A 51,755-nucleotide genomic window follows, 5' to 3' on the forward strand; every position below is an offset into this window, starting at 1 on the left:
ATTGTGATAATAATAGCTACTATTTACAAGTTTAAAGTTTGCAAAGCGATTTATACAGTTTCTATCTCTATCTCTGTCACTGTGTTTCTGAATCTCTGTATGTATTTCTGTGTATCTCTGTGCTTATCTCTGTCTATGTATGTTTCTCTATCTCTATCTCTGTCTCGGTCTTTCTTTGTCTTTGTCTCTCTGTCTCTGTCTTTATATTTTTCTCTGTTTCTGACTCTGGCTCTCTATCTCTCTGTGTGTCTCTTTCTATCTCTGTTTCTCTGTCTCTGTGTCTCTTTCTATCTCTGTCTCTCTCTCTTTCTCTGTCTCTGTGTCTCTTTCTAACTCTGTCTCCCTGTTTCTCTGTATCTATGTCTCTCTGTCTCTCTCTGTCTTTGTGTCTCTTTCTATCTCTGTCTCTGTGTCTCTTTCTAACTCTCTCTGTTTCTCTGTATCTATGTCTCTCTCTGTCTCTGCCCCACCCCCATACAACAGCCTTTTGAGAATTGTGCTATTATTAACTCCATTGTACAAGGAAACAAACACCAGTCATAATCATTCCTAATACGTACCCCCATTCATTCTTACCCTTTGTTTCTAGAAAGGTTCCTTTGGGAAGGTCCTCTGGGTGAATAAAAGAAGCCAGCTTGGAAAGAAATGTTTTTCTCAGTAATGGTGATGGAGTTTATTGTTAGAGGGAAAGTCCCAGGCCTGCTGGCGCCGGTGGGAGAGTGATGTGCCCCTACCCAGAGAGGGAATCCAGGGCCCTGAAGTCTAGAATGAGCCCAGCTCTTGTATCAAAGGATCCACTCTGTTCTTCCAGAGCTCCTTTTCAGTTACCTTAGCCTTTCTACACATATAAAGCAGCAAAAGGCGAATATCACGGCTCCACTGACTGTGCTCTTTTTATCCCCAAGAAAGGCAATATTAATAAGCCTTCCTGTTAAGCTTTCATCATCTCAGTGAGAGCGATTATGACCAGAGAATCAGCCTATGTTGCCCTAACTGGAGTTTCTCCCAAGATTTTCATTTCCAAGACCCTGTCCAAGTAAAATGGGCCAGCCCACTAGCCCATTCTGTCGAGAGACAGAATGGTGAGGAAAAGGAAGAGGTAAGAGATGTTACCTCTCTGTTAGGCCTAGGGAAATAAAGATATATCATATTTATCCATATCTATATTTCCCTAGATCTAACAGAGATATCTATATCCATATGTATTAGTATTTTCTTGGACCAAATAAATATAACAATTTCCAAAGCGTAACATACATACATATTCAGAGAGAGAGAGAGAGAGAGAGAGAGAGAGAGAGAGAGAGAGGGAGGGAGGGAGATTGAGAGGGGAAGTGATCCAAAAGTCTTAGTATACTTTTAAATAGCTGGAATTACCTTTAAAATACACTAAGTCTTTGGGGACACCCTATTTTTTCTAAACATTCACGCATACATACACACACACACACACACATATACACATATACATTAAGTGTAAATTGAGAGAATTCCAGATTATAGTTCACTAAATTCCTTTGTTTGAAGAAAATCTTTGTCTTTAGAATCTGTTAGAATGTAAGGTCCTTAACAAAAGAATCATGTTTTTGCCTTTCTTTTTATCCCTAGTGCTCAGCCCTCATAGTAAGTGCTTAATAAATGCTCATTGACAAATTGACTTTGGCATAGTATATGAAACATTGAGCTTGTGAGCAGTTGGTTTAAGACTAAATCAGTTCAGACTATTTACCTAGAAGTACCAGGGACAAAGATGGTAGTTTAAAAGGGACCTCAATGAGAAAGAGCACTGGAAAGCAGGGAATTCAGCAAAAAATAGATTATAACACTCTGGTTTTAGCTAAAGAAAAAATATGATTATGACAAAAGTTATAGAAAATGAAGCTAGTGAGAAAAAGAAAATTTTAAAACATGTTTTCTAAAATAAAGTTCAATGGAAATCATGTTATAAAATATTATCTTCCTCTTAAAGTAGAAATGGGCAAGCTCATGATCTTTCTTAAAAGTATACTAATTCTGCAAACTAAAAAAGTATATACTTGGTGCATAGCACATTATTATTATTATTGTTGCTGTTGTTGTGGCTTTTGTTGTTAGAACTAATTGTATGAAGTTCTCATTTATTGAATTGAATTGTGTGTAATATATGCAAATATATCTTTATGTGTAGATTTTCAGACTCTTTGCAATAATGAATAATATTGATGATCATATTGATCATTGGTTACATTGATATTGATGCATCAACTAGCTTGAAATAACAGCACAATATACTTCTATAAACCAGAGTTTTCAGTGAATGATTATGCTTTACCCTAAATTTTATGGCTCTCACTTTCCTCTTAGTTAAGAGGATTAAAGTCAATTATCTCTGAAGTCCCTTCACAGTCTAACATTTTTCAATGATTTATTCAATAAATAGTATTTATTATGTGCAAGACACTGTCAAATAAGATATAGCCCTGTGCTTTAAAAGTCATAAGATATAAGCACAATGAAATACCTTATTTACAGATTGAGAGTGGATTAATAACAATAATAAAAGATAACCCTGAAATAATAGATTGCAAATCATTTTATAACCTTTAAGGACTATATAAATAGTATACTACCACTCCAAAAACTTCATCCTAAACACATGAAAATATATTTAAAATATATTAAATCAGAAACTATTTAAACCTAGCAAACAGAAATTCCTACTGCTATGGGTCTTTCTGAAAAATTTCACATTGCTATGAATTCCTCAAAAATGCTGGCGATGTATATATCAAGTCACAGGGGGAAAAGGGAGAAAAGAGAAGCTGGAGGAAAAAAGCAGAACTGGGTAAAGAGAATCAGACTATGAGTAGAAGACTATGTTCCTTAGTGAGAGTATGGAAAAGGAAAAAATGAATAAACTGAAAATGCAATAGCTAAGGGGGAAAAAAAAGAAAAAGTAATTAGGTAACCTTCAGAACAAAGAAATGATTCATAAAGTGCTTTAATGAGAATCATGTTGAATATTAATTTGACAGGTCCTATACTGACTTTAAAGTCAGAGCTAGCACCAGCTGCTATCAATAAAAGGAAATATTTAGATAGGGTCAAAGGGATAAAAAATGTTAAAATATGTGCAATGAAATTGTAAAAAGAGTGGACAAGGAACTTCTGGAATTTTTTTTAATTGAATCAGTTTCATGTTAGACATGATGTGTCCCATGATTAAAAAATAATAAACAAATTCTCACCAGGAAAACAAAAAACTTGTAAAACTGATTCTTAAGAAAAATCACAGAGACTCTCAAATGCTAGTAGAGGAGTTTAGACTTTATATGGTACATATTAGAGAGCCAATGAAGGTTTTGAACCTTCAAGAAAGAAACTTTAAGACCAGGGAGGGAAAAAAAATCACATGAGAATTCTTGCACTTTATAAGACATATCTTGCACTTCTCTCACCTTCTGTTATCTTTATTGCTTGTGTGGGAGCTTTTTCTGTAAATTCCTAGAGAACAAGACCATTTTTGTGAATGAATCAAAAAGCATTTATTAAGTTCTTTCTATGGGTAGAGAACTGTGCTAAATGCTAGGGAAACAAATACAGAAATAAGGCAATGCTGGCTCTCAAGTATTTCCCATTCTAATGGGGAGAGATAGTAAGCATGAGAGGTTTCAGTTGAAAGTTAAATGGGGGAAAAATGAGAGAAAAAATTAAATTAATACAAAAGTCAAATTTTTAAAAAAAAGTTTAATGTCATTTTCACTGATACAACCATATCCATTTATCATATTGACTTATTTGACAGTGTCAAAGACTTCCATGTTAAGAACTTTCTTTTCTCCATATTCAGTAGCTGTAGCTACTGAAAGTAATTTGTAGCACTTGTGTAGGAAGTTTCCATGTCACACCTGCACAAAGGTAGCTCCCTTTAGATGATGCCTATAGGAATAGGGGTGGAAACAGATCTGGGGAGCATTATTATTCCTAGGGATTTGGCAGTTGGAGTTGGTATTGATAGTGATGGTGGGTTGAGGGGGAATGGGGTGAACAGTGGACCCCTTCTCCCCAAAGGTTGCTTCTTTTGATGAACATGAGCTGGGCTTGTAGAAGTATCAGTGGTCTAGGAAGTGCTCTTAGACTCTGGACTTTTGAGCTGTCAGTCCTGGGGTATCTCTACCAATAATTTCAATGCAAAATATGGGGTGAAAAGACATTGACAGAAACTACATAGGAGGTAAAGCCAAGATGGCAGAATAATAGGAAAGAGCACATTGAGCTCTACAACTATTATGCTCTATCCTGAAACTTCTCTAAACAGATACAGAAAATACATCAAACCAAATTCTGATTGAGAAATACAAGATAAAATCACCATAAGTCATTTTTCCAGCCCTGGTCAACATGAAGAAAAAGGTCTACAGATACTGGGGATAGACTCAAAGAGACTTTGCAACATGGCCAGACCTACACCAGGTATTGTTCACAAGACCAAATGCCAAAATCTGAAATAGTTTTAGAAATAAATTTTAAATCATTTGGCCAAGGAGAGCAAGTCACAAAAGAGAATGAGGGAAAAGAGATGTGGCTCCCTCTTTTTCAGGTGCTAAAGATTTATAGTATATAGAATTTATTCAACTGTCCCCTCACAAGAAACAGTAAATCAAGACACTTGGGTACATGCATCACAAATTCTGGCTGTGGTAATCCAAAAAAGAATGATTTGGATGGATCCAGAATCTCAAATACTTACTTACTTTGTGATTCCTGGCAAGTCACTTAATCCTATTTATCTTAGTTTCCTTATCTGTAAAATGACTTAAAGAAGGAAATGGCAAACCACTCCAGTATTTTTATCAAACCCCACAAAGGGTCACAAAAAGTCACACATGACTGAAACAATTAAACAACAACAAAAAGACCTGGAAAAATAAAAAATAATTTATATTTTGTATTCTTTCATTCTTAAAGAGTTACTGAGGTTAAGTGACCTCAGTAACTTTTTTTTAGTTTAGATTTAAACATTATAATGATATTTCCTAATACTATAAAATAAATCACTTATCCTACACAGGGCACCTTGTAGAAGGTGAAAAACAGATACCAATTGGCAACTTTATTGTCCACTACTCAGTCTCAAATCTTAGAACAAAAAGGGTAATTTTGCCCAAGAATGGTGTTCTGGGAAAGGGACCTAGACTATAAAGCTAACAAAAGAATGGCAGTGTATCTCAGATCCTGGTAGCAGAACAGGGACACCATTCTGCCTTTAAATCTAATCTGAAGCCCAGAGAGTATAATCCCAGACCAAAGGGGAATGTGCAGGTCTGTTAATCTAAACCAGCAGAGCTCTCCAGCAGGCCTGTGGTGGCTGTGTCTGGAAGCAATCCACTATGGCTCAGAACAAAACTCAAATTAAGAGCTAACTTGCCAGGATCAGTAGGGATTGGGAGAATAAGCTCAGAGGGAGTGCTACTCTAGTAAAGTGTAACATCTGGCTAGCTAAGAGGCATTTGGTTTAAATATCCTTTTTCATGAATATAAATGTGATGCCATGATGAAAATTCAAATGACTCACATTACATTTTTGATCCATCAATACACAAAACAAAATGAAACGAAATCCATTTGACTCACTTATATAAAAGCTCTACTTATTACCAAAAAAAATATGAATTAAAGTGTTCCACAGGAGGATCAAATGAGCTAATCAGTGATTAAAGGAATGGCCCTTTTTATTAGGAATATTTAAGGAAAGGTTATATGGCTTAACTGAAGCCACCCAAGGAAGTATGAAGGGAGAGGCAAGGACAATGAGAGTCATAGATAAAGAACTACAAAAGAACTCAGACCATGTATATATTTCTACATAGACACATCTATAAAATTTAATTTGAGCCTCCCAACAATCCTGTGAGGGAAATACTACTTTATGTCCGTTTCATTAATGAGGAAACTGAAGCTAAAAGGTTAAGTGATTTGTCCAGGGTCATCATACATCTAGGAAAGTGATTGAACCGGTACTAAAACTAGGTTTTTCTGACTCTAAATCTTGCATTTTATAAACCATACCACACTGCCTCCATAAGAGTGGTCAGATTATAGTAAGAGGAGAGCATCTATGATGATCTTCTCCGAGACTATTCCCAGGATTTAGCATATCACCACAAGCAAGCCTTGCTGAAACTTGTAGTAATGGACCATTCCAGGCTCTCTGTCTTTGTCAAGAGAAGGAATTGAATTCCCTTCACCTCTTCACTACTTCAAATCCTGACCCCATAACAGCATCTTCTAGTGAGTCTTTTTTCAGGAAAGGAAATAACAAGTGGGGAGGAATAAAGATGGTGGCCACTTCTGCAATCATGCATAATGACAAAGGTTCTTGTATGATCATATCTTACTTATGTTAGTAGAACTGAGATTAAACAGAGCAAAAACTACGGAACTAGCTTGCACTTTGCCTCAGGGTGCCAACATTCAAGGGGGCATGCTTTCTCAGCACAGATTTATTGTGCTTCACTGGCCTATGCTGTTCAACAAAAACCCCTTTCTGCTCTCTCCTCCAGTCTCAAACTGCCCACTCTAAGGATCTCATTACTGAGTCACTCATCTCCCAGTTTCTACTTTTGGCCATCATCATTCCCTTCCCCTCCTTCTCCTGAAGCCCAGAACCACCAGATACCTATCAATGATACCACAGGAGCTAGAATTGAACTATCTGGGGACACTTTCTCTCAATAAGACTACACCCAAGAAGAACTGTTTTCTGTGCATGTACACCACCACAATTAACTGGTTCTTCCCATATACAAGAATTCCTAATTATGGCTCTGAAAATCCAGCTTACAAAGCACAATTACAGCTCTTAAAATGAACTAAAAATTATAAAGATGTACTTTAGAAAATTTACTTGAGAACAATTCTTTGCACAAGTGAATCATAATATGAAGGCTGAATCAAATTTGGTTCTCCAGGTTTCATCCCCAATTAAACACAGTAATAACTTTTTATTCTTGCTTCCTTCTAGTTCTTTTCTTTTACCATTAAATGAAAAGAATTTGATTTTCAAGAAAAATTACTTTGAAGTTATCCTTTTATATTTCATGTTGACAAGGCTTTAGTTAAAAAGCACTTCCTTGAACTTTGTAATATTAGACACTGCAAATTATCAAATTTAGATTTGTGGTTACATGCTCCATTTGCAAAGAAAAGAGAACAACATTCTATAATTCTGGTTTTAAAGTCTGCCAAATGGAAGTCAAAGTAGTATTATAATCTGATTCTTTATCCTGTCATCATTCTTTTTAAATTCTATTTTTTTAATTAGACAAAAATCTATCTTCCCTCTCTCCACTGGAAAAATAGAGGAAAAAAAAAGAAAAAAGAAACAACTTTAACAATTATGCTTTATCAAGCAAAGCAAACTTCTTCTTTGAACATATCCAAAAAAAATTCATGCCTCAGTCTGTCCTCTAAGTCCATCATCTCTCTATCAGGATGGGCAGTATGTTTTAACCTAAGCATCTTGCAATCATGGTTAGTCATTAGACTGATTATCATTCTTATCTCTTTCAAATTTGTGTTTTTACAATGTAATTATTATTATCATACAAATTGTTCTTCTGGTCACTCAATTCACTCTACCTCAGTTCATATAAGTCTTCCCTAGTTTCTCAAAAACTATTCCTTTCATCATTTTTATTAATATTCCATCACATTCAATACCATAACTTATTCAGCTTTTCCCCAGTTGATGAGACCCTCTACAACCTTGCCCCAAACCTCAAGCAGAGCAGAATATTCATCTCCATCAATGAAGAGACAGTCCCATGCAAGTGGACTTTGGGGCTTCAATTAAAAATATAGATATAAATTTATATAAATAAATATACCTGCCCTATGCCAAGAACAAGAAAATCATCTCTTCTTATTTGGTTATATCTGTCTCTGTGCAACAGGTGAGTATATGCCCACATGTGACAAGTTGTTCATTCAGAACCAATAAGTGCAAATGAACAAGCACCTAACACTCTGCCCTTTCTTTTTTTAAAAAAATGCTCATGATTCAACTAAAAGTGCGTATCAAACAGTTCCTATTTGAAATGTTGTCCATTACTCATTTGGTTTTCTCCCTTGATCCCAATGGCTATTCCAATTCCTTCTAGATCCAACAAGTTATTTCTGCATCTCAAATCTCCAAGTCAGTCATTCAGTCAGTTAACATTTATTAAGCATCTACTCTGTGCTAAATGTTGAAAATACAAAAAGAAGCAAAAGACACACCCTGCCCTCTAAGAGTCCACAACCTAATGAAGAAAACAAGCAAACAAACGTATAATAACAAGTTATATACAGGATAAATAGAAAATAATTAAGAGAGGGAAGGTAGTAGAAGTAAGAGAAGTTAGGAAAGGCTTTCTATAGAAGATGGGGTTTTAGGTGGGACTTAGAGGAAGTCAGAACAGTCAGCAAGTAAAGTTGAGGAAGGAAAGCTTTTCAGGTATGGGAGACAGGCAGAAAAAAATGCCTGGTGCTGAAAAATGGAGTGTTTTATTGGGGCGACAGCCAGGGAGCCAGCATTACTGACCAAAGAATACTTGGCAAGGAGTAGGGTATAAGAAACTAGAAAGATAGAAGGGAGTTGAATTATGAAGGGCTTTGAATTCCAAATAGCATTTTATATTTTATCCTGAAGCTGGTAACAACAATAATAACAATTTGCATTTATACATATTATATAAATGTACCAGATACTACGCTAAGCATTCTATAAATATTATCTAATTTGATCTGCACAATAAACTTGGGAAGTAGATGCAGGGGACCATTAAAGTTTATTCAATAAAAGACTAACATAGTCATCCTGGCACTCTAGTTACATCACTGATGTAAGATGGACTAGAATAGGGAAAGACTTGAGGCAGGCAGACCTACCAGCAGGTTATTGCACCTAATTCACATACGAGCTGATGAGGGTCTTCAGTGTCAGAAAAAATTAGGGGTAATGTTGGAGAGCTGTTGCAAAGGTGAAATCAATAGGTCTTCCCATGCTTTCTAAAGAGAGAAAAAGAAAAAAATGATAGAAAGAATTATTGACTTAAAACCTACCATTCCTAAATAGTACCAGAAAAGCATGTTTTTCTGACACAGGAGTGACAAACTCATGGAGGTTGCTCTCTTCCATTCTCTTCCCCTAAGGCTTCCTTCCACTGTCCAGGTCCCTCACTTGCTGCCACTGATCCTACTGTCCCTCCTCTCTTCCAACTCTTGTGATTTCTCAGCTTTTCTTCCCAAATCAAGGTAGATCTATGATTCACATTAGCCCCCCTCTACAAGTCCCAAGAACAAGGCAAAACTCCCCTTCTGGGAAGGACGGGAACCCGGAGAAATTTCCACCCTACCAACCTGCATTCACCTCCAGGATCCCGATTTTCTTGGCAATACCCTGAAAGAATATGGCCAAGACAGCACAATATTCTACTTTTTTTTTTATTTTCTTCTTTTATCATAAACTTAACAATTTCAAGAAACAAAGAACAGAAAAGGAGATTATATATGAAACTGAGAACTTTTGTTACAGTTTTTTGCTTTTAAAATATAGTAGTTTTAAAATATAACAATTAAAAATAAAGTTAAAATGTAGTAAATTTAAACAAGTTATAGTATACTGTGTAAAATTAAGGAACAAAAAGCTTACTTGTCTTATCCCCTTCTGAATTTCTTTCTGTTCTCCTCTGTATTTTTTTGTTGTTTAATTAATGCTATTCCATTCCTTTTCTTCCTTTCTGCATCAATTTCATTACTTAATTTTAGGAATTTTCTTTTGGCCATAAAACTGTTTCCTAAATAGTAAAGGAAGTTGTAATCTGAATCAAGGGGACAATGAAAACTCTTTTGGTGGATTGAAGTATTGTTACAGCTGCTTTCCCTTTCTCCTAATGATCAAAATACATGCTCTCCCAACATTGCCCTTTCTTGCTTTCCTGTAAATACATCCCAGATGTTGCCTTCCTCCACAGCCCATAGCTAAGCATTAAGACTAAGCAATTCTATAATCATCATCTGAGCAGCTGTTATATGTCCCCCGTACAGAGCTAGAAGCTGAAGGGGAGAAAAAGGAAAACAAAACAGTTTCTCTGCTCTGGGAGGTTTAGAGTATCACTGGGGAAAAGGGCCACCCACATATTGAACAGTAAGAAATTGAGTCTGTTTTGGGGGGGGGGTTCCCTCACTATTCAAGCTGCAGGGCCAATTCATATGGAATGAAGAGGTCAGAAAAGGATTCACAGAGGAAGTTAATTTGGTCTGGGAACAAAATATTATAATATTTCCCTCCCTGCAAAAATCACCATCACCCCACTCTCCCACACCAATTTCTCCTACCTCAGTTACAAGATGACATCCCAGGACACCAAGTAACACATGTCCAAATGCTCAGGTTTGTTACTTTTACAAAGCAATGACTCATAGTGAGCCCTGACTATGACTGCGCTGGACGTAGACATCTCACCTTTACTTATCATGGGCTCCAGGCCAGCCAAGACTTTAGTTTTATCCAGACTTTATCTTCCCCTAGCTCAGAATGAAGTATCTACCGATCTAAATAGTCCTTGTGTAATTCACAACCATTAGTCAGGGCTTTCCTGATGTAGTACTAACAGCATTCTCCCACTTTCTGCACCACAAGTTACCTGGATGAGAGTGATGGAAAGGACAGTTTGCAAAGTTCTGAAGAGCCCTTGAACACCTGAGAATGATGAATTTAGCAAAGTTTTCTTAGCCCCCAAAAGGACCCTCTAAGGCCAACCTCCAACAGATGATGTATCAGCATAGATATTCCCAGAGTGATGTGAGAGAAAATAACAATGTACTTGCAAAAGAGGATGTGGGTTATGGTGATAAGAACTGCTACTTATTCCCTGTGTGACTTTGGACAAGTAATTTAATTTCTCTGGATAAGTGGTTTAATTTCTCTGGATCTGTTTCTTCATCTGTAAAATAAGTTTTTAGATTAGGTAAATTCTAACAACTCTTCCAGCTCTAAAACCTAGGCAGCTTTTTCCCTTGGGAAGCAGCCACCCATTCCATATTGACATATTGCTTTTCAATTATTCAGTTGTGTCTGGCTCTTCATGACCCTATAGACCATAGCATACCAGACCCTTCTCTCATACACTATCTCCCAAAGTCTGTCCAAAATCTGTTGCTTCCATGATATCATCATCTCATCCCTTGCCATCCCCTTTAATTTTGCCTTCAATCTTTCCCAGAAACGGTTTTTTCCAGTGAGTCTCATCTTCTCATTATGTGGCCACACTATTTTAGCTTCAACTCAGTATTTTACCTTCAAGTTAACAGCCTGAATTAATTTCTTTAAATATTGATTGGCCTGACCATCTTGCTGCCCAAGGGACTCTCAAAAGTTTTCTCCAGCACCACAACTTGGAACCTTCAATTCTATACCTGTTTTCCTTCCCATAGAAAACTACAACCAGAAGACAAGATACAATACACATCTTTTCCATTCTTGAGACCATTACTACTTGGGACCTGTTAAAGACCTTAGCTTAAAAAGGCCCAGGTCACCCAATGCAAGGTCCAAACAATGACCTTTGTGAGTAGGATTAGGAGCTGCTCCATTGGGGATCCAACTGTAACTAGCCATTTAAGCAGCACAGTTCTTTGCTTCTCATCTTTCCTTTTCTTTCCCTCTGTCTAAATAAGGTATCATATTCTTACCTGCAGTATTTCTGCCCAAAGAAATGTAAATTTTGATAGATGAAGTCTCACAAGATATCTTGGAATTATAGGTTAGATTTCTATCTTAAGGGCCATTGGACCTTCAACCCAAATTACTCTGGCTCTCAATGATTGGTCAACAAAACTATGCCCCTGTTGGTCATTGTTTAGGCCCTAACTGGTCAGAGTGAATGGAAATAGCATTTATTTCTGTTTTGGATCTTTCCCTCCCAGATGTTTTTTTTTGTTGTTGTTGTTGGGTTTTTTTTTGTTTTGTTTTGTTTTGTTTTGTTTTGTTTGCCTTGACTAGGGAAATGAAACCATTTTCTGTCTCTTTTCTGCTCTAGTCTTAATCACTGATTGGGCATTGCCTTAATCAAACTGAGATCTGTTAAACTCTTAACTTAAAAAGGTCAAGGCCTCTCACTGCATCCAGTGCCATCTCCAGTCGTCCTGATGTAGACGTTGCCACTGGATTTAGATGGCTTCAGAGGGGAAAGTGAGGCAGGTGACCTTGTACACTCCTGTCTCACTTAAATCCAATTCACTTGCATGTCCTGGCATCGCTCCCCAATGCCATGGTCCTCTTAGAGAAGGAAGGGCAAACTACATTCTAACTGCGTAATAAAATGCATAATAAAAAACTAATCTTGGCCTACCACCTTGTGGCAGCATTAGGTACTGTAACCATCTGGTTCATAAGCATCTCTTGTTCCCAGCATCAGTTCCTCCAACTCTTGTTTCACTGAAATACCAACCCAGGGCTGGCCGTCTCTCCCTTGGAAAGTCTACCCTGTGATCAGATGGACTAAGATCCATGAAATATAAGGGAGAAAATACAACAAAATTAGTGATCTCCCTTTCATTCCCTTCTACCTCCAATCCCCAGGTCTATCACGTAAGGAAGAGGACACTTAATAGAAAGCAAGGGAATTCTGATGGGGGTGAAACTGTGTCCCCTTTTATCTGTAAAATAATCACCCTCAAATTGTGTCCCCTTTGATTTGGGGCCTCCCAGACTCCAGAGAGTCCCGGAGAAGGCATATTTCCATACTGGGCCTTTTCTAAGGCAAATCCTCCTCCCCACCACCCCCCATTGATCTTCTGGGTAGCAGGAGTCCCATTCAAGAAGCCTTCAAAGTGATTTTCATTCCATTGGTTCCATATCTTTGTCTGAAGTAGGAATTATGCTTCTGCCAAAGGACCTCTCTCTCCTTGTGGCACAGCTGCCTCGCAGGACTCCTGCCCACTGTGAAGACATTCTCTCTGCACAGTGCTAACCTCCATTTCCCCAACAGGACTTTGCCACTCAGAAATATGCCTTCCTAGCAAAACTGACTCCTCAGTACCAATAAAACTTCCTTTTTTGCCACTAATATTTCAAGTTCATGAATTCTTTCACATTGGACCTGCACCCCTGACCAAAAAAGGGATTCCCACAATTCTCTGCACTGCCACTAGAACAGCATCAATTCCATCAGCCAAAGAGATGTTAAAACTTACCTTTTGAAGTCCACAGCAGTCCAAAGTGGTGATGATTACAGACCCTGAGATCAGTGCTTTCAAAGACTTTTCCAGATCTGGGCTGATTCTCCACAGTCCCTCAATCTTAGGTTTTGTTTTTTTTCTTCTCTCCAATGGTTTCAGTACTGCCTCTAGTCTGTCCATTTTAGAAAAATGATACTTATATTGAATCTGAATGGGAAGACCATTATACAAATGACATTACCATCTGGAACAGAAGCCTAGATCTCTCGCAAGAAGCCCAAGTCTTCTGACTGCAAATTTAAGGCTGTTTATTTTAATAGCATACTAAGCCCCAATATTTATGTTCTTATCCTAAGAACCATGAAATTACATAACTCTGCCTTCTCCAAGAGCTTAGTCTGAGGATTAAGAGAGTACTTTTAAAAAGTGCTCTGAAGGATTGTCTAAATTCTACTGTCTTATGGAAATTGGTCTGCTTATTTTATAACTTCAAAAATATTTTTGAGATTGTTGTTTGTCCTTTGTATTTGTATTTAAAGATCAAAGAAATCTTAATACAAGTTAGATTTAAATAAGAATTAATAATGAGTTTTAGCTCAGAGTTGGAAATTTATCAAAAGTAAGTTCCTCTCAGGGCAGACATTTAAAGGCAGTAATAGCTGTCTTAGTTTTTGAAGAGGACCAGTGATATCACAAGGGTGCTATCTTGACTTGTGTATGAGTTGCATCTAAATAAAGCTGAACTAATCATCAGCCCAATGTTCAGTGGCAAGAAACAAGTTAAGAGGACTTACTACATTCTTGGATGGATGGATGGATGGATGGATAAACTCATACCATTTAAAAAGAAGCTCATTTTTGTATTTGCTCATTTTTCTTTTTTTCCATAAAGGTAAGAGAAGATTGTCATAAATTTCCCAAAAAAAGAGGATTTTTTTTAATGCTTTGAAGAAAATAGAAGGTAGACCAGAAAGAAACATAGACAAGCAGGTCAGCTATGAAAGTTACAGTTGAATTTTGTATGTATGTACTTTCAAGGAAAAGCAAATTATGTGTAATAGAAATTCAGGTTCAAGTACAATCCTTTTTTTTTTTAATTTATTACTTTGTATCTAAAATGTTAAAATGTTCAAGGCAATGTCTTTGGACCACTGTTAAGTACCTATTTTTTTTTAAAGAAGAAACTCTAAAACAAAAATAATCAAGTACTTGCTCTCAAGAAGTTTAGTCTAAAGATGAAGAAAAGACATAAAAGGAAGCTGAAAGGAGTAAGGATAGAGATTATACTCAGGACAGGGGCATTACAGTGAAGGAATGTGAAAGGAAGATCATGTACTAATGCACTAATGCTTTTATCTAAATTAAATCTGCATCTCTACTCTCCAAACAAAAGAAAAATAAAGATGGCATTTTATTTGGCATTTCAAACCAAATGTACAGTTTTAGTTCTTACTTTGTTTTACAAATTATTCTCAGGATCCACAGAGGAAAAACTGGGTAGAGAATACTTATAATTATTTGAATAACTCAAGTTGAAAGAATATCAAAAGTATATAGGTTTCCCTGAAATAAGTAATTGACTCATGGGGGAAAAAACGCTATAAAAAAAGACTTACAGCTGTACATTAATATTCTTCTCTTCCCTTAGCCCTTACCCTTATTGCATAGAATCCAAATCAGTAAAAGGAAGATGGGGTAAAAAAACAGGGAATGTTTGTGGCTGGACTGTCATGTTCATCTCCATTACTAGTGAGATGTCTTCCTTTTTCCTGCCCTCTCCCCTTTTCTTCTCTTCTCAGAATTAGTAGTGACAGGCTCTGTTATACAAAGTAATAATCATAATAACTAACATTTCTAGAGCATCTTAAAGTTTTCCGACTATCTGCCTTCATTTTCTCATTCAAGTCTTTCAACAGTTCTATCAAGTATTATTATACCAAATCTATAGGATAAGGGCTAAACACTCAACTGAGAGAAAAATAGCTCAGCTCAGCCAGGAGAGTCCCAGATCTCACTCAAGGGGGGAGTTCCCCAAAGTCTCTAGTGTAGTAAGCAGGGAGTGGGGACACAACAGAGACTACGGGGCCTTCTTCCCACAGGCTTATTCGCCTGCCAGTCTCTGGAGTCGATTTAGCATGCCACCTTCTCTTCTCAGTCTGGAAGTCAGACGCACCAGAAAAAGACCCAGAGTTTAAAGAAGAGTGAACCTCTCCATTCTCTGTTCTTGCTAACTCTACCCCCAGACCCTTCCAGGAAGGGCACTGATCTCCACCAATGAGGAGAGCCCCATACCAATAGATTTCATGAGCTCAGAAAAGTTGTGATTTCCTGGGAATAGTGTATCCAGCCACACAAACAACTGCCAATCCAGCGATCTGAACTCAGATATTCACACATCCAAGCACAGCAGTGGGATCCTAGTATTTAAAGTTAGGAGGGATGGGAGCACGGGATACAGACTGTGGAAGGAGGGATGGGAGCACGGGACACAGACTGTGGGAGGAGGGATGGGAGCATTGGACACAGACTGTGAGAGGAGGGATGGGAGCACGGGACACAGACTGTGGGAGGAGGGATGGGAGCACGGGACACAGACTGTGGGAGGAGGGATGGGAGCACGGGACACAGACTGGGAGGAGGGATGGGAGCACGGGACACAGACTGGAAGGAGGGATGGGAGCACGGGACACAGACTGGGAGGAGGGATGGGAGCACGGGACACAGACTGGGAGGAGGGATGGGAGCACGGGACACAGACTGTGGGAGGAGGGATGGGAGCACGGGATACAGACTGTGAGAGGAGGGATGGGAGCACGGGACACAGACTGTGGGAGGAGGGATGGGAGCACGGGACACAGACTGTGGGAGTGGAAAGGAACTTCACTACAGAGGATGTCAGCGTGGCAAGTCTCTACGGAGAGGGCCTGGTTATCAGCTGGGAGCCGGATCACTCCCAAGCTGGAGTAAAATGTAGACTGAGAAAGCCACGAATGACTCTTCCAAAGGGGCCTCGGGATGCACCTCCCTGTGAAGCGCGATGGAGAGATGAAAACCCTAGCCCGGGGCAGCAGGGCGATCTCCGGGACCATTATGCCCGGGGGCGCTGGTTTCCGGGCTGGGCAGCAGAGACGCCGGAGAAGCGACCCTGTTTCTCCCTTTGCCTATGGCTCTGCAACCCGGAGACGGCTGACGTTTTTACACAAGCCCAATACTGGGCTAGAGCAAGCTCTGACTGCTCCGCTGGTTGTTCAGTTTTCAGGGTGAGCATTCACGTCTCGGCGCCAAATACAGGACCCCAATCAGTGCATTGTTTTTATCGATTGTCTGGACTTTAAAAAGTGACGGAGAAACTCTTCCTGGTGCGGACTGAATGTTAGACTATCCCGTGTGTATAATGTTTCTTCCCGGGAGTCGCCTGTTAAATATTCAGCAGCCCCTGCTGCGTGTGAAGCCCCGGAAGCCCCACCCCTGGTACGGGCATCGGGCCGCTGCAGGGCCACAAGAACGAAGCCTCGGCCTGCAAGTTAGAGGCCTCCCAGGGCGAGACCCGTCTCTCTCCGGGCCTTGCCGTCCCCAGCCCTACGAGGGAGGCGTTGCGTTCTTTAAGGCAAGTCGCCGGCTCAAATGAGCTAGGAGCCACGCGGCACGGCTGGGAGGAGGCGGGCCCTCGGCTCCTGGAGTTCCCCCGCCGGCCCACAGTGGGGCGCAGTGAAGGAGCAGCGAATGGAAGGGAAGGCCCCGCCCTACGGGGAGGAGAGGGCGTGACCCGGATGGCGCGCGGCCTGACGGCGGCCCATGCCCGCGGCCAGCCCGGGACCTCCGAGACTGGCAGGCCATGGCCCCCGGAGCGCCTGCTCGGGTAAGAATGCCCCGTCCGGCCGCAAAGACCGGGAGCGAGGGAAGCGGAGCTCTCGGGGAAGGCCCGCGGCCTGCGGGAGGGACAGCGCGGAATCTGCGGACGGGCCCAGATAGTCGCCTCCAGAAGCCTTCGCGGCCCCTCCCCCTGGAGAGGGAGAGGGAAACTGAGCCCTAGAAAGACCGGGTTTGACCCAGGGCTCTGTGGTCCCCAAGACTCGGGTTAGGGAGCGGGCGACGGGCAAGCGGGGGGAGCGGTGGCCCCCAGGAGCTCCCCTTGCAGCGAGCCCAGCCGGCACTTGTGCCGCTCCTTGGCCAGCCGGGCCTGGCCGGAGCGTGGCGGGCGACCTCTCCCCGCCGCGCCCGAAGCGCTTCCCCCGTGGCCGATGAAAGCGCCTCGGACGCGTGTGGTTCGGAAGCCACCGGTCGCTTCCCCCCGGTGGGGTCATAAATTGTGTGGAGAAAGGCTCGTCTACGTGGGTAAAATAGAACTTAAATCAGGCTGCGTGAGTGTTTGTCGTGGCTGTTTCCGTGTTTGCAGGCGCCTGTGACTTTCGAGGATGTGATGGTGTATTTCACGGAACCGGAGTGGAGGACCTTGGAGCAGTGGCAGAAGGAGCTCTATAAGCATGTGGTGAAGGCCAACTACGCGACCTTGGTCTCCCTGGGTAAGAGCGACTCTGGGGAACTGGGGGGGGGGGGGGGGGGGCAGGAAGCACCCACACGCCCATCCACCAATTGAAAACCTTCTTTCACAAAGAAAACTATTTTGCTTAAAATAAAGCCCCCAGAAATGATTGTTTGCAGTCTCCTAAGCATTTTGCTGCCCTGCAAAGAGGAAAGTAATTCTGTCCTCTCAGACCAATACTGGCTGTGTTTTGGGGGTGGTTTCATTTCTGTGATTGTAATCGATATAATCATGCGTATTGTCCTAATTATATACTACCTATATTACTTGTGCTTCATTCTTCTTCACGTTTTCCACTTTCTCTGAATTCATATTTTTCTTTACTTCATTCCTTTATTTTCATTTTCATTTTTCATTTCATTCCATTCACTTTTCATATGTGACTGTTCATGCGGCTATCATCCAATTGATAGGCACCTAATTTTTACAGTTTTTCACTGAAACAAAAAGTGCTGCTATAAATATCTTGTTATATGTGGAATACAGAGTTTTGGGGTTTTTTTTACAGCTTTGGTATAATAATGAATAGATTTTGATAATCTGATTCAAAAGATGTTTTTATGAGAAGCTTTTTTTTTTTTTTTTTTTTTTTTGGAAAAAGCTTCAGGTGCTTAAATCCACAAGTGATGAGTTCTCAGAATCTCAGTCCTGATTGATGCTCCCCACAACTTTACCTTTTAAAGTAGTGCTTAGATTTTAATGAATGAATAGAAGACAATCTTATTCAGTTCAGTTCATTTACAAAGCACCTACTATGTTCTAGGCACCAGGAAGGTGAAAAATAAAACAGTAACATGATAGCCACCATAATTATTTAGTTGAGGTGAATCACCTAGAAATTGAGGAATTTATTCAATATATGTGCTCAGACTTTGATGTTAGGATAGCCAGATACAGTGCTACCTCAAGTCTATTAAATGTTTTATATACTCTTGCCATCACTGGTTTTGCATAATAGCGAAAAAAAATCTTTTCTAAGCACACACAACAAGAACTCCAGAGACTCTTCCTACTTGCCTATATGCCATGAACCTCACTAATCCATCAATTAGATTTTTTTTTTTCCTATGTCTGCTCTGAAAGTGGCATCAAACTCAAATAGGCACAGGAGCCACCACACTGTATATAAAGATCCTAGCACTCCATATATTGACTTAGTTTTAAAATGTAATGTTGTCTTATATTTATTGCATTTTTTTAATTTGATATTTTCCTATTGTATTTTTATCTGGTTGGACCATATTTGGAAGTATTACAGGCCATGTATTTGACACCTTTAGTATAGAACATTGATCTCCAAAGTGGAAACATTAGCCTAATCTATTGAGATAAAGAAGAAAGTATTAGAACATCTGTTTCTATTTTTTTTTTTTTTTTTTATTTAAACAGTAAAAAGTAGTGTGGCATAGTGGAGTGAGGAAATCAGGTAAGCATCATACCATAGGCCCAAAAATGGGCCAAGCTCAAAGCAGACTGTAATCCCTGCTCTGATGGAACAACATGCCAGCACCCATATACAAACAAGTTAAAATACAGGACAAGTTGGAGATGAACTCTGAGGAAAGCTAAAGGATTAAGATTAAGGAGAACTGGAAAAGGCTTCTTGCACAAAATAGGATTTTAGCAGATACTTGAGAGAAACCAGAGAATCTATGAGATGGAGATGAGGGAAAGAGTTCTAGGCCTGAGAGACAGCCAGTGAAAATGACCAAAGTAAGGAGAATAGATGTTAATACATGAGAAAGAGCAAAGAGATCGGTATCATCAGATAGGATTGTATGCAAAAGGGAGTAAGGGAGAAGTAGGAAGGGGGCACCTAAGTTCAATTCCTGCCTTCAGTACTACTAAATGTGTAATTCTAAATAAACCATTTAACTTTGTGCCCTAGGCCAGTGGTGTCAAAATCATATAGAAGTAGGGATTGCAGCCAGGGCCTTGTGTTTGACTGTTGAGCAGTAGGCAGTTCTCCAAACCTCTTAAGTTGCAAAGAAGGTACCAACTTGCAGTAGTAGAGGGAGTTTCTTCATTTATGAGTTCACAGTATCACTAAAAACAAAGGTCCAGTCTCTTGGTCCTTACCTTTAAAAAAGAAATTAAGCTTTACCAATATTTAATGTATCACTTGGTGCTGGTACCCTCACTCAGTCCATGTGGCATACAGTCATTGAATGAAGAGAAGGATTTCCACATCATAGAAATGGTGCCTTCGCTGATTACTTCACTTTTAGCATATTGCAACAGGTGACAGATACATCTCATTGTCTAGTTGTGATTAAATCAACCCTCATATAACAAATAGCTTACAAAAATACCTACAAATTAAAGACGCCATTAATATGAATACAAGTGAACAAGAAAATGGGAGAGCTGACAGTTTTCATATTTCTACTGTAAGGTTTTCATCAGTCATATTTTGAGATTAGAAACTGACAATCTAATAAGATCTGACAAGTGAGCCATAAAAATTCAAAATAGGTTTTGTACTGTTATTAACAGTACAAAACCTTTTTTGCTTATTAAGTATCTTAATACAGTTTACCTTAGCTTATCCTTTAATTTTTTTTGCTTTTTTTATAATATGTAAATTATATGTATATAATTTATAAATAAATATACATACATTCAAAGTGTATACTCAATTTTTTACTAATAGGAGTGCACAATCAAACAAGTTTGGAGACTGCTATTGTAAAAGAGAAGACCCAGAATAGAGCTATAGGATAGATGCCCACATAAGTGACAAGAATAATGATTCAACAGAGAAGACTGAGAAGGAACAATCATACACATAGAATAAGGAGAGAGCAGTGTCAAGAAAACCTAAAGGGGAGAAGAAGGAAGAGATGATCAATATGGCCAAATACTACAAAGAGATCTAAGAGGACAATATTTGAGAAGAGACTGCTAAATTTGCCAAAGGAAAAGTCATTAGTAACTTTGAACAGAGGGCTGTCCAAAGAAGTAGTGAGACCAGGAGACCTGTCCTCAAATGCAAGCTCTAGAGCTTACCTAGTTATTTGAAATGGGCAAGTGACTTCCTGTCTGTGAGTCTCAATTTCCTCATTTTTAAAATGGGAATGACAGTACTTATAATTACTGTCTCAGAGGGTTGTTGTAAGGAAAATGTTTTACAAATGTTACAGGCCATATAAATACGATGCATTGTACTGTCTCATCATAGCAGTCATTTGTTCCTGCAAACTAATCAGAAAATATTGGATTTTTTTAAAGTGGCTTGAAAGTCCACTGAAATTCTTTGTTTGGAAGATTTTTAAAACTGGTTTTAAAATTCTGTTTAAATATAGGGCAGCTAGATGGCGCAGTGAATAGAACACCAGCCCTGATTTCAGGAGGACCTGAGTTCAAATTTGGTCTCAGACACTTAGCACTTCTTAGCTGTGTGACCTAGGCAAGTCACTTAACCCCAATTGCCTCAGCAAAAGAAAAATTAAAAACTAAGTTAAATATAGGATATCGGAGTTTTTATAAGTGACAGCATTTTCAAAAAGCTTAGTTTTTAAGTAATTTCATTTAAATCATTCAACTCCCCTTCTAAAAACATGGTGCATTCATTCACTCTGCTAGGTAATGGAAATTGTTCCCAGGAAAGCTAAAGTAAGTTGCTTTCAAAACTTTGTGATCTGATGCCTCATTTCTTGTTAGCCCAGAATATCTTGAGTCCACTTGAATGGCTCTTAAGGAATTCTCAAAACAAAAATAATCTGAACTTTTTTATTAAATGACTATATACCTTGTAATGATATTTTGAATATGGGAAATGGGGAGATATGAAACAAATCATAGGTGGCTGAGAACCAAATATGTTAATCCTAACTCTGCTAGAATGTGAAGTTGTATTCTGTTTTAGAGCACCCCAGCACATATTTTTGTATAATTTGTGCATTTAATTAAGTTTTTTTTTAACCTTTATTCCCTTTTTTTGGTGACATCTTTGTAGGCTGTGCCATTCCCAAACCAGATTTGATCACCTGGATTGAACAGGGGGAAGAACCGTTCATCAGAGGTCAGGGAAACTTTGGGACAAGAGACCTGGCAATTGGCTCCGGAGTTGATGATTGTCTTGAGTTGAAGCACACCAAAATGCAGCTGCTTTGTGGTGAGTGAGAAAAGATGAGATCAGTGAAACCAAAAAAAAATTATGTTCCTAGCTGGGAAACTTTAGTCTTCCCTTAATGCTGAACTAAGCTGGAGTTTGGTATTTGGACAGGATGGGCTTCAAAAGACACTAATTGCCCAGGGCTCAAGACCCAAAGCAAACTTTATTGTCATATGGGGACTTAACTCTATTTGAGCATACAGAGAAGAGTTCTGTATTTTTCCTGCATGATCAGGATCCCTAAGTTCTGGATTTTAAAAAATAAGAGACAGGAAGTTCCATGCGCAGCATCATGAGGGGAGATGTTACTGTTTCATTTCTGGCTATTGGTTTCCAATGAGTAATAAGCCAATAGTAAGGTTTGAAATTTTTGAATTGTCCCAGAATGAGGAAAAGGAAAGTTTTAGAGGTTCCTGGTTATCTCTGGATCAGGAAAGAGAAGATCACAATGAGATTCCTGCTATCTCCTTTACTTAAATAAAAGACACCTGAAATAAAATAGGCTAGAAGTTCCAAAATATGGTCAAGATTATATCTCTCAGAGCAAACAAGATTGAGATCTTAATCCTTTCTTCTATTAGGGTAATCTTACCACTCCCAGTCTCTAAAATTTTATAGAGAAATGGGTCCAAGATCCAGATTTGAAGGAGAGGAGCATCCAATATTGATATAACTGAGCTCAGGAACTTAGTCACTTCTGAATATGAAAAGTCAGGAGTAATATAGCTAAATGCCTCCTCTTTGCTCACCTCCCCTTTTTATCTTCCTATGAGTTTTAGAGAGGCAGCAATCACAACTGTACCAGCTATGTGACACAATGGATAGAGCACTGGGCCAGAGTTAGGAAGCCTTATGTTCAAATTCTGCCTCAGATACTCATTAACTCTGTGACTCTGGACAAGTTATTTGACCTGTATATCTCAATAATGGGGGCAATAATAGTACCCACTTCCCCAGGGTTGTTGTGAAGATCAGATGAGATATTTGTAAAACCCTTAGCATAGTGCCTAGGATATAGTAGGAGCTATAAAACTGTTAGCTATTGTCACTAATAAGTTGGATGTTCGGCTTTCTCTAATTTTGTTTACTTAGGAAATGAGGATGAAAACATTTACATCACATGTAAAACACTATATTCATTACTTCACAGGGTTGTAAAGGTCAAATAAGGTCATGTGTTTAAAGTGTTTTCTAACTATGTTATTTACATGGTCGTTGTTACAGATCAGTTGAAAGAAAACTGAATGAAACCTTTAAAATGATAGCATAGCATTCCATTATTTATTATTTTTTTATTATCATAAACATTGGCCAAGCCTGTTTGCCCATCAGAGTTTGTAGAAAAATCAATCACAGTTTCTCGAGGAATTCTTCAGTGCTCCTTTCATAAGTTTCCTCTTCCACACCCTAGAGATCTAATATTCCTCCACATTGCATCTTCCTGGAAAGTTTCTTGAATATAATGGTGAAATTCAGGGGGTAATAAGGATCCTGAGTCTCAAAGACCTCTGTGTAAGTTATTCCACAGATTGGAGAAACATGTTTTCAGTTCTCCTAAAGCATTTCTCTTCCACACCTGACCTTCTCCATTCAGGGGGTTAACATATAGTATTTGTTACCTGTCATCCTAAGGTTTGCATCTAATCTAATTTCAATCCAGTCTCAGCAATCTAGTTGTATTTCATTGTGTTAATTAAGAAATGTTGGGGGAAGAGTGATCGATTGCCTTTCTGGCAGTGAAACACAAGACAAGGACTGGATTTTCACTGCAGGACAGGACAGAGAGTCAGGGCCTAACTGGGAGAAGGACCTAGAGTGGTAGATTCAGTTCAACAGACATTAATCCCTGGTTTACATTTCTGTAGTGCCCTTTAGGATTGTGTGTGCATTGTGCCACTGGGTGCCCACAACAGAGCAGGGGTTGTCATCTGCGTAGTCACACACTGGTAAATATAAGAGCTAGCTAGGGCCCAAATCCAGATCAGATTCCAGATCCAATGTTCCTTCCCACTGCTGACAGTGCAGTCTCTGACTCCAGACTGAGCAGACTACAAAGATAGATGCTGATAGCTAGAGCTATCATTGCACAAAGAAATGAGGACTGGCCTGAGTGCCAGAAAGATTTGAGTTCAAATCCTACCATGAACACTTAGAAGCTCCACGATCATGAGCAAGCAACTTAACCACTCTGAACTTCAATGTCCCCAGTCATAAAATTTCTCAGGATTGTCACAGAGATCAAATAAGATAAAGAATGTGAAACACACTGCAGAACTTAGAACACCATGATTGTGGTTGTGGTTGTGGTCACCACTTGATCAGGTCACGAGCACTGACTAGATCTGTTTTTCATTCCAGGGGATTCTGGATCAACTTCAGGACGAGAGGAAAGTCCTCAAAACCAGAACTGGTCTGAGCCCTTACCATTCCACTGCAGTGAGTGCAGCAAGGCCTTCCCTCACAAAGCTCAATTAACCAAACACTTTAGGATCCACAGACGAGAGAAACACTTCTGGTGCACCGAGTGTGATAAGAATTTTGCTGGAAAATATGAATTACTGCGGCACCGGCTTCTGCATACCGGGGAGAGGCCCTTCCAGTGCCCCAAGTGTGACAGGAGCTTTCGCCAGAAGGGCCATCTGCTCAGGCATCAGCGCCTGCACACTGGGGAGAGGCCCTTCCAGTGCCCCGAGTGTGACGAGTGCTTCCGGCTAAAAGCCGACATGAAGGCCCACCAGCGCCGGCACAGGGGAGAGAAGCCATTCTCCTGCAGTGAGTGCGGTAAGAGCTTCACCAAACATTGTTATCTCACCGAGCACATCAGACTGCACACAGGGGAGAGGCCCTTCCAGTGCCCCGAGTGTGGCAAGAAATTTCGCATGAAAGCAGACATGAGAGTCCACCAGCGCAGACACAGCAAGGCCAGGTCGTTCTGCTGCAGCGAGTGTGATAAGGCCTTCCCCAAGCAGTCCAAGCTCACAGCCCATGTTAAAGTGCACACCAAGAAACAGCACTACAGGGCCCTGCTATTCGGATTGATGGACCTGGACTGGGGCTGAGGCAGAATCATGACACACAAGTGATTATCAAATACAGACTCAAAGTCCGTGTTACAGTTAGAAGGGACCTAAGATGTTACCTAGTACAATCCCCCTACAGCATGAGAGTGTCATCCCAAGAACTTCAAGCTGTCAGAATTCTATGTGGAACAAGCAGTTGTTTGGTATTCTGATCATATAGCATCCTTCAGAGGATCTGAATAACAATTGGCCAATAATGTGAGTGACCAAATTAGGTAATGTTGTCTTTGTTCAATAAGATAAAACATGGAAGAATGTACCAAAATGGATCACCTCTCTGTTGGTAAAATATTTTTACTCTTTGGGAAAATCTAGAAAGTTAGGTCCTGAAAGACTGAGAAATAATCCTAAATTAATTTAAGGAATAGTCAGTATGATAAGGATGGAAATCTTTCCCCTACCTATCTTAAATATGAATGGGTGAAGCTAAGTTGAACACCCTGAATGAAGATCCTATAAAATGTGGTCCCGATTTCATGCTATTACAGTTGAGGAACTTGGTGGGATTGTTTTCTTATTGTTTGCTCCTGACACAATAATAAATGGAGCCTCCCAACCTGAGACCCCATTGTAGTTGTGGAGATTCATCTGACTGCACTGAACCTGTGTAGTCTCCTGCAGAACTCTCTACTAGGGAGGATGTGATGGAATAGAAGACATAGTCTCTGCCGGCTCAGTCTACTGAACAAGTTCCCAAATGTAGTGACTCTGGAAACACTTAGAAAGAAACATGTCCACAGACGAATATAGACAAGTATATCTCACTAGTTACCATAGACATAAAAATACCAGCTAACATTGTCAGAATTTACCTGGGAAGGTAGGTGAAAGGCATCTGAAACGGGGGAAATAGCCTGCAGAAATCCATCAGGATCAGTTTTAGCTGAAAAAAAAAATGACTGAGAGTAGTACTGAATTTTTTGTGATGGAAAAGGCATTGAAACTGGGGCTCAGGAGGTTACATTTGAGACAACCGTTGTGGTATATTAGATAAAGTACTGAAGCCTAAGGGTTTAAATATGCCCTTGGACTTTTATTAGTTCTGGCATCATGAATGTTATTTAATTCAGAACATCAGTTTCCTCTTATATAAAATATGGATAATGGCTATAAACATACCTCATAGTTTTTATGAACTCGTATAACTGAAGCCTATAAAGCACTTTATGTACCTTAAAGCACTATATGATTGGCAATGGCCAACTAATTACTTTTGCAAACTTAGATAAATTATTTACTGTGCATTTTTGGCCTGGTGACTCTTAGGGCATCATCCCAACTAGTATTTTCAAACTCTTAACAAATGTTAATCTTTTAAATTCTAGAATAAGAAAATGTTTCCTGGGAATTTATTGGGATTCATGAAATCATGAGTTACTCTATATTTTTCATAACATTTTATTTACATGTTTTTAAATAACAATGAGTGACCATAATAAACAGTGAATCATTTTTCTGTGATAAGTATTTTACTAAAAGTTTCAGGAGGTATTTTGTTTAAAGCATAGTATAATAAACTGTAGTAATAACTGTACATTTATATAATAAATGGTTTGTTATTACTATAAACTGATATGACTTAAAACTTATCTGGCAATTGACTGATTTCCTTTATCTTTCTTAAAATACTTCTTATACTTTTTAGTCACTATCATGAATATCTCTAAAAATTATTTTAGTAATATTAGTAGCCCTTCATAACTTAGCCCCGCTTCCTACCTTTACAGCTTTCTTACAGCTTTTTCCTTAACACATATTATTAGATCCAGTGAATCTCCCCTCCTTGCTATTCTACTAATGACTCTAAATTTCAGACATTTTGTCTGGGTATCTCCCCATATCTAGAATATTTTCCCTCTCCATCTCTGCTCACTGACTTCTTTTAAATCCCCAAAACAGTCCCTTGCCCTCAGAAAACTCAGTCTGAGGAGAAAACAAACAAACATGTATAAATAACTTATATGTTGGATTAAAAACGAAATATTTAAGAGAAGCAAGGGACTGGGAAAGGCATAATGAGGGAAAATATTTCAGTCCAGGGGGATTGTCCAAAGGAGCTCAGAAGAGGAAACAATTACATCGTTTCAAAACTGAGTCAGGATTCAAAGTAACTTTGCTTTTATGGTAACCTGAAGAAGCAAAAAGTCATTGGAGATACAGTTCCCTGCAAGTGTGTAAAAGAGCAGTTATTTTTCATTTGGCTCCAGAGGACAGACCTACAAACAAGTGGAAGTTGCAAAAAGAGAAATAAAGGCTTGAAGTGAGGAAAAAACTTCCTAGGAATTAACTACAAATGGAATGGATTTCTATGAGAAATGGTAGTTCCCTCTCAAGGAGAGCTCAGACCAAAGGCTGGATGACCAAGGCACATCATGCTGGGGACTTTATTTTAGATAAAAACTAAATGGCACTTGGGAGTAATTTCCAACTCTGATTCTTGATCCTGTTGTGGAGCTGAATATTGTTTTGTTTTGACTTTATATTGGAGGCAACGGGAATGAGAAAAATATTGAGAAGATCCACATGGTCAGTCTGTGTTGAAGGAATAGTAGCCATTTGAAGGATGGAAGAGAGTGAAGGAAGCTTTTGTAACCGTCTAAGAAAGGCTGACAATATCCTATTAGGGAAAAGCTATGGAAAACAAAAGTGGGGCAGGTGTGAGTGTTGTGGAGCTCTTAAGGAGCAAAATTTAGCCACTGATCGGATAAAAGCATGAGATAAAAGGAAGAATCCAGGATCTCAAGACAGGGAGCTTGAATAACAGAAAAGACGGTGTCTTTTAACAGAAAAAGGACGGTTTGGGGGAGGAATTAACTCGGGGGAAACTGCAATCCATTCGAAGCTAACGAATGACAACAGAATCTCAGTTTGGGAAGGCTGGTAGCCAGGTAGGCAGTCCAGCCTTTACCGTAGTTAATCCCCACGACAGATTCCTGACATGGGTACGCAGTCCTTGCCTGGAGACCTACCACCTAGTAAGGTAGCCCAGTCTCCTTGAGGACGTTGCTAGTTAGGAGGAAGCTTTTCCTTACCAAGCCTCGTCATTCCTGGCTGCCGAGCAGGACAAGTGCAGTTTCCTTATGACGGCCTCTCCAGTAAACAGCGGCCCGCCTCCTGTAGCCGAGTTGTGTGGCAACAACACGAGGCCCTCAGCATCCTACCCCTTCCAGCAAGTCTCTCCTCTGCCAGGGCCTTTTTTTTAATGAGTTCACCAGAACCGAAAACCAGGCACCCAATATTATTTTCAATCGAATTAAATGGTGCGCTCAACGACCAATAGTGGGTCGGGACAGCCCGGAGAGGAGCCCAGGTTTTCTCCCAGCCTCTCCCGGAAAGTCCGAAGGTATCGTACGGCTGCAAAAGAGCGGGCCTCGAGGCCGGCGCAGCTCGGAGTCCCCAGCGGCATTGGAAGACCAGACCTCCGGCTGCGCACGCAGCAGGGAGAGAGAGCGGAGCGGAAGGGGCGGGGTCGAGAGAGGCCCTGGAAGGAGGGGTGGTGCAGGGCCTGGATGGGGGCGGGCCGAAAGAAGCTCGATAGGAGGGACGCGGCCAGAGGGGGCGGGGCTTGGGAGAAGTGGCAGCTCCACCCTGCGGCCGGCGGGCGCGTCCCCCGAAGCTTCTCGTGGCCCCCCGCTCGGTACCCTGACACTAAGCTCGGTGCTCCCGGGCCGAGGGGAGGAGGGCTCGGTGCTCCCGGGCCGAGGGGAGGAGGCACGGCCCCAGAAGCTCCTGTTCCGGTAAGAGCGGCTGCAGAGGCCCGGGCCAAGGGAGGCGGAGCTCCCGGCCTGCGGGAGGGGCCACGGGAGGGACAGCTCCCGGCCTCGGGGTCCGGCGCTCGAGGATTCCGGGGGCTGAGCTGGGAGGGATCAGAAAGAAGCCATCGAGACCTCACCCTTTGTTTTGCAGGGGGGGAAACCGAGGCCCAGAGAGAGGGGTCACGCGGCTAGGCCCGAGTGCTGCCAAGGGACGTGACCCCGTGCCTCCCAGACCCCAGCCTCGTGCCCCAAGCAGCCTCCCTACTCCGGGCGGGGGGAGGGGGGGGGGATGCCAGAATGCCCTTCAGGGGGAGCTGGGCTCGGGGCAGAGGGCCTCTGCCGGGTCGGGGAGGTGTGGCATCCTTGTAGCCGCAGTCGTAAGCCTCTAGATGCAGAGAAAGCCCGCCCTGGGCGGGGGAGGCCGCACAAGCCCCGGGGGCCGTCGGGCATCCATCGGGAGCCCCCCCAGCATGGAAGCAAAAGAAAGCCAGGCGGAAGCGTGGCGTGGGATCCCGGGGGTCACGGAGTGCAGGGCAGCCCGAGGTGGGATGCCAGAATGCCCTTCAGACTGGCCTCTCTGGGGGTCTTGGGACCAGCCCCAGGCCTTGCTCCTACAGGAGGAGGATGAGGCGGGGCCTCCGCACGGTCAGATAGGAGGCCATTCATTTTAAGATCACTGGCCCTTAACACCTTCAGACAATTACGTCACTCCGTCACTATGTAAATGCCTCCTCCTGCTGTGGCTCTGCCTCACCCCTCCCCCACGCTGGGGGGGGCTGGCTGAGGCCCCTCCCCCCCGCCCCCCCCAGGGGAGGTGAGGGCCAAACCCTTCTCAGCAGGTTCCATCCGGGCTAAAGCTTCTCAGCCCTCACCCGCGGTTCCCCCACTGTCCGTGGCTCTGCAGTAGAGAGCGGGCCGCAGCCTGTGGTCCCGGGCAGTTAGCAGGGTGCGAGGGACCCCTTGGCCCCTCCCGGGGGCAGCACCCACCACTGGGACACTTCCGCAGAGCTGGCAGGAGGTGGCGGGGGAGAGCGGGGAACGGTGGTCACCCAGGCCATCCGCTAGTGGGCTCCAGGCAGGGGGGCAGAAGCAGCCTGAAAACCTAGAGAGAGGACTCAAGGAGAAGAGGAGGATGGACAGTGTCAGAGCCGCAGGGAGGCCACCAAAGGGAAGGGGTGAGGAAAAGCCGTCACATCTGAGGACTTAGCAGAGGTCACTTTGAGTTGGATGGTGAGGACAGAAACCAGGCACCGAACGTAGAAAGTTTGCCCACTGACAGAAGGCAAAACAGGACAGCAGCCAACTCCCAAAGGGCAGTCCGCTGGAGAAGATAGGGTAGAAGGGATCCAAAATGCAGGAGGAGGGGACTAAGGGCGTCCACGCCTGGGAGAAGGAGGGGGAAGGATGGGGAGGGAGGAGGAGGCATCCAAGTGAGCAGAGACAAGGGGAGGACAAGTAGAAGCTCTCAGAAAATGGCCCTTATTTTTCAGCAAAATATGAAGCAAGCTTATTATTATATATATTATATTATTATATATTTTCATATCATTTTATATATATATATTATATATTTTCATATATGGAGAAGAGGAGCCATGGGAATCTTGAGATAGGACCGCAAGTGAGGGCAAAGGGAGAAAAGAGAGATCAGGCTTCAGGGGCAGAGACTCAGCCGCCTCAGAGTTTAGGGATTTTGAGCAGGGCTGGAGCTGGAAATTTTGGTCCACTTGCCAGAGAGGCAGGTAATTTTCCTGAGGTTCCCAGCTTATCCCCCTGAAGTTTTCCTCAACAAACTTTTCACAGAGTGCATCAAATTTACCATTCTCTGCCCATATTATGGCTACCACACATTTGGGAAGAAACACACACTTACAGTCTTGGGAAATGAACACTCAGAGCTATTCCAGTTGCTTGTGATGAAAGAATTTAAAATAAACCTGGTGGGAATCCGTTTTTAGCATCTACCTTGTAGGAAAGAAATGGAATAGAAAAAGATATTTTCTGAATTAGTGATGCACAATGAAAGTATGACTCGTGCTTGTGGTTCCAGGTGGCTATGACATTTGATGATGTGACCATGTATTTCACAGAGCAGGAGTGGGGGACCTTGGAGGAGTGGCAAAAGGAGCTTTACAAGCATGTCATGAAGACCAACTATGAGACGTTGGTCTCACTGGGTAAGATGTTTTCATCAGGAACTTTGATGGTGTCTTATAGAATCAGATTCAATGGTCATCCAGGTCTTGTATCACAACCTGAAAGTTCTTCTAGAAACCCCATCCTGATTGGTCCTTTCCACAATTTCATTTTATTTTAAAGTTTTATTATTACTTTTGTTTTTAACAACAGTAATTTCTCAGTATCCCTTGTAACAAAGAAAACCAGTTAAGCAAAGCAAATCAACAAATTGACCTCATATATAGTGTATATAACATTTTGTCTTGATCTTCTCTTTATTTACTAAGTAGAGGGAAATGTCTTCTGTCATCTGTTCTCCTGTATCAAGGTTGGACATTGCAATTCATATGAATTCTATCTTTTTAATGTTAATTTATAATCGTCATTCTCTGTCATTTCCTCTATTTTTTTTATGGAGCAGTAATATTTTATTACTTCAGTATACCATTTGTTCACCTGTTCACCAATCAGTAGCTACCTGTCTTGTTTATAGTTTTGTGTTAACACAGATGCTACAAATATTTTAGTTTATATACCTTTTGTGAAAATCTTTGGACCTTAATAACTTTCTGTATAAGTAACAATATTATTGAACTCAATAAATTTCAGAAGTACAAGATACAATGCAAAAAGCAACCAACATTATGTACTTGAAATTAATCATTTGGAATTGGAAAAGTTTGTTTATTGCCCCCCCCTAAGGCTGTTGTGCTGGTCTAACTTGGCCCCCTTGCCATTTCAGATCTCTAATGCACCATTTATACCCTATAGCATTTTTTTCCAGTAGTGTTTACTGAGCTTTGCTAATATTAATCTCTGCCATGAGGTCTCAGGTACTGTTACAAATTATCTATCTCACTGCTTCTCATCTCACCGCGACTCAAATTTTTAGCTTGACATGTATCTTTCAGTTTTCCCTTTTAACAGCTTTAGTGGATGATAACTCAGAAACAAATTTTTCCTAGTATGTCCAACAAGAATTTCATTATGTCTTCTTATGCAGCAGTATGGAAGAACATTAACTCCACTAGTCAATTGATTGATGAATGCTTGTTTCACACTTACTGTGAAAGGCACTTTATTAAATTCTGTAGGGAAAACAGAAGCATAAGTTACAATATGTATTTGTCCTCATGGAGTTTGTATTCTGTTTGGGGAGATCATTAACAGTATAGAAACATATAAAGACATAACAATACAAAAGATCCATAACAGTTCACTTCAGCAGTAAAATACATGTCAGGATGCAGTACCTTATTAATTGTCAAATATATAAGTGCAACAAATGTACAGAGAAAGAAAAAAATAATTTTGGTCTTGAGCATGCTAGAAAGAGTATACAGAGGAGGATAGTTAGGTTTAAAATATATATATTTGATGAGTAAAAATCGCAAAAGAAAATCCAAAGAGGATGTAAAATGATAGTGCCCAAGAATTTGAACCAAAAGTTATTTCTTGGCAACTAAGTTACTGGCTGTGAAGGAAATCAAAAAATAAAAATAATTATAATCGGTATTATTTAATCACTGTTCACAAAAGGTGTGAAGAATTTAATGGGCAACTTAAAGCCAAATAGGTTAGGCATCTCTCTAGCACCCTAATGCCAAGATGCAGACAATCATTCTGTTTTATAGCTCCACAAAATTTCCATTTATTATAGGTGTTGCCAAAACTTGTGCTGCTGGTGACCTAAAGAAAAACAAACTTATTTGCCATTTTGTGACCTATTGTCCAGGCTATGCCATTTCCAAACCAGACTTGATAACCCAGATTGAACAAGGGGAAGAACCATTCGTCAGAGATCAGGGACACTTGAGTACAAGGGAACTGGCCATTGCTTCCAGGGCTGATGACCCTTGTGACTTGAAGAACACACAGAGGCAGCTGTTTTCTGGTGAGTATGAAAAAGTAAAAGGAGTGAGCCTCAAGAGGCCATCTTCAGGTTCTCCTCCTTCTGGGACTTAAATGTTCCTGTCATGTCCAACTGCTTTGGGTTTGATTTTAGGGCTGGCCCTAGCTTCAAGAGATCAACTACCAGAGCTCCAGACCCTAAACAACTTCACTATCATATGTGTCATAAACAAACAGGAGCTCTACCCTGTTCTTCTTCTGATCAAGAAACCCAAGATTCTGAAGTTGGAGAGGGAAAAGCAAACCTAAATATGACAGTCAAATGTTAGCCTCATGAGGGTAGGTTCTATCATGTACTGTTAGCTTCATTATTGATTTTCCAGTTACTTAAGAGTTCAGCTTATTTTTAATGATCTTTTCATTTATATTTTCTGTGTTTATTCTTTTAGTTCCACCTATTTTAATTCTGCATCAATAGACAAAATTCTTTTCTTTTTCCTGACTTCCTCATAATCAGCCTTTCCCAAATTTAGTATAATTCTATTACATTCATTTACCATAGGGTGGTTTTTTAGCCATTTCCCAATTGATTGGCAGCCACTTTGTCTCCAGTCTTTTGCTGCCACAAAAAGTGCTACTATAAATATTGATGTACATATACACACACACTGTCTGTCTCTCTCTCTTTCACTTTTATGTAGCATACCAAATAGGAATATCATACATCTTTCCTGCCTACCTATATTAAATGACTAATATTTGATGATCATTCCTACTTTGTGAATGACACTTTAAATTCTAAAGATATATAGAAGTGCACATCACCAGAAGTATTTATCACCATAAATTACATTGTACTTTTCAAAGAACTTGTCTATTTAAGAATACCTAAAATGTAAACAAGCAGGACATAAATATTTGTAAATGAAGATAATAATGCACTACCTCAGTGTAAGAGAAATCAGAAGGCAATGCAATCATTTCTTGCCAAATACATATCTCCAGCAAACTACTATAAATGTGCAGTTGATATAAACTATTGTTTATTGTCCATAGCGGATTCCAAAAAGGCTTCACAAAAGAATCAGGAAGTTTTCAAAAGCAAGATCTGAATTTAAAAGTTGCAAAAAGTTCAAACAGGATGTGAAATAAATAATAGTTGATAACAGCCAGAAAATTTCTGATGACCTTCATCATAAAAATTTTGAGAAAATTTAAGTTTCTTGTATGTAGGATTATTTTATTCATTGCATTTGTATCTTATCACATAGTAGGCATTTAATAACTTATTGACTATTGATTAAGATAGAAACTAGTTTTGAAGGGATTAAATTGAACCGTGGTAATCTGTGTTTATCAGATTCTCCATCTCCAGTACTAAATCCCAGTGATGGAAGCTTAACTCAAGGCCCAAGTAATTTTTTCCACCTGTAGTCTATATTTTACATTCATATGTTGTCTAGGAATAACTTGGTGTGGTAGAAACTGGAAAGAAAATAGAGAATGTAGAAGAACTATAGAGTTGAGAGAATTAAGAAAGCCAGGTTCAAATGATAGCTCATATTATATATAGTATGGTTCATGAACAAGTCAAAATCATAACATGTCTATGAACTTCAGTTTCCTTATCTTTAAAATGGGGATAATATACTTGGACTGCCAATTTTACAAGGTTGTATTAATCAGAATGTTTTAAAAACCTTAAAGCATCATATAATATGAATTTGGGGGAGTTGATGCAGCACAGCCCCATTCCACTGAGTCAATGAGCAATAGAAATTGCCACCAAGAACATTATTGGGAACATTTCATTTGAGGTCAGTTACTTTCAAACCATAGCGATTTGCAGATTTGTTTTGTGACAGACCAGCACATCTTGAGTCCCCTCGAGCTGACCTTTAGGAATTTTCAAAACAAAAGCAATTTTAGCGGACTTTATTAAATCAATATAAACTTCACAGTCCTTTTAGAAGTGCAGGCAATGTGGGGAAATCAAACAACTCTTTGGTAGCTAAGAGCCAAATGAAGGAGACAGCATTCTGCTACAGTGGGAGCACCCAAATACTGGGTTTATATATATGTGTGTCTGTGTGTGTTCCTGTATCTTGTACCTTGTAATCTGAATTAAAAGAAACAAAACTGCTTTTTTGTGCCTCTCTCCAGGCTGTGCCATCTCCAAGCCAGACTCAGTAACCCAGATTGAACAAGGAGAAAAGCCAGTCATCAGCCATCAGGGGAACTCGGAAACAGGAGGTTATGCAGTCTGCTTCAGTGATAATGAACATTTTGATGTGAAGAGCATAGAGGTGCAGCCATTTGGGGGTGAGTTAGGAGGAGGGGAAAGAGTGAAACTGAAGGTGGCACATTCTGATTTTTGCTCCCTAATAAGTCTTCCTTTCTTGATGGTCTGAGCTAGAACCTGATATCAGGGCAAGACTGAGCTTCAAGAGATCTCATAAAGAAACCATTCAGGGAAGGCTACAAGGCATCTTTACTTAAATACACAGAGATGAGTTCTGTTTATTTTTCCTATCATGATTGGGAAATCTGAACTCCTGAATTCCAAGAAGTAAAATGAAACTTGTCATTGGTTGAGGAGGCCAGTGTTCAGCATCGGTAGGAAAGACATTACCTCATTTTTTGCTGTTGCTTGCCAATAAATAAATAAGTCAAGGACTCTATAGGGGTTAAAATTTATTTTGCCTCCCATGAAGAAGGGTTGGATTCCCTGTTAAATCTGCAAGTTAGGAAGAAAGCAAAGGTTTTTTCACCTATTAATAAGCTAATGAAATTACCATTTTTTTAGTTATCAAAAATAAGCATACTTGAAATAAAAAATAAGCTAAAAGCCCCAAGAGAAAGGTGATTGTATTCATTCCAGGACAAAAAGATTGTGCTTATCTGATTTTCTTTGCCAAGAGTAGGTTCACCACTTCCAGTAACCAAAATTTTCTTCTGAAAATATTTGTTCCAACATGAGTAAGAATGGAGAAAGAACAATCTTGACCTTGTCCTGGAGCTCAGTTTCAAATCTGGGCAGGTAGGAAGAAGGCAGAGAATTAATTCTTCCTGATCTTTTTCTTCCTATGACTATTAGAGAGGCTGTACAGATTTATAGAAAGAGAAGTATTCCCCAGAGTGCCTCTCCACCTTTTCCTTTTATCAACTGTGTGATTATGGACAACTTATACCTCCCTAAATTTCAATTTCTCATCTATAAATAAGAATGATATTTAGATTCTACACAAAATATTCTATTACCTCATTAATCACTATGAACATCAAATAAGGTAATATATGTAACATGCACTACATATGTTATTACATGTCTGTTATTACAAAATATGTGGCAAGAACTTTATATCACTACATCAACATGAAACAAGCCTATTGCTCATAAACATTCTCCATGTCTTCGTGTCTTCAGGGAGAGAAGTCTTTGGATTCACAAGTTTGAGGCTTAATGTTACAAGAGGTGTCAAAGCATTATGTCTTTTGGGTCATGGCTCACCTAGTTTATGTGCATCCAGTTTAAATCTTGTCTAAACAGTGTGATTATATTTGGTTATATTAATGAAGAAGTGAATTTAAGGAAAGAATGGGAATGAAATTTGAGAAAGAGGGGCAGAGAATTTCAGTACCGGCCAAGTCAGGTCTGATTCTGGTAAAGACATGGAAAGATAAATTCAAGAAACATTTTAAATGTCCTACATTAATATAGAGCTTTATAGTTACCAAAGACTATGCAGCATATCATTTGGTTCACACAACAACCCTGATCTTAATCCAGCTGAGGTTTAGAGTAGTCACACTGCTTATACATGGAAGAGCTGGAATTCAAATCCAGTCATTAGATACCAGCTTCAGTGCACTTTCCAATACTCCATGTTATGCAGAGACCTGAATCAGTGCAGGAGAGAGGAAAAGATCAATAAACCATGGTCCTAGGACTATTCCTGCATCTAACTCTGACCATCTCTCCATAGCCCTTAGTCCTCCTAAATCAATTATTTTGCCTCATCAAGAGCTTCATTCCCCTCTACATTCTCAAGACTATTCTCCTTTTCTGACTTCACGTTCGTCTTTCACTGAAGCAAGGAAATCCATCCAAAGGCTTTTCCTCTTCTACTCCAAACTTCCTGTTCATTTCCAAATTTTCCCATACTCCCACCATCTCACCCAAGTACCTCGCCTCTTACTGTACTGAAAAAATTAAGGCCACAATCTCTCCTCCCTTTTTCTTTCTCTCTAGCCCCTTGACAATATTCCCCATTCTCTTTTTCTTAATTCTACTTTTTTGATGATGAGGTGACCTTCTAACCAATGTGACTTTTATTCCTTCCCCTCCTATTTTCGCCATCAGACTACCCTTACTCTCATCTGTTTTCACACTTTCTTAAACTTCACTTTGTCCCTATCTATTGTTTCTTCCCCTAGTGCCTCCAAACATACCCAAGTCTCTTCAATCATCAAAAAAATCTTCACAGAATCTTATGGTTTCCTCCCAGATATTTCCTTTTCCCCCCCAAACTCTTAGGAAAAAATTGTCTCCACTTATTACCTCTTCTTTCTTTACCCTCACTCATTCCTCACCCCTTTGCAATTGGGCTTCTCACTCCCTTCTAAGGAAACTGCACTTTTTAAAATTACCAATGATCTAATATCTGATTCAGGTCCTTTTTTTTCACCCCTCATCCTGTTATGAGACTCTGTAGCCTTTGACACTGCTGAGCACTCTCTCTCTTCTTTGGGCTTTTGTGACAATACCTCTCCTACTTCTATCTATTTATCCTCCACAATATATCCCAAGACTTTACTCCAGACCGTCTTCTCTCCACATTTTGTCTCTATCAGCTGTCATGAATTTAATTATCCTTCTCCAAGATCTGCCTCCCCAGCCCCGGTGTCTTTCCTGAGTTCTCCAAACTGCCCATTGAACACTTCAGACTGGATTTCCATGGACATCTCAAGCTCCAAGTGTCCTAAACAGAAGGCATTATCTTCCTTCCCACTTCCCTTCTTGCAGACTTGCCTTTCTTTGCTGAGGATGCCGCCATTCTTAGATCTCCTCAGAGTTATCCTCAAAGTCTCAGTCTCCCTTACCCATTTACAATAATTTGTCTCCCTACCTCAGGACCATGCCAGCTGCGGCCCAGCCCCCAGATACCACTGCCAAAAGAGCATTCCAGGAGCTCGGAGGTAAACTGTCTCTGGGTTTAAAGCTCTTTGTAGCCTGGCCCAAACCTCTCCTTCCAGGTTCCTTATGCCTTCCTTCTCTTCCCTCTCACCAAAGTGACCTTCTCCATGTCCCTCCTCTAGACCTTGCCTTAGCTGCCCTCCATCCCTGACATACTCTCATTTCTAGCCTCACCTCTGCTTTCTAGGATCCCTCATTTTTTTTCAAATCTCCAACTCCTAGTGCCCTCTCTTCCTATCTTTGTTTTTAGTTTCCTTGTATTATTAGATGTTTATTCTAAATTTCTTAAATATATACTTCTTTCCCCACAGAATTTAAGGCCCTTTAGATTAGGAACTGATTTACATTTTTTCTTTGTATCCCCTGAGGCTGGCATATATAGGTGCTTACTTAGTGCTTGTTGCTTATGTGATTGATAGTAGTAGTTTCATAGATTTCAAGTTGCATGAGACCTCAGACCATGAAATCAGCCCTGTTGTTTTATAGATAAAGCAAAGCAATCTCATTCAGAAGTAAATGCCAATTGATCCATAAACCCATGGTCACACAGGGAGTAAACATCAGAGCCAAGATTTAAACCTGGTCACTGCAGGTAATTTTCCTGAGGTTCCCAGCTTATCCCCCTGCAGTTTTCCTCAACAAGTCCCTTGGCAAAGTCTCTTGGACCTTCTGTTGGGAAGCCATGAGTTCCTGACCAGGTCTTTGTTTTTCGTTCCAGGGGATTCTGGATCTACAAAACAAAAGGAAAGCCACAGACATGATCTTCAAAACCAGAACTGGCCTGGGCCCTTGCCATTCCACTGCAGTGTGTGCAGCAAGGGCTTCACTGACAAGTCTCAACTAGCCAATCACATTAGAGTTCACAGGCCCAAGAAACACTTCCAGTGCACTGAGTGTGAAAAGAATTTTGCCCAAAAGTCCCAACTGCTCCAGCACCAGCGCCTGCACACAGGGGAGAGGCCCTTCCAGTGTCATGTGTGTGACAAGAGCTTCCCAGCAAAGGGGACCTGAAGCAGCCAGAAAACCTAGAGAGAGGACTCAAGGAGAAGAGGAGGATGGACAGTGTCAGAGCCACAGGGAGGTCACCAAAGGTAAGGAATGAGAAAAAGCCGTTACATTTGAGGACTTAGGAAAGTTCACTTTGAGTTAGATGATGAGGACAGAAATCAGACACTGAATGTAGAAAGTTTGTCCACTGACAGGAGGCAAAATACAGGACAGTAGCCAACTCCCAAAGAGGCAGTTTGCTGGAGATGATAGGATAAAAGGGGATCCAAAATGCAGGAAGAGGGGACTGCCTCTTCTCAAGGAAAAAGGACATCAATATCTGGGAAAAGGAGGGGGAAGGATGGGGAGGAAGGAGGAGGCATCCAAGTGAGAAGAGACAAGGGGAGGACAAGTAGAAGCTCTCAGAAAATGGCCCTTATTTTTCAGCAAAATATGAAGCAAGCTTCTCAGCTGAGAGGATATGGAGAAGAGGAGCCATGGGAATTTTGAGATAGGACTGCAAGTGAGGGCCCATAATTTTGGGCAAAGGGAGAAAAGAGAGATCAGGCTTCAGGGGCAGAGACTCAGCCGCCTCAGAGTTTAGGGATTTAGAGCAGGGCTGGAGCTGGAAATTTTGGTCCACTTGCCAGAGAGGCAGGTAATTTTCCTGAGGTTCCCAGCTTATCCCCCTGAAGTTTTCCTCAACAAACTTTTCACAGAGTGCATCAAATTTACCATTCTCTGCCCATATTATGGCTACCACACATTTGGGAAGAAACACACACTTACAGTCTTGGGAAATGAACACTCAGAGCTATTCCAGTTGCTTGTGATGAAAGAATTTAAAATAAACCTGGTGGGAATCCGTTTTTAGCATCTACCTTGTAGGAAAGAAATGGAATAGAAAAAGATATTTTCTGAATTAGTGATGCACAATGAAAGTATGACTCGTGCTTGTGGTTCCAGGTGGCTATGACATTTGATGATGTGACCATGTATTTCACAGAGCAGGAGTGGGGGACCTTGGAGGAGTGGCAAAAGGAGCTTTACAAGCATGTCATGAAGACCAACTATGAGACGTTGGTCTCACTGGGTAAGATGTTTTCATCAGGAACTTTGATGGTGTCTTATAGAATCAGATTCAATGGTCATCCAGGTCTTGTATCACAACCTGAAAGTTCTTCTAGAAACCCCATCCTGATTGGTCCTTTCCACAATTTCATTTTATTTTAAAGTTTTATTATTACTTTTGTTTTTAACAACAGTAATTTCTCAGTATCCCTTGTAACAAAGAAAACCAGTTAAGCAAAGCAAATCAACAAACTGACCTCATATATAGTGTATATAACATTTTGTCTTGATCTTCTCTTTATTTACAAAGTAGAGGGAAATGTCTTCTGTCATCTGTTCTCCTGTATCAAGGTTGGACATTGCAATTCATATGAATCCTATCTTTTTAATGTTAATTTATAATCGTCATTCTCTGTCATTTCTTCTATTTTTTTATGGAGCAGTAATATTTTATTACTTCAGTATACCATTTGTTCACCTGTTCACCAATCAGTAGCTACCTGTCTTGTTTATAGTTTTGTGTTAACACAGATGCTACAAATATTTTAGTTTATATAGCTTTTGTGAAAATCTTTGGACCTTAATGACTAGCTGGATAAATAACAATATTATTGAACTCAACAAATTTCAGAAGTACAAGATATAATGCAAAAAAGAAAGAGTAAAATTTAATAGCAACCAACATTATGTACTTGAAATTAATCATTTGGAATTGGAAAAGTTTGTTTATTGCCCCCCCCTAAGGCTGTTGTGCTGGTCTAACTTGGCCCCCTTGCCATTTCAGATCTCTAATGCACCATTTATACCCTATAGCATTTTTTTCCAGTAGTGTTTACTGAGCTTTGCTAATATTAATCTCTGCCATGAGGTCTCAGGTACTGTTACAAATTATCTATCTCACTGCTTCTCATCTCACCGCGACTCAAATTTTTAGCTTGACATGTATCTTTCAGTTTTCCCTTTTAACAGCTTTAGTGGATGATAACTCAGAAACAAATTTTTCCTAGTATGTCCAACAAGAATTTCATTATGTCTTCTTATGCAGCAGTATGGAAGAACATTAACTCCACTAGTCAATTGATTGATGAATGCTTGTTTCACACTTACTGTGAAAGGCACTTTATTAAATTCTGTAGGGAAAACAGAAGCATAAGTTACAATATGTATTTGTCCTCATGGAGTTTGTATTCTGTTTGGGGAGATCATTAACAGTATACATATAAAGACATAACAATACAAAAGATCCATAACAGTTCACTTCAGCAGTAAAATACATGTCAGGATGCAGTACCTTATTAATTGTCAAATATATAAGTGCAACAAATGTACAGAGAAAGAAAAAAATAATTTTGGTCTTGAGCATGCTAGAAAGAGTACACAGAGGAGGATAGTTAGGTTTAAAATATATATATTTGATGAGTAAAAATCGCAAAAGAAAATCCAAAGAGGATGTAAAATGATAGTGCCCAAGAATTTGAACCAAAAGTTATTTCTTGGCAACTAAGTTACTGGCTGTGAAGGAAGTCAAAAAATAAAAATAATTATAATCGGTATTATTTAATCACTGTTCACAAAAGGTGTGAAGAGTTTAATGGGCAACTTAAAGCCAAATAGGTTAGGCATCTCTCTAGCACCCTAATGCCAAGATGCAGACAATCATTCTGTTTTATAGCTCCACAAAATCTCCATTTATTATAGGTGTTGCCAAAACTTGTGCTGCTGGTCACCTAAAGAAAAACAAACTTATTTGCCATTTTGTGACCTATTGTCCAGGCTATGCCATTTCCAAACCAGACTTGATAACCCAGATTGAACAAGGGGAAGAACCATTCGTCAGAGATCAGGGACACTTGAGTACAAGGGAACTGGCCATTGCTTCCAGGGCTGATGACCCTTGTGATTTGAAGAACACACAGAGGCAGCTGTTTTCTGGTGAGTATGAAAAAGTAAAAGGAGTGAGCCTCAAGAGGCCATCTTCAGGTTCTCCTCCTTCTGGGACTTAAATGTTCCTGTCATGTCCAACTGCTTTGGGTTTGATTTTAGGGCTGGCCCTAGCTTCAAGAGATCAACTACCAGAGCTCCAGACCCTAAACAACTTCACTATCATATGTGTCATAAACAAACAGGAGCTCTACCCTGTTCTTCTTCTGATCAAGAAACCCAAGATTCTGAAGTTGGAGAGGGAAAAGCAAACCTAAATATGACAGTCAAATGTTAGCCTCATGAGGGTAGGTTCTATCATGTACTGTTAGCTTCATTATTGATTTTCCAGTTACTTAAGAGTTCAGCTTATTTTTAATGATCTTTTCATTTATATTTTCTGTGTTTATTCTTTTAGTTCCACCTATTTTAATTCTGCATCAGTAGACAAAAATCTTTTCTTTTTCCCAATTTGGTATAATTCTATTACATTCATTTACCATAGGGTGGTTTTTTTTAGCCATTTCCCAATTGATTGGCAGCCACTTTGTTTCCAGTCTTTTGCTTCCACAAAAAGTGCTACTATAAATATTGATGTACACACACACACACACACACACTCTCTCTCTCTCTCTCTCTCTCTCACTCTCTTTCTCTCTCTGTGTGTCTCTCTTTTGTCTTTCTCTCTCTCTCTTTGTCTCTTTTGTTTGTCTGCCTGTCTGTCTGTCTCTCTCTCTCTCTCACCTTTATCTAGTATACCAAAAAGGAATATCATGCATCTTTTCTGCCTACCTATATTAAATGACTAATATTTGATAATCATTCCTACTTTGTTAATGACACTTTAAATTCTAAAGGTATATAAAAATGCACATTGCCAGAAGTATTTATCACCATAAATTACATTGTATTTTTCAAAGAACTTGTCTACTTAGGGATGCCTAAAATGTAAACAAGCAAGACATAAATATTTGTAAATGCAAATAATAATGTACTACCTCAGTAATGCAATCATTTCTTGCCAAACACATATATTCAGCAATAACTGCTATAAATGTGCAGTTGATAAAGAACACGGTTGTCCATAGTGGATTCCAAAAAGGCTTCACATAAGAATCAGGACGTTTTTAAAAGCAAGATTTTACTTTAATAGTTGCAAAAAGTTCAAACAGGATGTGAAATAAATAATACCTGATAACAGCCAGAAAATTTCTGATGACCTTCATCATAATAGTTTTGAGAAAATGTAGGTTTTTTGTGTGTAGGTATTATTTTATTCATTGCATTTGTATCTATATATCTATCATATAGTAGGCATTTAATAACTTATTATTGATTAGGATAGAAACTAGATTTGAAGGCATTAAATTGAATCAGGGCAATCTCTGCTTATCAGATTCTCTATCTCCAGTACTTCAGTTTTGGAAGCCTAACTCAAGGCCCAAGTAATTTTTTCAACCTATAGTCTATACTTCACAACTTACACTCATAGACTGTCTAGGAACAGCTTAGTTTGATAGAAACTGGGAAGAACCTAGCCTAGAAAGAATTAGGAAACCCAGATTTAACTGATAGCTCAAATTATATATAGTATGGACCATGAACAAGTAACAATTATATCATGTCTATGAGCCTCAGTTTCCTGTCTTTAAAATGGTGAGGGGCAGCTAGGTGGCGCAGTGGATAGAGCAGCATCCCTGAAGTCAGGACGACCTGAGTTCAAATTTGGCCTTAGACACTTAACACTTCCTGTCTGTGTAACCCTGGGCAAGTCACTTAACCCCAATTGCCTCAGAAATAAATGAAATAAGGATAATATACTTGGACTGCCAATTTTACAAGGTTGTACTAATCAGAATGTTTTAAAAACCTTAAAGCATCATATAATATGAATTTGGGGGAGTTGATGCAGCACAGCCCCATCCCACTGAGTCAATGAGCAATAGAAATTGCCACCAAGAACATTATTGGGAACATTTCATTTGAGGTCAGTTACTTTCAAACCATAGCGATTTGCAGATTTGTTTTGTGACAGGCCAGCACATCTTGAGTCCCCTCGAGCTGACCTTTAGGAATTTTCGAAACAAAAGCAATTTTAGCTGACTTTATTAAATCAATATAAACTTCACAGTCCTATTGAAGTGCAGGCAATGGAGGGAAATCAAACAACTCGTTGGTAGCTAAGAGCCAAATGAAGGAGACAGTACTCTGCTACAGTGAAAACACCCAAACTCTAGGTTTATGTGTGTGTGTGTGTGTGTGTGTGTGTGTGTGTGTGTGTGTGTGTGTTCCTGTATCTTGTACCTTGTAACCTGAATTAAAACAAAACTGCTTCTTTGTGGCCTCTCTCCAGGTTGTGCCATCTCCAAGCCAGACTCGATAACCCAGATTGAACAAGGAGAAAAGCCAGTCATCAGCCATCAGGGGAACTCGGAAACAGGAGGTTATGCAGTCTGCTTCAATGATAATGAGCATCTTGATGTGAAGAGCATAGAGGTGCAGCCATTTGGGGGTGAGTTAGGAGGAGGGGAAAGAGTGAAACTGAAGGTGGCACATTCTGATTTTTGCTCCCTAATAAGTCTTCCTTTCTTGATGGTCTGAGCTAGAACCTGATATCAGGGCAAGACTGAGCTTCAAGAGATCTCATAAAGAAACCATTCAGGGAAGGCTACAAGGCATCTTTACTTAAACACACAGAGATGAGTTCTGTTCTATTTGTCCTATCATGATTGAGAAATCTGAACTCCTGAATTCCAAGAAGTAAAATGAAACTTGTCATTGGTTGAGGAGGCCAGTGTTCAGCATCGGTAGGAAAGACATTACCTCATTTTTTGCTGTTGCTTGCCAATAGAAAAATAAGTCAAGGACTCTATAGGGGTTAAAATTTAAGATTTTGCCCCCCATGAAGAAGGGTTGGATTCCCTGTTAAATCTGCAAGTTAGGAAGAAGGCAAAGGTTTTTTAACCTATTAAGCTAATGAAATTGCCATTTTTTTAATTGTCAAAAGTAAGCATACTTGAAATAAAAAATAAGCTAAAAGCCCTAAGAGAAGGGGGATTGTATCCATTCCAGGACAAAAAGATTGTGCTTATCTGATTTTCTTTGCCAAGAGTAAGTTCACCACTTCCAGTAACCAAAATTTTCTTTTGAAAACATTTGTTCCAACATGAGTACCCATGGTCACACAGGGAGTGAGCATCAGAGCCAAGACTTAAACCTGGTAACTGGTCCCAAGGCCCTCAAAGTCTCTTGGACCTTCTGTCGGGCAGCCATGAGTTGCTGACCAGGGCTTTGTCTTTCATTCCAGGGGATTCTGGATCTACAAGATCCAGACAAGAGGAAAGCCACAGACATGATCTTCAAAACCAGAACTGGCCTGGGCCCTTGCCATTCCACTGCAGTGTGTGCAGCAAGGGCTTCACCCACAAGTCTCAACTAGCCAATCACATTAGAGTTCACAGGCCAAAAAAACACTTCCAGTGCACTGAGTGCGAAAAGAACTTTGCCCAAAAGTCCCGACTGCTCCGGCACCAGCGCCTGCACACAGGGGAGAGGCCCTTCCAGTGCCCTGAGTGTGACAAGAGCTTCCACCAGAAGGGCCATCTGCTCAAGCACCTGCCCCTACACACGGGGGAGAGGCCCTTCCAGTGCCCCGAGTGTGACAAGAGCTTCCGAGCAAAGGGGGACCTGAAGGCCCATCAGCGGCGGCACCGGGAGGAGAAGCCATTCTCCTGCAGTGAGTGTGGGAAGGGCTTCACCATGCATCATTACCTCACCGATCACATCAGAATACACACCGGGGAGAAGCCCTTCCAGTGCCCCGAGTGTGGCAAGAGCTTCCGCATGAAAGCGGACATGAGAGTCCACCAGCGCAGACACAGCAAGGCCAGGTCGTTCTGCTGCAGCGAGTGCAATAAGGCCTTCCCCAAGCAGTCTGAACTCACAGACCACAGCAAGGTGCACACCAAGAAGCAGCACTACAAGGGCCTGCTCTATGGACTAATGGACCTGGACTGGGGCTGAGGCAGGACCCATGGTGTGCAGAGTGGGGCTGTGAAAGTTAAGGAACATTATCTAGTCCCGGATCTACTACATCACTGGTCATTCAGCTTGTGCTGGAATATCCCTAGTATCAGGGACTTCACTACCTCCTGAGACAGGCCATTCCAAACTGGCAGAGCTCTCCTTGTTGGGGAGCATCAGAATCAGGCACCCTATAATCTTGGTCATGGATCTCCTCTTTGACCCAGCAGAAGGTTAGTACCCCATTCACATTACAATTCTGAAATATAATCTGGCCAATAAAGTGAGTGATGAAATTGGCTAATGCTAGGTTTTTCGTTTGCTTTTTTCCCATAAACAAAGTAATGATGTTTGTCTTATATAGCTCATAAGCTAGCTCTAAAGAGGATACCAAGATGTCACAGATATTTATGTATCCATTGCTGAAATACCTTATCATACTTTCATTACTTTCCAGAAGCCAAAGAATTTCTTTTTGAAAGCCTGAGGCTCATCTCTTAATAAATTTAAATATGAAATTGTCAAGTTAACAGAAATGGGAATTTTTCTCCTACTAGTCCAAAGCCTGAACAGGTGGTGCTGGTGATCATCTGGAGAATCTGAAAGCCCTGTACAACGTGGTCCTGAAAAAATCCAAGGCTCTGTGCAGTGGGATGGCTTTTCTGTAGTGGTTTATTACTGACAACAAAAAGAGAATATAGGAAGATGGTTCAAAATGAAGATTCAGCTGCCATGTATAATATCTCCCCCAATTTGAGGCAGTGTCTGTATAAAACAGACAATGAGGGAAAATGTGATTGAAATATAAAAAGTGTTGTTACTCATTCTGAGAAAGATTCTCCATGTATGATATGCAAACATATGCATATCACAGGGGAAGCTTGGCAATTACTGTTTTCCTAAAAGCTTTGACAACACCCTGTAAAACAGTAGCCCCTTGTTGAAATATACCTGGAAAGGCTTCATGAAGCATTTTGAGCTGAGCTTGAAATTAGGAAATATTTCTAGCAGGAAAGTGTCCAGGAATCTAGTGGAACCAAATTTGTTTGTCTGGAGAAAAAGTAATTGTTGGATGTTATTGAGAAGTGAGATTGTTGCGGTGGCAAGAAGACACAGAAACTCAAGTTTAGGGGCTTAGATTTGAGAGAGACATTGGGATGTGATGGGGAGAAAACAACCAGGATTTTAAATAGAAAAGACATAAAGCTGGATTACTCCCCTGAAATCTATCAGCTTTCTGTCCTCCAGCATGCCATTTACTCACTCTTAACTTATACTTCCTCAATTTAACTCTGGAGATAATAATACCTACGGACCTACTTTCCTGAATTATTGTTGAATAATACCTATGGACCTACTTTCCTGAATTATTGTTGGGCTTCTAACTAGATAATGCCACCTTCAAAGCTATTGTAATTCATTGAGAAAATGTTTACTAAGCATCCTTTGTGTATTAGGAACCACAGTGTAGTCAGTGCACTTCTCACATTAACAGTAATGGACAAGACTTTCTCCACCAGTCAAGATCTCTAAGACTATCTCTGCCCTACATCTTTCCATGCTTCAGCCCTCTTAAAATTCACCTGCAAGATTACAGTTTCTTAAGCACTATCTTATTGCCTTATTCCCTTAGCTGGAAATTTCAGATCCATTTCCCTTCTCATAAAATATGGGCTCAGCCTGATGAGATTAGATTCAGGCAGCCGAAAAATGAGATTAGGGTTCCTGCTAGTCAGGGAGTTAAATGATGAGGTTAATGGAAGGTTTGGGGTTCAGGGAATAAAAAGGTTTGGCTTCCCTAAAACCCCTTTAGGATCAGCACAAGATAGGGAGTTGTGGGAACCCCCTTCTGGCAGCACAGAGGTCCTTCATAAAGGAATTTACGAACCCGAAAAACTAGACTGATAAAAAGAAGTTTATTATAGGCATTGGGAAGTCAGCCTTTGTTATGCATGAATAGAAAGGCTGAATTCCTTAGAAGCAAGGTCTGACAGAGAAGTAAAGTTCCTAGTAGAGAAATCCTGACAAGAGATAAGTCTCGTTGGGAAATAGGTGAGGGAGATAAACAGAGGGTAACACTGAAAAAAAATATCTTTCCAGCAGGCAGAGTTTTCTAATATTCCAGGAAGAGAGAGTTTCCTTGGCATGGCATATTAGCTCCTCTGCAAGGACTGAGTTCCAAGTTGGCTCTTTTCATCTACAAGCTGGGTTTCAACTTGAGCTGGAATTGAATAGAAACTCTTCAATTGAATAGGGTTGGAATTCTCCAGTTTAGGACTCAACCAGCCCCACCTAGATAACAGAATGAAGCTGTTTGCCCTCGGGTGGGGTTTCTACAGTGGCAGGATTCAAGGAGGATTTGTTCTTTTTTAGTTTTAGAGTTTTGGGACTCCATTCATCAAGCCCACTGAGTTTGCCATGATCTGGCTTCTTGCATCCTCCTAAAACTCTTATTAATCCCTCATTCTGGATTATCACCTCCTATGCCCACTTTGCCCACTCCTGCATCTAGTAAAAGTATTTGAAGGAAATCTCAAAATCAAATTAACTAGACTTAACACAAACTAATGCTAACTTCAACTGGATTCTAACTAATGTTCAGTATTCATTTAATCTGACTTCTTTTTGTTCCCTATTATATTATATTGCTTCTAACATTTGTTCCAAAACTAAACACTCTCCTTAGTTCAAAACATTTCTGCACCTATACCTTCCTCTCCACCCTAAAATAGTTGTGCTCTGGTTCATAAGCATGTACTAAATACCTCAGTGGAAGAAGTAATCCTCTTCCTTTTAAGGGCTCCTGACTCCTACATCCTTGATATAAGAGGCATCCAAGCTCATGAGGACAATTTCTCTCTTACAATCTGAGTCAGTAGGATGAAGACATTCCATTCCCACTACTTACAGGACCAGGAGAAGATAGTGCCATCTTTTTTGCACTCCGCTTACAGCCACTTATCAACAATTGCTATTCCCAATTCCCTTTATGACTTTTAGATGACATTCACTTAAGCTACATAATTTTTCTGTTACCTACCTCTAGGTAACTTTCCTTCTTAATGGATTTTTTGGACTTGTTTCAATTAACAAGCACCTATTAAGCACCTACTTTCTGCGGGGCATTTAATTAAGTTCTGGGGATCCAAAGACAAAGAATGGAAAAGTCCCTACCTTTAAAGCCCTTCATAATTTAGCTGCTTCCTATTTTTCCAGTCTTCTTACTCCCCAACATGTACTCTTCAGATGATGATGATGCCCTCCTAGCTATTCCATGAACAAGGTATTGCATCCCTTAGCTTGGACATTTTCTGTGGCTGTCCTCTATGCTTGGAACTTTATTTTCTCTTCAATTACTGACCTCCTTAACTACCTGTAAGTCCCAACTAAGATCATTTTACTGGAAGCCTTCCCTAACCCTTCTTAATTCTAGTGCCTTCCATCTGTTAGCTATTTCCTATTTGTGCAATATAGCATTTATTCTGTTTATATTTGTTTGCATGTTGTCTTCCCCATTCCACTGTAAGCTCCTAGAGGGCAGGGATTCTTTTGCTTCTTTTTGTATCCCACAGTTCCTGACTCACAATAGGTGATTAATATATGTTTGTTGATTGATCAATTGATTAAACATATTTACATACTTTTTGAACTTTTTAAAAATCTGAATTTAAGTAATAAGAAAAAGAAATATTACCATGTTAAACAGAGAGGATTATATGCAAAATTGTGAAGCTATTATGTATAACTTGCTTTTTAAGGATATATAAATATATATATATGTATATATATATAATAAATTCAACATTTTTCCAAAATTGTCCTAATTTGTGTTTCTTTTTCAACTTTGTTCTCTTTTGGTATTTCTTTAAATGTTTCAATGACTTGATTTTCTTTTGGAGGATGATACTATCCGTAGGTCACATTTTCCTTCTGCCCCCCAAATTCCTTACTAAATAAGAAAGTTCACATTTCTTGCAATAAATAAGCATCATAAAACAAAACAAATCCAACTATTTACCATGTCCAAAATATATGATTACACTATACCTTGAATCTATCACCTCTTTTAGGAATTAAGTAGCATGCTTCATTATCAGTTCTTAGGGGTAGTTAATTAGAATTCTTAAGTCTTTCAAGTTGTTTTTCTTGATAATGATTAAGGTGGTTTGAAGCGTTTTGGAACTGTGGAGGCTAGTGATTAAGAAGGTGAAATTTGAAAAAACTTTTAAAGCTAGAAAACAATTTGAGCATAAGGAGCACATTCTGGAAAAGTACACTTAGGAGTAAGAGCTGATGGGGTAAACTGTAAAAAACTGTCCCCTTTTGATCTGTCAAATTAACACTCTGAAACTGTGTACCCTTTGATCTGTAAAGAAGGGAGATTGGAGTCTCAGGTCGTCCTGGGAAGCATATCTTCCCAGACAAGTTAAGTGGTCATCCAGCTGGGCCTTTTCTAAGGCAAATCCCCCTCCCCCTCCCATTGGTAGCTGGATCCTCATTCAGGAAGGCTTATTAGTGATTTCCATTCAATTGGAGATCTGGGCCTGGGGACATTGGCTTTCTTTTCAACCTGAAATATGAGCTTCAGATTTTCCTATTAAAGAATATTTCTAAACTCCTGATCCTTGCAGAAGTCTGGAGTAGGGCATAGCTGCCTGCCAGCACTCCTGTCCGCCGAGAAGATATTCTCTTCTCAGCAAAAAACCTTTTTTAAAATTTCTCTGCCAGGATTTTGCCACTAAAGAAGTCAGTCTTTCTAGTAAAGCTGACCTCATCCAACAACAAACTTCCCTTTTTGCCACCTAAAACTCTTCAGGTTCGTGAATTCTTTCAAATTTTTCAAAAGGGGATTCCCACAACTCTGACTGCCACTAGAACCCCATTAGAGCCATAAGGAAGAAAAACTCACAGGAGAAAGTAATTGGTAAGCCAAAAAAAAAGTAAGAAAAAAGAAAAGAAAATAATAACAGAAAGATGCTAGGAAAAGAAGGAAAAGAGAGTTGAATGAAATTATCTAACTGTTTAGGGGGTGCTAGAAAGGCAAGGCATGATTACATTAATTGAAATCACTCAAAAGCAGTTTGAAAGACAAAAACTCAAGGTCTTGCCTTAGAGAAGGGAAGAAGCTTGAAGTTGAAGAAATCTTCAGCCTTCAGCTTGTAAAGAAAAGACATGCTTTTCCAGACTTTCTTCAAGTTCTTGGAGGGCCAGAAAAACTCTGGGTAGAAGCCAAGATATAGAGGATCTAGACCTTGATCATGTTCCTGATCCCAGCTTGATACACTAGAAACTTGAAATCTAAGACTCTTTTGGTTTAGCTGAATTATTTCACTCTCAGAGAAAGGGATCCTTCACTCCATGTCTTATCTGGTATACATTCTCAAATCTATACTTTCTCTAGATTTCTAATTTATTTCTATTTGGATACATGGGTTTATTTGGCATGTATATTCATTATGAAACTCATTTGGTGGGAAAAGGGAGTTTGTGACTTGTATATATAATTTGGGACACTCCTTCCCCATTAAGGGATAGTGATCAAAGCACAACTTGAACCAAAAAATAATAATAATAATAATCTCTAAACTAACAATATTTAAGGCAAATAGATAAAATCCTTTCTTGGTACCCTCTGTTTCTGAGAAGACCACAGTGGTCATCTCTCTGATCCCAATCCCCTGCTTCCTGACAAGAATCAAAATCTCCCTTAAGAAAGAATCAGAGAAGGAGATTCTAGAGATGTCTACTCTTGCCTCTCTATGAATGACATCCAGATAGATCCAGATAAATATGCATAACCTACATGGAGAAAACATTGCATATCTCTTAC

The 51,755-nt window shown here is 40.1% G+C and overlaps 1 protein-coding gene across 1 annotated transcript; it reads left to right on the forward strand.

The window, feature by feature from the left end:
• The first annotated feature begins 16,882 nt into the window (after positions 1–16,882).
• Positions 16,883–47,827, forward strand: LOC105749607 (zinc finger protein 425-like). The gene is made up of 14 exons (XM_031965629.1): positions 16,883–17,062; positions 17,600–17,726; positions 21,705–21,863; positions 24,222–24,919; positions 28,237–28,680; positions 29,088–29,327; positions 30,749–30,875; positions 32,537–32,770; positions 34,891–35,049; positions 38,782–39,015; positions 39,918–40,004; positions 41,756–41,914; positions 44,256–44,414; positions 45,210–47,827. The coding sequence occupies exons 1-14, from the start codon at positions 17,039–17,041 to the stop codon at positions 45,923–45,925; spliced, it is 3,567 nt and encodes a 1,188-aa protein (XP_031821489.1). The 5' UTR covers positions 16,883–17,038; the 3' UTR covers positions 45,926–47,827.
• Positions 47,828–51,755: the final 3,928 nt, after the last annotated feature.

Source organism: Sarcophilus harrisii, chromosome 1 (assembly GCF_902635505.1).
Source record: "Sarcophilus harrisii chromosome 1, mSarHar1.11, whole genome shotgun sequence".
Classification (NCBI taxonomy): domain Eukaryota; kingdom Metazoa; phylum Chordata; class Mammalia; order Dasyuromorphia; family Dasyuridae; genus Sarcophilus; species Sarcophilus harrisii.

Coding starts and splice junctions, on each gene's coding strand:
- LOC105749607 (XM_031965629.1), top strand. CDS start 17,039: ATGGCCCCCGGAGCGCCTGCTCGG. Junction 21,864..24,221: donor CAAAATGCAGCTGCTTTGTG/GTGAGTGAGAAA, acceptor TTTTCATTCCAG/GGGATTCTGGATCAACTTCA. Junction 24,920..28,236: donor TGATGGACCTGGACTGGGGC/TGAGGCAGAATC, acceptor GGGTCGGGACAG/CCCGGAGAGGAGCCCAGGTT.